This window comes from Setaria viridis, chromosome 2 (genome assembly GCF_005286985.2).
Source record: "Setaria viridis chromosome 2, Setaria_viridis_v4.0, whole genome shotgun sequence".
In the NCBI taxonomy this organism is placed as follows: Eukaryota; Viridiplantae; Streptophyta; class Magnoliopsida; order Poales; family Poaceae; genus Setaria; species Setaria viridis.
Window position 1 is genome coordinate 12,951,659 of NC_048264.2, and position 70,856 is coordinate 13,022,514.

Here is a 70,856-nt window from a genome sequence, read left to right on the forward strand (position 1 = left end):
ACGGCTGCTTCCCGACGGCGGTCTGGTACCCGCACGCGCCGCCTGCGTTCACAAGTTTTTAGCCATCGATCCCATGTCAATTCACTAACCCACCGAAAGCGAAGAAATCGAGCGCAAAGGCGAGTACTGACCGTCACTGCCGTCGCCGTTGGGCGCGCCGTAGTAGGTGGCGCCGGCGCCGGACAGCCAGGCACCGCCGTAGACGATCGACGGCGAGTGCTTAGCGGTGTGGTTGCTGCGGGGAGGCTTGGCCGCGGCAGGCGCCGGCTTGTAGCCGACAGGGTTTGGCTTGGGCTTGGCCGCCGGCCGGTGGCCGATGGCCGGCTTTGGCTTTGGCTTGGGCTTGGCCTTGCTGAGCTTGCGGGTGCAGGCAATGGGGCTCACTAGGAGCGAGAGCACGACCAGCGCGGCCAACAGCAATGCGAGAAGCTTCGCCATTGCTGCTACTGCTCCTAAGCTCGGCGGAGTTCGCAATTCAGATTTCAGAGGCTTTGTATGAGCTCGATTGTTCTTCGGTGAGTTCCAACAGTGGCCACGAACTGGGTATTTATAGGGCACTTCGGGGAGGGATCAACGCGGAGGACTTGACATGGGAGAGAACTCTGCCGGTCGAATTATTGGGGAGAACGTGACAAGTTGATGTGTTAGCGAAAAGGTCTAAAAAAACCCAGCCATTCTTAATCTGCAAGAACCCCTGCTAATGGCGGTTGCCCATTGGCGATCGCGCGAGCGAAGACACGTAGAAATGGGCTGTGAGTACAATTGGAGAATAGAGCTTACATAAAAAAGTGGTAGTATACATTTGAAAAACACGTGTTGAGAAATTTAATCCGTTTAAGTACGTACTTGTAGGCGAATGTTGTTCCAGTAGTTAGTGATAAAACCTGTTGTGTACCATTTGCGTAGCATATAGGAGCTGCAGATTTGTTGTGTAGGAAATAAACTTAGGTTGTATCCTTATGCAAACCATAAGCTCACATCTTACTGTACTATTACTAACTAGTCCATCAACCCGTGCTTTCACACGGCCAATATTTTTTAAAAGCTATATTGTATTTGAAAATTATTTAGAAATTAAACTCCTAGCTAATAATCAAAATTGTTTACCTACTACTATCTCATTTTTTCAATACTTCAACATAATACTCGTATAGATGTATACTTATCTTTGTCTAGTTGTGATTGATTTTTAATTAGTAATTACTCTGTACACTTTTTCGTTCACATTCACACATTTTTTCATTTTGAATCGTACCTCCATACATTGTGTTTAGCAAAAAAAAATAATATTTTTATCACTTCCTCACAAACATGTATAAATGGTCTACATAGTAACACTCATCATGCATATATACCTTAACTTAGTATTTCTAAATTAACAATGACACAAATAGATAATTTAGAATCATATTTTAGTTTACTTTTGGATATTTTTTATAATGCATATGAAGATAATTAGATTAACATTTAAGTGTTCATTTTAGGCTACTTTTAATAACAACATATATGGGTAACTTACATATAAATTTAGAATGGTATTTTAAGTTATGCTTTATAATGATATGCATGAGTAAATTAGATGAAGATTATGGTGTTACTTTAGATTAGTTTTTTATAATGGCAGAACTCGGCAATTTAGATATAGGTTCCGGGTTTATTTTAAAATATTTTCATAATGATAATGGTGGATAACTTTTTTAGAAAACTTACATGATTGATGTTTGATTTTTTTTTATTTTTGTTAGAATTTATAGGGGGTTTGTCTTTTCTTTCTAGCGTGTCTCGTGAGAACTAATATGGAATCTTCAATGGAAAAAATGAGACCACGTAGCTCCAAAACTATTATCCTGAGCTATCTCTCATTTATTAAATATTCTAACACATTTCTTATATAGATATATACTTATTATCTTAATCTGATTGTGATAGACTTAGTTAGTAATTACTCTATAACGTTTTCATCCAAATTTATAATCTTTAACTTTTCACTTTGCATCATAGGTATGCGTTTGGATTTTTTTTAATGGACCCTAAGTTTGAGCTATAATTTTAGAATCCATTAAAATTATAAAGATATTCTCATCATTTCCTCTATATCTTTATAAATTATGACACACATGATGCGTATATACCTTAATTATTATATCATATATCAATTGTGGAAGAAATAGAATATTTGGAATCTTATATTGGTGTATATTTTTTATTAAGGTGATTTGGATTCAAATGTAGGGTTACTTTATATCATTTTTAATAATGGCATATATGGGTAATATAGATGTAAATTAAAGGGTTACTTTTAAGTTATTTTTAAGTATTAGTGGTGAGCAATTGAGTTACAAATTTCGGGGTTATTTTAAATATTATTTATAATGGCATAAGTAATTTTGATGAAGATTAGGGGTTACTTTAGCTTATTTAATATAATAGTAGCGGTGGGTAATTTAGATATATATTTAGGGGTTACTTTAGGTGTTTTTCATAATGGCATAGGTGGGTAATTTTTAGAAAACATAATAGATCCAATGGCTATGATGATTTGAGTCTACCAATTGATGGTTAGATGTTTTGATTTTTTGTGAAAATTTCTTGGATTTCTCTCTAGAGTGTCCACATAGGATTCTTGGTGGCTTCACCTGGAGGCTTCAAAATAAGCCTCCAAGTAGTAATGGTAAGATTGGAGACTCCTTTTGAAACCTCCATATGAAGCCACCTAGGATCCTAGGTGGACACCCTAGAAAAAAAGATAAATCCTAGAAATTCCTACAAAAATCAGAAACATCTTACCATCGATTTGGTAAACTCAATCATAACAGCCAGGATCAAATTTGCTTCTAAATTACCCACCTCTGCCATTTTGTAAAATAACGTAAATAATCCTTAATGTTACATTTAAATTACCATATCTGCCAATATAAAAATATTAATCGAATAATACGCTCGGTATCCTTGATTCCCTGAAATAATATCTAAAAAGGGGAACCTGTTCCTTCGGATGCTGCCGGGGGGCGGCGGCAGATCATTCAGCGTATCTGCAAGACCAGAGGACACAACCAATGCGATAGCAGAGTGCGGTGCAGTGGCAGATTCAAGAAGCGGCAGGGGATTCCATATCATGTTAATTATCCCAAGAACTTTGGCGGACCCTCTGTTGGTGGACGCATGAAAGTAAGCATCGCAAGAAGCTAGCAAAAATAGATACGATATTTGCATGCCCGTCTCAAATTAACTTATTTTACTTTATTTCAGTGGCTAACTAAATTCACAATATTCATGTACAGTAGCTTAACCAATGCGCTGTGTTCTCTTTCTATGTCAGAAGCTATTTTGTTTTTGATAAAGGAGCTGATGATGCCCGGCCAAGGTGAGTGGCCTACCATCTTTTTGTAATGTGTGCCTAATCTTTACTGAGACCTTAAAAGAATGTGTGTGTGTATATATATACACAGCTATTGGACCAGCAATAAGGTGCACAGATTAATTGCATATCATGATAATTGTTATTTTTAAGACTTCTCATCCAGAGATTTACTAGAGGGTTGACAAGGAGGTTAACGAACCTGTGTTTCCCAAGCTAATTTTGCGTCGATATGCTCAAAATTATTTTTCAATTTTGGCTTGAAAGGTATATTAAAGGGCTGAAAAGCAAATATTTGGCTAAAACTCATTTAGATGGTGCTTATATTACAGATATGGGTTATCAAGCCTCTTGGACACTTGAGAAAAAGAGAGAAATTTATTCTTTTAAAAATCAAAACATCTGACCATCAATTTGGCAGAATCAAATCATCATAATCATTAGCTCTATCATATTTTCTAAAAATTTAGCTACCTCTGCCATTATGATAATAGCCTCAAGTAACCCCATAAATCCATATCTAAATTACCCACCTCTGTCATTATATGAAATAAAATGAAGTAACTCCTAATCTTCATCTAAATTACCCACTTACACCATTAAAAAAATAATTTGTATAAAAAATATCCACCACTAATATTATAAAAAAATGTTGAAAATCTACACAGATCTCATAAATTTGTATCTAAATATCCACCACTGATATTATAAAAAATAATTTAAAGTAATCCCTTAAATTCACATATAAATTATCCACATGTGCTATTATTAAAAACAAGATAATGTAACCCTAAATATGAATTCAAATTACCCGTATGTCATTAAAAAAATAAAACAAGGAACACCAATATATGATAAGTAGTCTATTTCTTACATTTTTAGTATAGAAAAGAACAATTAAGATATATACGCATGATGCATATCACCATTTATAAATATATAAAGGAAGTGATAAAATATAGATTTTCATGTTAAAAATATAGTTCAAACTTAGGCTCCATGAAACAAATTCAAAGCACATAACTAAGATGCAAAGTGAAAAAAAATAAAGATTGTAAATAGGATGAAAAAGTTATAGAGTAATTAATAAGTAAAGTCTATCATAATCAGATGAGATAATAAGTACATATCCATATAAGTATTGTGTTGGAATATTTAACAAATGATAGCTCAAGCTAATGGTTTAATTGTTAGCTATGTGCACTCATTTTTTTCAATTGGAGACTCCACATTTGTTCTCACGATACGTGCTAGGAAAAAATATAGATCTTAAAAATTCTCACAAAAATTAGAAATATCATGACATCAACCACGTAGACTCTAATTATCATATCCATTGGTGTATTTTGTTTTTTTAAAAAAAATTACCCACCACTGTTATTATGAAAATATTCTAAAGTAAACTCCTAAACATATATCTAAATTACCCACCTATATCATTATAAAAATTAATCTAAAGCAACCCTATAATCTTCATCTAAATTACCCATACATGTCATTATAGAAAATAACTTAAAATATATCCTACATTTATATTTAAGTCTCATATATGTCGTTATGAAAAATAACATGAATTAAATAATTAAATATTAATCTAATTATATACATGTTCATTATAAAAAATGTCCAAATGTAAATCAACTGATGATTCTAAATTACCTAATTTTATCGTTGTTAATATAGAATATACTAAGTTAAGTTATATATGCACGATGGGAGGAAGCGATGCAGAATACTTATTTTCATTTAAACGCAACGTACGGAGGTGCGATGCAAAGTGGAAAAATGTATGGATGTGGATGAAAAAGTGTATGAAATAATTACTAATAAAAAATCAATCACAATTGGGCAAATATAAGTACTCATTTATACGAATATTGCGTTCGAATATTAAATAAATGAGAGAGATGTAGGTAAGAATTTTTACTATTAGCTAGGGTGTCTAATTTTTAAATAAATTTCTAATACAATACCTCTTAAAATCATTAGCCCGTGTGTGAGCTCGGGTTGATGGACTTGTGTTTGTGAAAGGCAGTTAGCAGGATTTCAGACCATGCATGGGGGTGCACAGAAAGGTTGTTCCCAAAATAATTTTGCCCCTTAATTAGTAAAATATGTGTTCATTTTTGTCTGAGTTTCCCTCATTCATGTATAATAAGTGAAATAAACATACATTTCACCAAAAAGAATATAATCAAACACAACACTTAGCATCTTTTTTTTCACAAACTGGTGGAAGCCACTCTTTTCTCCAGTATCTGGTGGTTTACCATAGCCTTTTTTGCCAGGTACTAGGCTGTTCACTTAAGCCAAGCCATGCAACCTTCACCTATTCTAAAAGGGGTAATAATTCGAACTTGTCCTAAATGTTTACAAAAGAACAAAAAACCAAACTTAAGTTAAATTGCTCCGTCGATCGATATGTTGAATGCTGGTGTTTCACATGTATGGAACTGTACAAAACTCCTCATTTACGGAACAGAAGGTGTAGACGATCCCCAAGCTACAGAGTAGATAAATTTTGTGTACTCTTTTGTTTAAACTAATCAGCTAATCCTAAATGTTATATATTCAAAAACAGAGTATTTGTTTATGAAGATTGCTACTCCCTTCATCCTAAATTGTAAGTTATTTTGACTTTTCTAGATTCATAATTTTAATATATATATATAGATATATATGCATTATGTCCAGATACGTAAAAAAAATTATGTATCTAGGAAAATCAAAATGACTAAAAATTTTAAAACGAAGGAAGTAATATGGAAGCAATGGCCGCATATCAAACCTCGAATTCCTTGCTACCAACGTAGCAATGACATATCAACTTTTATTTCTCGCTACCATCATATAAAGCAGAGACAGATCGAACGGAAAATTTCAATCAAAATAAATTAAGAAACGATCAAACTGTAGCTTACACGTGATTTGAGCAGCGATTGGTGAGGAGATGATGTCATGATTGATTGCTGCTAATGACCACCGACATGAAGGCCAACCCATGGATAATGGAGGCGATCACGTTCACCAACCGACGATCGGGATAAAAGAATTGCAGCCCCACGAGGTCACCAGTTAGTTGGGATATAGCATGGATTGATGAAGAATAAGAAGAATCGCTGGCCATCTCCATTTGATCCATTGTATCATTCGTTTCCCAGACGCATATGGTTGGCTGGCTAGTACATCATTACTCTCGCTCTTCGTCTCTGTAATCAGTTCTCGCTTGGTGCTGATCATGCATCCGGGCTAGCGTGACTTACCTGTCATGCACGAGCGATCGATGCGACCCCAAGCATTCTCTCTGCTTGTGCCAGCAAGGAGAATAGTGTCTGATTGCAGCAAAAGCTCTGCTGCGTTCGCGGCTTTGCATTCTCTGCTGACACTCTGCTCATCCTTTGGGTCAATGCCATGTGAGTGGTCGATGCGACGAACCCCCTTTATCAAGACAGACGGAATGCAAAGAGCATATATAATCGTATCATGCTTTTCAATTACAGAGAGAGAGAGAGAGAGAGAGAGAGAGAGAGAGAGAGAGACAGAGAGAGAATTTTGAGCTGTTCAGTCGTTTAGACAGGAGTGCATGTCGATCTGTAGTATATGCGTGCTGTAGAGAATAGAGAGATTTATAGTTCGCGCGCAGACGTTTTGGGGAAGGAATTAGTTAGGGTGGTGTCATGATTATTGTTGCTAATGAACACCAGCATCAACGGGATCGAGGCCAAACCTTGGATAATCTGATGGTGAATCAGAGAGTTCGTTAGGATACCACGAATCGATGACGAATCACTGGCCATCAACTTAGGGCCAGTTTGTTTTAGCTAGAGCATGTTTTTTTTAGATTAAGGAATAAAATTCCGGCCTTAACATTCACAAGTGAATGTCTACAGCTTAGACCACCCTAAAACAACACGCGCAAAATGCCACTTAGATCAACCACACAGATCACCAAGTAGCACAAAGGAAACAACTAACGCAGGATAAAAGGCTAAGCTTCAATCCTATTTCTGAACTTCCACCCAATTTAGCTAGAGCATGTGGATTGTAAGAAGCAGATTGTACAAAAGAAGGTACAAAAACTTCAGGCTGGATTGTTAGATTGTATCGGTCTGGGATTTTTACAATCCGATTGCAAAAGGCAATTTGTTTGTTTTGGCTAGAGCTTATAAAAGCTAAAATTAAGCCAGAAGCTCTTCCTGAAAAAAAACGGGGCCTTAATCATAAATCACTTTTCTCAAACGCATGCATAGTTGCCAGCAGGGTGAATGCTTGTAGCTTGCTGTCTTTGAGACTTTCTTATATGCTCTGTTGGTGTTAATTTGTATATGTATTATTGGGAGCTGAATAATTTGGTGCTCTATGTAGGGCACATGTGATCGTCGACGACGCGATGAATCTCTTTATGCAGGCAACTTGAGATGCAAACGGTATAATCATACATCACGTCATGCTTTATAGTTCAGCCCTGCATTGCATCAAACGTCTACTTTTAATCAGTGGATGGGAGCGCCAAGCAACTAGTCATGAACTTCTTTGATTTTAAGGAATCGATAAAGTATATTGGAATTATTCATACCATTTCGTTTTTTTTAGTGGTCGAAATGATCCCACAAGCACATGCATGAGGCCATGAGTAGACGAGTGGGCGTGCCCCGGTATCTGTCTTTGGATCAGATTTGCCGGTCGAATAATGCAAATAAACGATTGGCATTGTGCTTTTGCGCTGTTTTATAATCTAGTAAATTGAATTTGAATCAGCTACTATTAGTCGTATTTGATTTTTATTATTACGTACTCTCACACAATGCTAACTTTAAAAAGTTACGCATATGAGGTACACAGTTGCATTTGCCTAGGCCTTACAAGGATCTCATCGGCGGCGGAATGGAGCAAAGTGTTGGTATATATTGATAAAGTTAAAAATCTCACTAGTTTCGCAGTTTAGGGTACACTAGCACGGGCTAATATTTTTAAAAGCTATTGTATTTGAAAATTATTTAGAAATTAGACTCCTACCTAATAATTAAAATTGTTTATCTAACACTCCTCTCATTTTTTAATACTTCAACATAATACTCATATAGATGTGTATTTATCTTTGTCCAGTTGTGATTGATTTTAATTAGCAATTACTCTATACGCCACATTCACATTTTTTTTCATTTTGTATCGCACCTCCATACATTATGTTTAGCATAAAAATCAATTATTTTTCTCACTTCCTCACATACATGTATAAATGATCTACATGGTGACACCCATCATACGTATATACCTTAACTTAGTATTTCTATATTAACAATGACATAAATAGGCAATTTAGGATCATATTAGTTTTCTTTTAGACATTTTTGTACGATGAACATGAAGATAATTAGATAAAATTTGGGTGTTTACTTTAGGTTATTTTTAATAATGACATACGTGGGTAACTTAGATACAAATTTAGAATAGCATTTTAAGTTATGCTTTATAATAATATGCATGAGTAAATTGGATGAAGATTTTTTTTATAATGGTAGAGCTCGATAATTTAGATATATGTTTAGGGGTTTACTATAGAATATTTTTATAATGGTAGTGGTGGGTAATTTTCAAAAAAAATAAAATAGACCAATGACTATGATTATTAGAGTTTACAGGATTGATGTTTGATGTTGTTTTTTTTGAGAATTTAGGATTTGTTTCTAGCATGTCTCATGAGAACTAATCCGGAGTCTACAATGAAAAAACTGAGGCCACATTGCTACAAAACGATTACCTTGAGCTACCTCTCATTTGTTAAATTTAGAACACAATACTTATATAGATATATATTTATTATCTTCATCCAATGGTGATAGATTTTAGTTAGTAATTACTCTATAAATTTTCATCCACATTTAAAATCTTAGCTTTTCACTTTGCATCTCAGGTATGCGCCTGAAATTATTTAATGGACCATAAGTTTGAGCTATAATTTGAACATATAAATTTATATTACCATCACTTCTTCTATATCTTTATAAATGGTGACACATATCATGCGTATAAATCTTAATTATTATATCATATATCAATAGTGTAAGAAATAAACAATCTAGTATTATATATTGGTGTATATTGGGGTATATTATTAATAAAGGTGATTTGGATTCAAATTTAGAGTTATCTCAAGTTATTTTTAATAAGGACATATGCTATAGATGCAAATTTAAGGGGTTGCTTTAAGTTATTTTTTAAGTATTAGTGGTTGGCAATTTAGTTGCAAATTAAGTGGTTATTTTAAATTATTTTCATAATGGTAAGTGTGTAATTTAGATGTATATTAGGGGTTACTTTAGTTTATTTTATATAATGGTAGAGGTGGATAATTTAGATATAGATTTAAGGGTTACTTTAGGCTATTTTCATAATATCATATGTGGGTATTTTTTAAAAAGCATAATAGATCTAATGGCTATGATAATTTGAGTCTACCGATTGATTGCTAGATGTTTTGCTTTTTTGTGAGAATTTCTAGTATTTCTCTCTTTTTCTAGAGTGTCCACCTAGGATCCTAGGTGGCTTCACTGAGGCTTCAAAAGGAGCCTTCAATTAGTAATAGTAAGATGGCATCATATCGTGGGTATGTGACACAACAAAGGATATGAGGTATGTCATGGGAATAATTAATAAAGATGGAAGATTTACTCTATATAACTTATATCTTTGTGCATGATAATTAAGAGATGACATGTTTCTTACGTAGAACTTACCTACTCGGGTTTAAATCCTCGATTCATTACTGGTACTCGCATATTTCTGAATTTATTCCAAGAATTAACTGCCCTATGCTTTCATCGGTAGACGATATGCTCGTTGACACTTGATAGCGTGCATGTATTTATAGATTGTGAGTGTACTTTCATGTTCATGTCTGTGTTTGTATTTATAGGCTGAATATTCCATAAAAGTGAGCGTACGTTCGTATTCATAAATGTCTATGTTGGTATGATTCGTAAAGAAAATATTAGAGACCATATTATTAAAAAGAATTACGAGGTGACACTGACACATGGAGACCGAGACGCATGAAATTTTCTGGGCCAAGAGGGCCCGCGCGCGTATGATACTCTCGTGGAGAAAAGAAATGCATGCTGCGTCTATTCCCTCGTGGGCTGAATGAGAAAAGGGCCGGCAATCTACATGATAGGCCGAACATGTTAGACCATGGAACAGGCCCATCAGGCCTCTCTTCTGAGATATATCTCTCCGCCGCAGCAGCCTCGCTAACGGGCGCACCTAGGGTTTTCGGTTCCGACCTCGCGCCGCCGCCAGGACACTCGGACGGACGGAGGAGGAAGCTACAGCTCGGCAGCCATGGTCAGCGACCCGCTCCTCTCCTCCCTCCACCTTGTATTTTCTATCTAAGGATCGAATTAGTTTCTTCCTGTTCTTTCTGCGCCTATCGTACTTGCCCTTGGATGCTTGCGTTGCGGTGGTCGCGTTTCCTCCTGTTCGTGGTTTGATTCCGGTGCCAGCCCCAGATGTTGGGCAGTTTAGTGAGGGCGATTCGTTTCACCCGCTGGTCAACCGGTGGGTTGCGTGTTGTATGTACCTTCTGAGTGTGTTGGAGTTGCTAAGAGATGCGAGGTCTGGTTGTTTGGAAATATGTATTCCGTCTGTTTTATTGTGCAATTTTCGACTAAAAATTATTATGGTGGACGAGGCTAGTCAATTGTCTCCATCCAGTTCGTTTGTTACAGCGATAAAATAATCATGTTAGCTGATGGTTGCACAGGCATAAGTAGAGGCCTTTGGTCTAGATTACTTCAAGTGAAGCTTGAATCAACTGGTGTGCATCGTATTCTGTCTTAGTGAAATTAGTGGCACCATGTGTTTACAAATGACTACCTGTAATGCAATTGTAGTAAACTCCTGATTATTTTGCAAGTTAGAAACTTAGAATTGCCACCAAACTATTATGCGACATGTTGCTAGTCAATCATTTGTATATCTCAATTATGCAACGGGAACAAAACGCCACCATGTTTCAGTTTATATGGATATAGGCAAGGAATGACCCAAGCATAACTATACAACTGAGTATGTAACTATGTATTGTTTATGAGTTCGTGTGTCTGCATTATGTTTTCATAGATTATCTGTGAGATCCATAGTTTAATCTTTGAACTTGTGTGAGCCTGTGAATGAGTCTTCATACCATCTGTTATCCATATTGTTTGAGATCCTCTTACACGTGTACTAAATCTCATCTTTTGGAACTGAAGATCCATTTTTGCCCTATTAACAAATGTCATGTGTATTGATTCAAGCATCGGACTAGCTTGTATGGTACTCCCATCTGACATACTTTTGCAAGATCTCATCCTGCTACAAGCTAATTTAATTATGGGACTGCTGTTTTTACAGATACATTTTGGGATGGTTTTGAGTAGGAACTGGCATCCATGATCTATTCCAATATTAGTTCACCATGTCCATGTTTTTTCTGGAACCTTTCTTAGTTTATTTATAGTCCTTTTGGTATTTTTGTGCTGGAAACTTCAACGCTTATTGTTTTATGTTCATTTGTTAAGCTGCTTTTCCTGTGCAGCTTTTGGTGTCTTTTGTTTCTGTTAGAATATGCGTCAGTCTTTTTGCGAAACTCATGCACCAATAATTCTTCTTTTGTTTTGAATCCTGTGATGCATAACTCCAGATTAGCTATTGATATGAATTGTTACAATCCGAGCTACTGTTAAGTTCGTTCATTCTTTAGGTTATTTAGTATAAGTATCTTGGACTCATTATGTTGAATTTATTCTGTAGGTGAACGTTCCGAAAACCAAGAAGACCTACTGCAAGAACAAGGAATGCAGGAAGCACACCCTGCACAAGGTTACCCAGTACAAGAAAGGAAAGGATAGCCTTTCAGCTCAAGGGAAGCGTCGTTATGACCGCAAACAGTCAGGATATGGTGGTCAGACAAAGCCTGTTTTCCACAAGAAGGTTTCATACAAATCCCAGCCCTTTGCAATTGCTCATTATGATTGAATGCTGCTTCGAAAATCTTAATGTTGCTCTAATGAGGTTTGTTTACTTGATGTAACTAATATGCATTGGTGCATTTCAGGCCAAGACAACAAAGAAGATTGTGCTGAAGCTGCAGTGCCAGAGCTGCAAGCACTACTCTCAGCACCCGATCAAGGTATTTTTGCCTCCGCTTTATTGTCGCTTCTTCGTATTGTTTCTGTATCAGTGTTTCAGTTTTTCTGACACCAAAATTGCAACTTCAGAGGTGCAAGCACTTCGAGATCGGTGGCGACAAGAAGGGCAAGGGAACCTCTCTCTTCTAAGCTGATGATAAACTTGTTCTTAGCCCCAGGTCATCTGCCAGAAGTTACCATTTGGAATGTTCTATGTTATCCTTATATAGGGAGATACATCAGATGGGAACCCACTGGAGTGATACAAGATATATCTTGTGCTTTGTGTCTGAATCAGCTGTTTTGTCAGATAAATTTGGTACAATATAGTTTGTACGAGACCAAATGATGAATATGCTATTATGTTCGAGCTCTGGATCTTTTTTGCCGCAAGTACTCCAGCCAGTTAAGTTACTCCTTCCGTTTTAGATTTCAAATTGTAGGTTGTTTTGGCTTTTCTAAGATCATTGATGTTTGTATGCATTTAGACATGCACTATATTTAGTATGCACCTGGAAGCCAAAATGACCTACTATTTGGTTGGGACGGAGGGAGTATCTTGCTGTGTTCAAGCTGATCAATGGTTATGGATTGTATAGTGGCAAAGGAATTGATTTCCATCCAAAGTGCCCTTTTGAGAACGCTGCTGTGATGGGTATTTGTCCATGTTGCTGGCTTGCTGGTTATGAAGCGGCAATGTTATTTTAGTTTAGTGATTAATAGTTCGGGCAAAGTCGGGTCTAGAAATGCGATAATCATGTATGTGAGTTAATTTTCCATAGTGGGCCTGCCTCTATTTGCCAACAGCTAGATACCGCTATTGACACTATATTGGGCCGGGCCTTGGTGTATAATTAATTGTTGGATAAAGTTCTATTTACCACGGACTATGGGCTGAGCCTGTGTTTCAGCTGGGACTTGAAAACCGTCCTTTTTGGCTCCTCGTACTCACGAAACCGGACATGTGACGTCCCCAACCCGATTCCACACTGGTTTTGCCGAGCTGGCGCCATGTTGCCTTTCCAATGTGTTACGGGCTCACTTGTCGGTGTCGTCGGGTGCACGGGGAATCAGCCGTTTCACCTTTTCAACCGGCTTATAAGCTGAAGCGAACAGGCTAAAAAAGAGGCCGGCACCTGTGGCCGAGCGAGCTCTTAGATGGAGCAGCCGCGACCTCCTCCCTCTCTGCACCGCTTGCCCATGGGCCCCGCCTCGCCGGAGCGCCGGCGAGATCGGCACCAGGTGCCCTGATGTTGCATTGCTGCCTCCTTCCAAATTGGAGCTGTTGTTGCTCGCCATCGCCGTGGAAGCGGCCGATGGACCTCCAGGAGAGGCCACCGTCCGCCACGCCCACGACCCCGCTGCTCCGGTTGAACTCCGCCACGTCGAGGATTTCCTCTGGTGGCGCTCCGCCGAGTCCCTGCCCCGGGAAGGGTGGCGGTCGGAAGCGAGGTAGCTCGTGGTCGACGCCAGACGCGGCCTCGGTGAGGCCAAGAAGGACGCGGTGAGGCTGATGCGCAACGCCGTGCTGTCTTAAGGATGATTCTGAAACGCGTGTAACTGCAAATTGCCTCTGCTGGCTTCCTATTTGTGCTGTGCCGTGCGCTCCCAGCTTACCCAAACTTTCCTAGCTTGTTGCTGCTGGCGAATTTCAGATTGGATTCACGCGATTCATTGATCAGCCACGGTGAAAATGGAGTGATTAGCATTTGTCAGTAAGCTTTTTGAGATGAGATGTTTCTCCTCTCAGTTAGCTAAGTTGTGCCTGTTAAATTTATAGGATCTCTAGGTGTACTTATAGCGGGTTAACAACTTATTTTTTAGATAAAAACAAAACCTTAGATCTAAACAGAAACAATCGAGAGTAATCGAGAGAGAAAGAGTAGAGACAGTAGGGGCACCACCATCAGGCTTGAAGGACGAGCTCACTATGGCGGTGATGGTGGTGTTGACGGCGAGGGCGGAGACGGCGGCGGTGAGGTGGCAGCGGTGCTTCCCACCGCTTCAGTGCTAGGGTTAGACCGGGTTCTAGGGTTTGTCGCTGGGTCTGGTGGGCGCAGCGAACCTTGGTGTGCGTGATCTCAGCCCCACCTCCTCTTTTTATAGCGCTGCGCGATGGGGCCTGCCAACCATGTACGGTTGGGTGCCCCCGATTAGGGCGTGATCAAGGCTCCGACTCGGTCGTTGGACCGAGTCGAATGAAATCAAACTAACATTCTCCCCCTTGATCTCATCTCATACTTAAATTTAGTTTCAAACTTAGAATACTTAACTTAGCACCCGTTTCATTACAGACCAGTCTATAGAGCATGCCTTGTCATAATAGTCGGTTATGTACTATCAGATTTAACAGCTACAATACACCTTTCTATTTTGAAACATATTCTTATTCTGGGCCCTTAGTATCCAAGGATCATAGGCTTTCCTGTAAACCCATGCTGGCTAAGTGTTCTCTGAACACATTGGGCGGTAAGCCTTTCGTGAGCGAATCTGCGAGCATTTTCTTTGTTCTTATATGCTCTAGAATAATGGTATGATTCTGGATTTTCTCTTTCACAACTAAAACTTGATGTCAATGTGTTTGGTAGCACCACTTGACTTATTGTTGTGAGCATAAAACACTACTGGCTCATTGTCGCAGTACATCTTGAGTGGCCTTTGAATATTGTCTTCCACTTTCAACCCGAGTACAAATTTTTGTAGCCATTTTGCCTGCCCCGTGACCTCATAACATGCTACAAACTCAGCATACATCGTGAACGATGCTATGATGGTTTGCTTGGAGCTTTTCCACGATATGGCTCCACTTGCAAGAGTGAATACATAATCTGACGTGGACTTTCTATCATCTACATCTCCCGCAAAATCTGAATCTGAGTACCCTTCTATTTCAAGGGAATCAGTTCTTCTGTATGTTAACATGAGACCTTTCGTGTCTTGCGTATAGCACAATGCCTTCTTTACCATTCTCCAGTGATATATTTCTGGATTATCCTGATATCTACCAAGTATCCCGATTACAAAAGCTAAGTCAGGGCGTGTACATACTTAAGCATACATTAAGCTTCTGACAGTTGAAGCATATAGAACCGCTTTCATTTGATCGATCTCATATTGGTTCCTGGGACTCTGAAATTTCCCAAATCTATCACCCTTGACTATGGAAGAAGGCGTAGGTTTACTCACATGCATACTATACTTTTTTAAATCTTTTCTAAGTATGCCTTTTGTGATAATCCTAAAACCCCTTTTCTTCTACCTCAGTGAATTTCAATTCCTTAAACAAATGAAGCTTCACCGAGATCTTTCATATCAAAGTTCAAGGACAAGAACTTCTTCGTCTCCAATAGCAAACTAACATCACTACTGGTGAGTAAGATATCATCTACATACAGGATAAGGAAAATGAATTTTCCACTCTTGAACTTTGCATAAACGTAATTGTCCTCCTTATTCTCACTATACCCAATTTTTCTTATTGTTTCATCGAACTTCAAATACCACTGTCTGGAGGCTTGTTTTAATCCATAAATGGATTTTCTTTAGGGGGCATCCCATACGTTCTTTTCCTTCCACGATAAAACCTTTGGATGGTGCTATGTAAACATTTTCATCTAAGTCCCTGTTGAGGAATGCCGTCTTTACATTCTGATGTAATTCTAAGTCATAGTGCGCCACTAAAACTATTATGATTCTAAAGGAATCCTTACATGAGACTGGAGAAAATGTCTCATTATAATGTATTTCTTCTCTTTGCGTGAAGCCTTTTGCCACAAGTCGTGCTTTATATCTTTCAACATTCCCTCTGGAGTCACATTTTATTTTGTAGATCCATTTACAACCTACTGTCTTGGCTCCTTTAGGAATTTCTTCTAAACTCCAGACTTTATTGCTACTCATAGATCTCATTTCATCTTCCATAGGTAGCCATTTCGATTTTCGATGAGCGCTTCTCATGGCTTCTTCAAATGAGGTGGGATCTCCCTCCATTTGAATTTATTCACTGACATAGACTTCGTAGTCATCAGGAATAGATGGTTTTCTAACTCTTTGAGACCTTCTGGGGGCCTCAACATTTGGCGCACCTTCTATATGGGGCTGTTGCAGCTCTTCCTCATGTGTGACAACAAGTTCTATAGGATCTTGAAGGACAGGTTCCTCATCTTCATTTGTTGTTGCCACGGAAGAACTAACAACAAGTGTTGTTACCACAGTGTCCTGCACTCTCGATGCAGCAGCAACAGGTATCGAGAAAAATGGTTCCTAAATCATCGAAGTGGGTACGTATATCTGTTTCTCCTCAAGGCTAATTTCTCAGGTACCCTGCTCCCCCCGATCATCTTATCCTCCAAAAAGGCAGCGTGTCTCATTTCTACAAACCTAGTATGTGTGTCAGGATAGTAGAAACGATAACCTTTTGACTTATCCGGATAGCCAATGAAATAGCAACTAACTGTCTTAGAATCTAGTTTCCCAATATTTGGGTTAAATACTTTAGCCTCAGCCGGATAGCCTCACACACGCAAATAATTTAGTGAGGGCTCTCGTCCAGTCCATAATTCATATGGTGTTTTAGACACCGACTTACTGAGACTCAATTAAGAATGTGAATGGTGGTTTTTAATGCCTCCATCCACAAATTAATCGGTAGAGCGGAGTAACTTATCATACTTCTCATCATATCCATTAAGGTATGGTTGCGTCTTTCAGCTACTCCATTTTGCTAAGACTCGCCCGGTATGGAGTACTAGGCAACTATGCCATTTTCATGTAGAAAACTTGCAAAAGGGTCAGGAACTTGGCCATATGGGGTATGTCGACCGTAGTACTCCCCCCACGGTCGGATTTTACTATCTTAATTTTTAAATTATGATGATTTTCTACTTCAGCCTTAAATATGTTAAATTTATCCAACGCTTCTGATCATTCCTTAATTGGATAAATATAGCCATAACGTAAATAATCATCTGTGAATATTATAAATGAATCATAACCATCCACAGATGTCACAGGAAATGGACCACATATGTCTGTGTGAATTATTTCTAAAATTTTTATGCTTCGTTTGGTGTCTTTCTTGATTTTCTTAACATGCTTTCCCTTAATGCAATCAATGCATTGCTCTGAATCTGAAAATTCTAAGGGTGGAAGAATTGATTCCTTAATTAACTGTTCAATCACTACTAGAAAAAGGACCTCTAATACAGATCCCAGACCCCCCTCTAGTACCGGTTGAAATAACCGGTACTAGAGGGGTACTAGAGGGTGTTAAAAAATAAAAAAAATCAAAAATCCCCCCACCGACCTCCCGCTCCCCCACTGGCGGTGGCCCCCACCCCCCACCGCCTCCTTTCCTCCTCTCGGCCCCCTCCGCCTCCACTCGCTCCCGCCACCATCCCGCCGCTGCCTCCTCCTCCTCCGCCCCAAACCACGTCAGCCCCCTCCTCCTCCGCCCCAACCCACGCCGGCCCCCTCCACACCCACCTCCTCCTCCTACTCCCGGCCCCCTCCGCCTCCACTCGCCCCCGCCACCGCATCCTGCAGAGAGAGGGGGGGCTCGTCGCGCGCCACCAAGCCGCCACCGCCGCTGCGCCTCACCCCGCCGGTGCTCCTCGCCCCAGGCACGAGGTGAGGGGCGACCGGAGGGGGGAGGTGTGGGGAGGCCAAGGGAGGCACGCGAGAGGAAGAGGGAGGGAGGGAACCAGTGGAAGAGAGGGAGGGAGAGGGGCGCGGCGCCAGTGGAGATCTAGAGGAGCGGGAGGGAGAAGAAGGAGGGAGGGGGGTGCGGCTCTGGAGAAGATAAGGAGTGCAAGAGGGAGGGAGACGGGATGGGCATGCGCAAAATAAAGAAGCGCGCATGGACTGAAGTGGTAAAAAATCTAAGTGCTGGGTGATGGAACCCTCTAGTACCGGTTGGAACCCCCATCCGGTACTAAGAGGGGTCCGTGGGATCTCAATTTTAAAACCGGTACTAATTCTAACATTAGTACTAGATCCAAAAACAACCGGTACTAAGGCTAGGAATGAGAGGTCATTTTTCTAGTAGTGAATTCTCCCCCTCGAAATATGGCCTAAACGACAGTGCCATAATTTTGAAGATATGTCATCAATTCTTTTCCGCTTATTTCTTACTTTCATAGACGAGGAGGCATTCACATTCTTAGCGCTTACAACATTCACATTCTCACAAAGTGATAGCAAATAAAGCTCATCTTGTCTGAAGGTAAGACCAACACACTTGTTATGAAACTTAACCTTACATTGTCCATCACCAAAATGACAAGCAAAACCATCACTGTCTAAACGCGATACACTTATTAAATTTCTATGCAAAGAGGGTACATAGAGAATATCTCTTAGATGAAGTACAAAACCATCAACCAATTCTAATGGGAGTTCTCTGATGGCCATTTGCTACTTTAATGCTTCTTTCTCCTCTTTGCAGGGTTCTCCTCGTATGGAATCCCTGTAATGAATTTGCAACATGAACAGTTGCACCTGAATCAATCCACCAAGTAGATTTTGTATAACTTAAATATAAGGACTAATCTACAAATGTAATAAGGTCCTCAACTTTATTACACAGATGCTTTAGGAAATCCACACAATCCTTCTGGTAGTGTCCCTTCTTCTTGCACCACTTGCAAGTATTCTTGTCCACCACCTCTTCATGGTTTGATCTCTGATGGTGATCATTTAATGGAGCCTTTTCATGTGCCTTAGAAGAAGAGGTATTTTCCCACTGAGGTTTTCCTTGTGGCTTAGAATTATTGTTATGATAATTCCTCTTCTTATTTTGCCTCGTGTATTGATAGAATCACCACGTGAGTCCTTAATTCTTTCCTCTTCTTACACACACATGGCAATCAGCTTTTCAATGCCCCCACTTATCTGGCTGTGAGTTGTAATTAACAACAAAAGCCTCAAACTCCTTGGGTAGGGAGGCAAAGGTCAAATGGACTACAAACTCATCTTTGAACTCCATATCCATAGGCTTGAGCTTGGATGCCATGTTACTCATCCTCAATACGTGCTCCCTTATTATACCACCAGTATACTTTTCAGTAACAAGCTTCTTAATAAGATGTAACGTCCCTAAATTCACCAAATTAAATCACTCGCTAAAAATTATTTTCAAAATCTTTTCAGTGCTTGAGATTCCAGATCCCGTCTTCTCGGCGAATTCGTCATCCCAGCACACCGAAGACAACCACCGTCCATTTCTATTCTTTTCCTCTCCGCGCGTTGTGCCACGTTGCCAGCCGACCGCTTCCGCCGTTCCCATTGTCTTTCTTTCCATCGCTGTGCGACTTTGACCGTACCCTGTGCACTATCAAATCAATCCTCAAATCTATTTTACCATTTTACCCCTCCCCCTCCTATCTCTCTCTTCCTTTCTTATTTCCCTTCCTCCTTTTCCTTTTCCTCTCTTCATTCTTCTCCACGTGCACGCCAGAACCCTACCTCCCTACCGCGCCCCTCAGTCCCACCTCGCGCCCCTGACCGCGCCCCGCTCGCCGCTACCGCGCTGCACAACCCACGCCCGTGCCAAACCCTGCGCCCCGCACTCACGCTCGCCCGCGTGCCGCGCGTGCCAGCCTGGCTTCGCCACCCGCTGCCATGCCGCCGCCTGCGCCGGCCTCACGCCACGAATCCCGCCCGCTGCCTAGTCACCATGCCGCCCGCCACCTAGTCGCCGCACCGCACGCCACAGCGCCGCACTTCTCCACGCGTACCTTTCCGTGCCGCTCCCGCACCGGCCCCGCTCCACCGCGTCGCCCGCCGGCCAAGTGCCCGGCCCCTACCGTCGTCGGCCCTGAGCTCGCCTATAAAAGGCCCTCCGCTCCACCCTGAGGCCACCACCAAGCTCCACGCCATCTCCCTGTCCCTCCAATTTCCTACCAGCGCTGCCACCCAAAGCCACTCGTTGCCCCAATCGCCGCCTCTCGCCGGCCACCGTCGAGGCCACCCCTCCGCGCCTCCTTCGCCCAATGTGAGGGGAGGAATTGGTCCCCCTCACCCTCCTCTTCCGTTTCCCCCACTCCCCGGCCATGGGCGCGCGCCGCCGTGCGGGCAGTCGCCGCCGGTCGGCCGCCCAAGCCTTGTTCCCCCTCCCCTCCTCTATTTTGAGAAGGAGAAGGCAAATTTGCCTTTTACCCCCTCTTTTTTTCCCTGCCACGCAAAGAGCCCCCCCTCGCCCTTTTCACCAAACCCACCTCCTTCCTGAATTGCACCAGGAGACACCCTCATCACATTTTTACACCTGAGCCCCTCCATCTCTCACTTTTTCTTACAAAGAGGTCCATTGAACCTTTATTTTAGCGCCAAAATCACAGATTCGCTGTCATTTTATGCACCTAATCACATCCCGCGATCCCCAAATTTGACCACAACATTTCTAAATATATTTCAAACCAATTGCCTACAATCTTCCTAATAAACACCCTTTCTAGCTCTATGTCCTTCCCTCTCTCTCCTCGAGCTCAATGTACGGTTCTAAAAACCTCTTTCTTTTTTATTTATTTGTGTGATTTGCTTATGTGTGTTGTAGTTAACGAAGTGCCCAAGGAAGAGGAGCCCGAAGAGGAGTTAGGAGGCTAGTACCGTGAGCCGGAGCCCGAGGACCCATACCGTGAGCAGGAACTCCCGGAAGGCTTTGAGGACGGCGAGTCCAATCTCACCCTTTGATGCATATTTATCCTAGTTTTACATACACAACCTATTGGCTATTTTTATAAATTGTATATTATTTTACTGCTTAAAACCCGGTTGGATAGCCACCCCTTGATTTCTATGATTATTCCTTGATGACCTAGAATTATCTCTAAATATGATATGCTCTGTTTAGAGGATAATTGCTGCTGGAATGCTTAGGACTTGGTTACTTTCTTTGATACAACTCAATCATGAATACAATGTTTTGACAAAGATAAATGCGTAAGTGTTTTGGAGAAAATAAATGGGGTTTTGATGAAAGATAAAAGAGAATGTTTAGTTGAGACGGATGGGTATTTCTTGTGTGAAATGCCAAGTTGGGCTCGTACCTTAGTGGTTGAGCGGGCTGGGAGATATCCATCTTGTCTTGGTTAAGGACCGAGTTGATGTGTCATCTTGTCTAACCCAATCCATCGTACAACCACTCGACCTTTGTATGCGGCAAAGGCTTAGCATAAATTCCACTAGCTAGTCTGTTAGCCATTAGGAGAGTTGGTGAGCAACAGAAGACCATGGAGAAGGATGAAGCATGCGTGGCTTAGGTCCCGGTTAAGACCTCGTTGGTAGGTCGTTAACCCCTTGGTTGCTTCCGTGTTGGCTAGTTAGGTTTTAGCTAAGGTGGGTAATAGCTTTGATAGGATTCGCACTGACATTAAAGTGATCATGCTGCAGTACCCTACTTGTGGGTAAAGTGTACACCTCTGCAGCGTTAAAACCTATACGAATATATGTGTCCACGGTATTGGATGAGTTACGGTTTGGGCACATAAGTAGCTTTTGGGAGATGGATGATTTTCATGATGTGTGTTGGATTTTGGAGGTGTCCGGCAGTTGCGCCGTGAGCTACCGCGGACGCGGAGTCCGGTAGCATTAAAATTTGTATCCTTTGTGTAGGATCAGCCCCACTCAATTATTCGGTTGCTAAATAAATGCTTTGTGAAAAACCTTTTTTTTAAGTGAACCCCTTGCATGTGTAAAAATCTAGCTTTACTGCAAATGAACCCTTGCTTGATCCTTGTTATACCTTATGCATATTCTAGTTATCCCCCCTTCGTGGGAGAGGTTGGACTTGTTGAGTAATTTTTTACTCACCCTTACTTTGTTAGATCAGAGGAAGACCCGAACTTTGTTGCCGGTGAAGACTTCGAGTAGAAGGTTGCCTCCGCACCCGACGTGCCTATGGCATTGGGCTTTCACAGGATGCTTCTGCTACCGTGTAGTGCCGGATGTTGTCTAGTGTTCATTTGGACAGTAGCCTAAGTTGTTAGTGTGTTTGTGTTGTTTCTCGTTTGGGCGTATCTTTCTCTCTCGCTCCCTCGGGAGTTGTACGTTTCTTAACTATCTGCTGAATAAATGTGTTACCAGCCTCCTAGGCCTGGTATTTGTATCACATTTAGTCTCTGCTTACGTGGGGACGCTTCATAAGAGTGCTTGCATAAGCCTTTGAAGAGCCAGTAAACTGATTCTCCATCTTCCTTAGATACTCCCTGGCGGTGTTACACTCTAGGATTGCTCCCCTTATTACCTCCACAATGAAGCTCTTAATCACCATCATGCACTTTTGGTTTGACTGATCCCACTGTGCACGATCAAGATCATACTTCATTCTAATTGGCGCATGATTACACACTCGAGCGTTGAAATTTTCTTCGCTCTCATCCTCACCCCTCACTGGGTTCTCAGAAGCTATGGGACAGGGATCAATCAGTGCTAGATCAATATCTGACAGCGCAAGCGCTATCTCAATCTTCTCTCACCACAAGCTATAATTCCCTCCATTGAGGGGCTCTATGAACGAGATATAACTTAAAGACTTGCCTAAAAATAAAAAATCAAAAAAAATTCGAGTTAATTCAACGTTGGTCAAATTAAAATATAAAACTTCTCAATATTAATTCTATATCACCGTTGAGCAGAAATAGAATCAATAATGATAAAATAAAAATTATCAGCACAATAGTGCATTGGTCAGTAGATAAAATTATTATACTCAGAAAAAATACTTATTTTCTAATTAAATTTTCCCGTTTGTTCCAATTTAATTAGAAAAATAGACTAAAAACTTCAACTTAATGCATAAATTGGCAAAATAATGCCAAAAAATTCAACTTAACATAGCAGAAGCTTGTTGAGCCTTAAACTTAATTTGTGGATTTTACCCACAGGAAAATTCCTTAAAAATTATTTTATTTGAGCCATTAATCAATTTCCAGAAATTGCAAAAATCACTAGAAAATGAAAAATGAAAACGGGCTCAATTTGCATTATTCTTCTAGCCCGAACGAGGAAGCGGCATGGCCCAACTCGCACAGTGGTGCTCGTCTCAGCCCACATCACCAAACACGCGAAAACGGCCCAACTAGCGGCCCGACCTTTGGCCAAGCCTTCTCGCGCTCCCCTAGGCTCTATTTGCATTGTAATGCCGGCCCGCGCGAGAATGCAGCCCGACCTACCTCGCGCGCTCGCCCGCGCTGCTTGGTAGTCCACAACCTGGGCCTGGGCCAGCAAAGCTTGCGCCCCCCTGGAGCCCAAGGCGCGCGCGCGGCTCCCCGGTAGGCCCGCTGCCTGTGGCTTCCCCTCGGCGAACCTATGGCAGGGGACGGCGTAACCGCTGGTCCTCTCGCCGGGGGATGCGCTCGAGTGGTGGCGCCACCGTCGAGCAAACTAGCGACGGTGCCCCGGGCACCCCGCGCCGGCTCCGTCTTCTTTCTGGACGGATCCGATAAGCTCCCCAACCCCCTTCTTTTCCTCTGGTTCTTCCCCTTTCTTCTTAGGGTTAGAGTTTTTCCTACCGACAGCCGTTGATCGAAGGTCTGGCGGCCGTTGTGAACTTCTTAGGGTTGGGGTTTTGCTACTGATTTGAATCATCTCCTTCTAATTGCTTTTAATTTCTGACCCCGACTAAATCTACACGCTAGTTTGGCTCCTGGTACCATTGTTAAATTTCTAGGATCTCTAGGTGTACGTCTAGCGGGTTAACAACCTGTTTCTTAGGGTAAAAACAAGCCTTAGATCTAAACAGGAACAACCGAGAGTAGTCGAGAGAGAGAAAGAGTAGAGACAGTGAGGGCACCACCATCGGCTTGGAGGACAAGCTCGCCATGGTGGTGACAGCGGTTTTGACGGCGAGGGCGGAGACGGTGGCGGCGAGGTGGCGGTGGTGCTTCCCGCCGCTTCAGCGCTAGGGCTAGATCGAGTTATAGGGTTTGTCGGTGGGTCTGGTGGCACGGTGAACCTTAGCGTGCATGCCACCGCCCCCACCTCCTTTTATAGCGCTGCATGACAAGGGCTCGCTAACTATGTACGGTTAGGCGTCCCCGATCAAGGCACGACCAAGGACTCCGACTCGGTCGTTGGACCGAGTCAGATGAGATCAATGTGCCAGTACTATGAATTACGACAAGAACCCATGTGTGGTTCTAAATTCCAATATACTGCCTCATTTTCTGATAAAGAACCCAGGAGCTCCACGGTGGGCCGTGGGTACTGCGGCTACTGCGAGAACCAACGAATCAGCAGTTCAGCACAGTGGGCGGCCATTCAGGAGAGCAATGCGTAGCTGCGGGCACACAATCAAATTCTTGCTTCGAATTGAATGAATGAAGAGAGGCAAGATGCACTGAACGGGGCAAGCCTCCAATTTCCAACCGCAAAGCACAATCCATAAAGAAATTTGAGATCCCAACTATTCTGCGCTGGACGGGGCAAAGCCTGAATATTGAACAATGCATGTGCGGAGTCGAGGCTTCCGTTCGCTTATGTTACTATCGGTCGACTGCCGGCCTGATAAAGCGAGGAGATGTTCTCTTGGGCCTGACGGCGGCTTACGACTTGGCGGAGAGCATGGTCGAGGAGTTGAACGGACAGCTCGAACATTCCGCGCGGAGACGCACTTGTGTGCAGCGGCCAGTGGGCCTCCGGCGGCTCCCACGACTACACCGTCGAGCTCAACAGCGACAAGCTGTCCGGATAGGCCAGTGGGCCTCCGACGGCTCACAGCGGCAGCGAGGATTAGGGGGTGTTTGATTCTTCCGCGTATTCTAAAATTCCTATAACAAGAGATACTAATTAGGAGTATTAAATATAAACTAATTACAAAACCAATTGTATAGATGGAGATTAATTTGCGAGACGAATCTATAAAGTCTAATTAGTCCATGATTTGACAATGTGATACTACAGTAACCATTTGCTAATGATTGATTAATTAGGCTTAATAGATTCGTCTCGTGAATTAGCCTCCATCTGTGTAATTAATTTTATAATTAGCTCATGTTTAATCCTCATAATTAGTATCCGAATATTTGATGTGACACGATAGTCAGTGGAACCGAACACCCCTTAGGCCTAGTTTGGTTTCTCCTGCTTATTTTTAGCACCTGTCATATTGAATGTTTAGATACTAATTAGAAGTATGAAATGTAGACTATTTACAAAACTTATTACATAAGTGGAGGCTAAACGGCGAGATGAATCTATTAAGCCTAATTAGTCCATGATTTGACAAAGTGTTGCTACAGTCAATATTTGCTAATGATGGATTAATTAGGCTTAATAGATTTGTCTCGTCGTTTAACCTCCACTTATGTAATGGGTTTTGTAAATAGTCTACGTTTAATACTCCTAATTAATATCTAAACATTCAATACGACACGTGCTAAAAATGCTAAAAATAAAGTAAAGGCACCAAACGCAGCCTTAATATGAGTGGAGAGGAAGAAGCATGGAAGAAAGAATGGCATATGGGTCCCACCACAAAGGCTGCCACTAGGTAGATGACGTGTATCCAGGTAGGCACCTCCCATGGGTCCCAAAACCATCGTTGAAGCTTGCAGCCTTTGACCTAGCTCCCTGGAGAGCCGAGAGTGCAGCAGCACCCGCAGCCTTTGGCCTTACCTTAAGAAAAAAAAAGTTTCGTGCCATCGATATATGGTCGAGTACACTGCACTACAGCTCGTCACGGTACGCAGCAGCAGGGAAACGACAAGGCACGTAGCATTGATGAATCTAGAAGAGCCAGCACCATCATCTTTTATAATACAAGTACTGTACCGGTGTACCTGGCGCTGGGGAGTGGCTTTATGGCAACATCGGACACAATAACTGATCCTGATTAGGGCAGCTTAACTTTAAAAGAAGATTGGCAACTAAACAAAGCACCCGGAGGAGAGAACATTCTCTTCTCGCCCTATCCACATTCCATCCCAGCCACCATCGCTGGCGCGCCGCTGCTGCTGGGACGTCCCGCTAATCATACGGAGGAGTAGGCCGGAACGGAACGGATAAACAAGCCGCTAATCGGCCGGGCGGCCCGTCTCCAATTATTGGCTCCACATTCCCCCGTTAGGTGCACGATCACCAGCGGGAGCAGCTGTCCTTCCTCCATGCTAATCTTTTCTTAACCGAGCAACTAAGCACCCCCCTCCCCTAACCCCTATGACCTGTCACGTATATTGTGTGCATGCAGTGCAGTTTGCCAACGCATTGGCGTGTTTTGGGCTCTCAATCATTCGCCCACGGTCGCTAGCAACCAGAGGGGGAAAAGAGAGACTTGGGTCATGTTTAGTTGCCCAATTTTGAAGTGTCAAAATTACTGTGCTAGTACTGTATCACATTGTTGCGTTTCGTTTCTATTTGTAAATTATTGTCCAAATATTGACTAATTAGGCTCAAAAGATTCGTCTTGCAAAGTAAAACAAAACTGTGCAATTAGTTTTTAATTCCGTCTACATTTAGTACTCCATGTATATACCGCAAGTTTGATATGACGGGAATCTTCTTTTTTCCCACTGCAAAGGTTGGGATTTAGGGCGAACTGCACAACGCCTTGCCTGACAGACCGCCGAAGGAAGCTGTAAAATCTTGGCAGCACGACGTCGTGCTGCCGCTGTAGTAACCACGGCGTTTGTCACGTAGCGGATGGGTGGCAGTAATTTCGCCAGCGGACAGATGAAGAGCCAGCGGGGGTGGACGGGCGGTTAGCTAGCCCTGCGAGCGTGCCCGGCGCCTATTTTCGCTGGGAGGCTCCGCTGCTACAGCACCCCCGCGGCCCCGCCACATGTCGCCAGTTTTTTTTTTTCAGGAGGAGCTGGAGCAACAGGACGCGCGCGCAGGGCAGGCAGGGCACATGGGATCCATCCGCCCATTCGGCCAGGCCGAGCCCTGCGGCCGCGGCAGGCGCAGCATGGGCACGGCAGCAGCAGCGTTCAGTCGCCGGTCAAATCCAGACGCTAGCGCGCGGGGGCGTGCCTACTGCTGCCTAGGAGGAGTGGAGGACTGGTGGGTGAGCAATCCTTCCAGGAGCGGCCGAGCCGGAGCACTGTTAACGGTGAACCCGAAGACGTGCCCATGCCCCATGCAGGGCCATGGCCATGGCCATGCCTCTCTTTTCCTCGCCAGTGTTTCAGAGTGCATGCAGCAGGAGGACGAAGGAGCATGGTGTCCACTGATTGGCCCTGGCCTCTTCTGCCACGCACCGCCCGTTGATATCCGGCCGTCCCGGAGGAAGGAAACAAACAAGTCACAGCTCCGGCCTCCGGCTGACCGGTTGAATCTCGCGAGCGCGTCTCATCTCAAACGCCGTACCACGAACCACACCCTTTTCCTCGCTCTGCCGTTCTCCGCGCACGCAGCGTACTGCAGCAAGCTGCCATGCTGCTGCGTTCAGCGTTGGCCTCATGGTGAAGTACAGTGAAAAGGCCCAGGTCACCCACCAAAAGCTCTGCGCCTCTGCTGCATTTGTTTGACGGCCAGTACTCCGGATCTTTGTATACTCCAAAGACCGTTTGGTTGGGCCCATCCGTGCCCTGGGTTGGGTGTATCCGATCGCAATTTGCAGAGGTCTGGAATATACCACAAGTCCCAATTTTCAGCTGAATGCAGCGGTGTAAACCTGAAAAATGAAAGTAGGGCGGCTTATCCAAGCAAATCCTGGGCGTCAGCCAGGGCCACGAGTGGAATGCTCAGAGAAAGCGTGAGTGGCAGCAGTCCGAGTGCTCGCTCACATCTTTTCGCTTTCTGGCGCAGCGATCATACGCGCCTAGCATGCCTCGATGATTCAGCAACAGGAGCAAGCAACTTTAGCATGATTCCGAGCAGGAACCGTTGCATCATCAGGATCCAGGGAAAATTGCGCATGGTCTGATGGTCCTCCCAACTGCTGAAAAGCGGCAAGCCAGGGTTGGCAATGGCGCCCCACACATCCCACTACGGGAGAAGGTGACAACGACGACCGGACCGGGCGGCAGCTCAGGACAGCTGGAGATGTCACGAACCAAACACCCCATGATACTTGCTTGGTAGCGCGGGTCGAGCTAGCATAGCAGCAATGGTGACAGCCGTGGCCCGTGGGGGATTCAGAGGATTGGTAGGGGGAGAAGAGACGGATGCAGAAGAAGAATCCATGGAGGGCGATGACGATGAGTGAGTGGACTGTGTCTCGCTCACCATGTCGTGATGAGTCACCCAATAGGGTTTGGTTTCTCGGTGGTTTGGCGTGGAGCAGAACAAAGCAAGAGCACAACTAGACCTGTGCGACTGAGCATGCGTGCACGGCCACGCCTCGTGATACGGCGGAGAGCCTGCTGGTCATGGAGGATGATGAAACATGCGGAGAGATCAGAGGCCACTTTATCGATCACCTGAAGTGCAATCAGAACCCGGAAGAGAAAGGAAAAAAACAGATCGAGCAGGGTATCAGGAACAAAACAAAACGAGATAAGACAATGCAATGCTTGGGACTGAAGGATTCTCAGTGCACAGGTTGATTTAGACAGAAGCAAGGTTTCACTGATGACGATGATGATGATGATCGTCGCTACATAATAATTAAATAGAGATACATGCTAGGAGGGGAGATGGAATAATCCCTTGACAGATTACGACACATGGTTGATTACAAGGAGGAAGGAAGCCAAATTCACGCACGCAGCTGCTGAAACAAAACGACCAGCGGCAAGAACTTCACTGATGATGATGATGGCAGATTGCAGACTTATTCTCCCCACAAAGCGTCGATCGCCATTGCTTCAACACGCACACGTAGCAGCCTTTGCGAGCAGCTCTCACGGTAATTCTGAAGACTAGTTTCATGCGTTGCTCCTGAAGGAGCCGAGGGCCTTGATGGCGCCGGCCCGGAGGATGTACTGGTGGTAGAACGCCGCGATGGCCGCGCCGGCGAAGGGGCCGACCCAGAAGATCCACTGCGCAACGAAAGGGGATGGATGACAAAACCGTCAGATCAGAGAACACAGCAAGTTGCTGGTGAGTGAGTGGAAGGTGAAGTGTGAAGCATGAACTGTGACAAAGCTCGTTATGTGAATGGAGATGGAACAGGGTGAGTGGAAACATAACGTACGTGGTCATCCCATGGCTTGTCCTTGTTGTAGATGACGGCGGCGCCCAGGCTCCTGGCCGGGTTGATGCCGGTGCCAGTGACGGGGATGGTGGCCAGGTGGACCATGAACACAGCGAAGCCGATTGGGAGGGGAGCCAGCACCTGAAAATTTTCACAATTCACAGAGGGTCAGCAAAACATAGCTGAAAATAAAAACAAGCAAAGGCAAACAGATTAGAATTACTCGTGCATGCGTCCAAATTCTCGTCACATCATCATGGCCTAACATTTTCCAAACTAAAACAAGATGACAGGCTACTTCTAAAGCAAGTGGCCAAGCATTTCTCCAAGCAAGTCTGTCAGCGTCAGGAACGATTAGTGGCTAAGAAAAGGAGACCCTCTCGTCATGCATGCCCCTTTCTCTAGGGAAGGAACTGGAACACCAAACTTCGTTAGTGGCCTCTGGCTTTTAGCGCGCGACTTCACCTCGGCCGATGAACCACCACCAGGGTCCTCACCACGGCATATTTTGACGGGATGGGTCGCGCGAAGGCAGGCCATGGACAGACATCACGTTCCGTCACCTCGCCGCCTCACGCGAAAGGGATGCCCACTACCACTAGGCTACCCCGATTTCACCTAGCCACACGCTACACGTTTGCGCCTAGCGTTGCTTTGGACCAGCGGTGAATACGAATTCTTCAAATTCACTCCGTGTGTGGTTACGTTTCAGTACGTACCATACGGTGGTCCGTGGAACCGTAGTACACGTTGGAGGATTTCAAGAACCAACGGTACGGTGCTAATAATTCATCATGGAGGGGTGAGACGCTAGAGTCTAGAGAGGAGGCTCACATGGCATGGGACACAATCACACAAGGGAGGGAAGGGAGGGGGAGGACGTGGCCGAGCGTGCGTGCCCTCATCACACGACAAGGACGACTGGACCCGACGGACCATGTGCTACAGTGGAGCCGCGGGCCGGACCAGGCCCAGCTCAGCTTTTTACGCGCGCCGGTGGGCCCGCGTGTGTACCGCCACCACCGGATGTTACGGTGCCGTCATGCACGGTGGGAGAGCCAGCCAGGTTGACGGGAGCAGTAAAAATCTGGAGGACGTAAAATTGCAGAGATTTCTACAGTAGTACTCCGTAGTAAAATTTCAAGTCTAGAGATAAGGTTGGAGCTGATTAGCCCCGGGTCTCTCTATCTGTATTTATTTACTTTACTGTTAGGTCCGGGGAGTCATGGCTAGCTGGGCTATTGAGGCCTGTGAGGGTGACCCGGTTGCGCTCTGCCGCATGCTCCTGTGGATGTTCTTGAATGTTCCAGCAAGTGTGTGTTAATAACGGTCATTATCAAGACTACGGAAGGCTTAATGACAGTTCTCCGTGTGTAGTGTACTAACCCCTTGAAAATTAAGTTGTGATATTTAGAATATTTGGAGCTTAGGCATCCACACATCTCTTTCAACGGTCAATTATTTCTTTCTTTTGGACAATGGTTTAGCTGAATTTCAAGCTTTTGTTCCTCTATCTAACAATAAGCAGCCTCGATGAATAACTTGTGTAACTAGGTACAGACTACTCTAAAAAAGACTAGGTGCAGACAAAATGAATCGTAAGTGAACCTTTACCTTTCTATCCCCAGCAAAAAACGTTCTATGGGCCGGGAAAGAAATCCCTTCTGCCTGGACGCCTTTGAAAGAGCCAAACTGGATATTCTCTTGCTTTTATATTGTTATTATTTTCCTTCTTCACCGGAACAAAGGAATTTCTTTTTGTTCGCATTTGCCCAAACAGTATAGATGGGCAAGATTAGAGCATGCTAGCATCGCTTGAGCTCTAATTAAGCTAAGTTCGCACAGACATGAAGTAAAAGAAGCTAATAAGCGAGCAAGCTAGCAGATCGAGAGAGAGAAATAAATAAAAGAAGAAAAAAGCAGGAGGCCGTGGCGTTGGTCGGGTGCTCACCGGAACGTGGGAGTCGCGGGCGTTGCGCTTGGGGTCGGTGGCGGAGAAGACGGTGTAGACGAGGACGAAGGTGCCGATGATCTCGGCGCCGAGGCCGGTGCCGCGGGAGTATCCGGAGGCGAGGGAGTTGGCGCCGCCGCCGTACCTGTCGAAGTAGGCGCTCTGGAACGCCTTGACGAGGCCGACGCCGCAGATGGCACCCAGGCACTGCGCCACGATGTAGAGCAGCGCGCGCACCAGGGACACCTTGCGCGCCAGGAAGAGGCCGAAGGTGACGGCTGGGTTGATGTGCCCCCCCGAGATGCCGGCGGTGCAGTAGACGAGGACGAAGATCATGCCGCCGAAGGCCCACGCGATGCCGAGGATGCCCACGCCGCCGCACGCGTCGGTGCCGGCCACGTTCGGGTCCGTCTGGTGCTTGTAACCGATGACGGTGAGCACGGTGATGTAGAGGAAGAGCAGCGTGGCGATGAACTCGGCGATGACGGCGCGGTACAGCGACCAGGAACCCAGCTCTGCCGCGTCGATCAGCGGCGCCGGGGGAGGGTCCGTGTAGTCCTTGGCGGCGAACTCGCCGCCGCCGGCGCCGCTCTCGATCACGTCGTCCTTGCCCATGGCTTGGTCTTGGCTTAGCTTGGCAGCTGCGGGACTAGCCGGCCGGGAGCAGAGGTTGGCTTGCAAGAAATGGATGAGAGTGGTGGGAGTGAGAGGTAGAGGGTGGTGGTATTTATGGAGGGAGGGGGGAGTAGGTAAGTGACAACACAATAGTGCTGCAAGGCTGGGGGTGGGCCATGGGCGCTTGATTATTGCTTGATGGAACAGAAAATTGAGCAGCTTCTACTATTAATTTCAAATTCTTTCGCTTTTTTAGTTTCTGTCGATAAGGTTGAATGGGCTTTTCTTTCATGTTTTATGAGAGAGGGAGGGTCCGCCTTTTGGGTTTGTTTTCCTGCTCCAATGATGCCGGTTGGATAAGCTAGCTACTGGGGGTTTGTGCTGCGAAGCCAAGGGGCTCGGCCCTTTTTTTTTCCAAGGAAAAAAATGAATAGAACTTTCCAGGGACCGAATGGAATCTTGGGAAATGAAAATGAAAGAAGAATATTGGTTCGTCGAATACGATAGACCGTTGCGCGTTTTGCTCCTAGGAAGATGCATTTGTGGTTTCTATTATACTTTCGGTACGTTTTCTTCTTGATTATATTGTCCTAGAAATCAAATAGCTAAAATTGAAGACCCAAATGACTTCCGTCTCTCAAGTCTCTATCAGGAGGACGAGAACCACCGAGAAAACAAGGTCAGAAGTTTGGTACAGCGCCGACCAGAAGTTGAGATGATCGATATTCATCTCTTTGAAAATAAACATTGATCTTACACCGTTTATTGTATTGTATCAAAGCGGAGCCTAAAACACTGTTCTTCCCTAGGACGTACGTACGTGTCTCTTGTCACCGCATCGATTATGTAACATGCTCCGTTCTTCTTCCCCTCTACGTCACCGGGAAGAAGCGCCTTGCCTATTCAAAATTTTATTTCCGGTAAGCCATTTACGTCCGCAACGGCATGGAGCGACCGAACGGAGGAGCGTGCAACCTGCAACTGATTCCAACGCATCCTCCCCTCCTCAGCTATGTACTGTATCCCAACATTCTTTTTTTTTTTGAAAATGGAAGAACAGCTCAACAGTTGAAGTGTATTGATAGCATATCTCCTTTGAGAAAGCCTATTTATTATGTTATCGTCTACGCCTCCACGGCTAGTTTATACGCCGGCTACGTAACGACCATAACCGGCGGGGATACCCGAAATCTCCTGACCATGTGGCAGACCGCACCAGCCGAGCGGAGAAGATGAGCGAGATAAACAACCACCCGCACTTGCTCCATCCCGATGGGTGACTACTGACTAGTCGCTGGCGCGCGCATCATCGTCCGCGCTGCCTCTCGCAATCAGTGAGCCAAGATGCGCTCGCTCGCGTTGGCGTCGCACGGAACGGGGCCGAGAGCGCGGCCGCGCCGGCCTACGAGCCGTGCCATGCGTCGCGTTGGACTTGCGGGTCGAGCGCGTGGGGAATAAAATTCGAGCCGATTGGTGGTATATGGTCGTGCTCTCCTAGTCCTATGGGTTGGTGATGGGCTGTTGTCGACGTCGACGCATGGCACGGTCCGGCCGGCCGCCCGGCGCGGCGGCACCGACCTGCGCGCGGCACGGCGTGCGGAGAGAGCGAGAGGCGCTGCGGCTGCGCGAAGCGGGGATGGAGATGGAGTCGTGTCAGCGTAGTGCTCCTTTCTTATCCTTATCCCCCGCCCGCCCCCTGGCGCCGCGCAATCATGGCCCCCGCCCGCAACGGCCTGCAGCCTGGCTGCGGCGGCGCTCCGGTCCGGGCGCGCGGCCGACCGGCCAGCCTGGTTGGGCGAGGCCATCTCCGTGCACGCATGTGCGGCTCAGCGGCAGGGTGGAGGGGTGCTTGGGTGGAGGACATATCAGCAGCAGGCACCCAGCAGTCGTTGCGCCGCGGGGCAGGACGGGTGTGCCCGCCCAGGTGGGCCTCCGTCGCCGCTCGCCAGGGCAGAATGAGAGATGAGATCAGATCATCGCTACGGCGACTGCCGATGCGGGCTGCGCTCGGCCGGCCGCGGCCGGTTGGGCGTGGCGCAAGTGGGCGCCGCCGTACGCGCGCGGTCCCGGCCGTGCCGCGACGCGTGGTCATCTCGTCCGGGGACCGTCCGGGGGCGTGGGGTGCTTGCTGCACGGTGAAAAGGCTCTGGCGGCCAGGAAGGTGAAGCTGACACCGTCATTTCCGAGTACGTACTGGTAGATCGCGCGGCAGGGGCAGGGCGACAGCATAAGAAACAAACGGAGTACGTGATGACGACTTCCGTGTCCTGGCCGGAAGGAGGAGAAGGCCCCAACGGCAGCAACGCCAATCCGATTTCCGTTTGCAACCAGTTAAGCGCGACGGCGACGATGGGTGCGTGAAATGAATCTGCACACATGCAGGTATGCGTCACGGGGATCGTGTCCTGCCTGCCTGCCGATGCTGAGGAGATCGTCCTCGTCCCAGCCACTCGGCCAGCGCAGCCAGCCTCCACGATGACGAATTGACGATGAGAGAATCAGAGATGGTCCTGGTCCCTGGCCCCTCCGGCCCCCTCGGCCATCGGCCAGCCTAGCTAGCTGGCTGTGGCGCGCCCCCGCCTGCTCGCGAAGCGCGAACCCAATCAGCGCCGCGGATCCCCCGGCGCAGCGCATGCACGTCGCGTCGCGTCAGCACGCGCGCGCGGCCCCGAGCCAGCGTGGCGGGGGCCAGCAAACGCTCCCTGGCCGCGGACCCTCCAACGTTCACCTACGCACACCCGCACCAGCAGGCCACCAGCTACTCCGACTCGTCCGATCCTAGCTGCTCTGGCGGTCTGGCCCGCCTGGATCCGCTTGTGGAGTGGAGCGCCCCTCTAGCAACACGCCGTGGAGGGCCTAAGGCGGTTGCCGCCAGCGCCGGGTTGGTGAACGGCCCGCCAGCTGGCCCTGGATCTCTTCCCTTCCCTTCCATTCCATCCATCCGCCTCCTTTTGGATCGCTAGGGTCGGCCATCCCATGCCGTTCTGATCCTTCCAGACCGTTCTGCCACCCTCCGAAATCTGAATTCCACATCCCTATCCGCGGCCGGCAAGGCCTCGCCCGCGCGCGCTCACTGTTCCAACGGCGACGCGCCGCGACGCCGACAGCGGCTGGGCCTCGGACCGCCACGCCGCGCGCAGCCACACGCGCCCCCGTGGATGCGTGGGCGCAACGGCTACGTGTCGCGCCTCGCCTCGCGCGCCGCAATTCCACATCGCCTTCAACGACTTTTCTCCCACCCTCCGCCCGCCTCGAGATGCCCGCACATTGTTCTCGTGTGCGTCCACAGTGCCAGCACTGTTTGCCAACACTGTCCGGAAGAGCAAAGAGCGCAGCGAGAGCACTCGACGACTCTGCCAGGCCATAAACGACGATGCTCTGGCCTCTGGTTCGCTGCGCGCGCGCGCTCTTTTTCTCTGCGTGCGATTCCTTGGTTTTCTTTTCTCCGGGAGTTTCTGGCCAGGGAGGCGCCCACCTGTCCATGGGAGCCCGACATGCCCGATCCCCCGTATCTCCGGGGCGTCGATGTAAATGAGGTCAAGCGCCATCCACAATCACAAGGATTAATAATCCCTTGCCTTTTATTACTAACCCAGAGGCCAGAGCCCAAAACAGGAAAGTGCAGCGGGGGCTTCGAGACAGTTCGATAAGCCTCTGTCTCTACGATCACACAGATCGATTAAACAAAATCTTGCCTCTACGTACGGCGTTTGCACTTTGCATGTGCCGTCGCTGCTGATCAACCAGATTACTCGGGAAAAAGCCTTGTTTATTCCTTACTACTGGCTCAAGCACGGGGCGCCGTGCCGCACGGTGTGTGCGAGCAATCCTGCTGCCGCTAGCCGGGCAGCTCGTCAGCGTGCCTTGTTGACTCCGCATTCTCTAGCTCAGCTTAGCTCCCCCAACAGGGCAGGAGGCAGGCAGCAGATGAGGATGGACGAGCCCAGTCACGTTGCATCACGCGCCGCGGCATGCCTCCTTCCGATCCCCGGCTTCTTGGTAGCTACCTGCATGCACCTTGCAGGGCGCATCGGGACTCGCGCTACTCCCGGTCGGTGGCTCGTGGAGCGGCAAGTCAGGCCGTGACACGTCACCGGCTCGCCAATTTCGGACAGGAACCCAGGGTGCGCCACGTCGCGCCCGGCAAAGCTAGACGCGTCCTCACTCCCTCCGTCCTCCGATCTCTCCCTGTACTCCTGTAGCTGTGCGTGTACGGCCGGGCATATGCTATTCTGCCGTGTGCTACCACTGTGCGTGATGCCAGCGAGCAAGCGACGATGCGTGCACACGCCCGCTCCGGGCATCTCTTTGAAATTGTAATCCGTACTAATGCCGCCAACGTGGCATGCATCACAGCACTATTACTCCGCTTTCCGCTATTGCTTCCACGAGCCGCTACCGTACCGGCGTGCCGCCCTGCTACTCTGCTAGTGCTACCCATTTGCTGCCGTTGGACCCGCCGTCCGGACCTTTTCTCGGCTCTGTTGCTAATGACCGGTGTACAACTAATGTGACACGAGAGCTTAAAGCATGCGCATAATACACAGCATCTTCAAGCATACCAGGAAAAAACGAAAGAAACCACAAAAACACTTTAAAGTACTACCTCCGTTCTTAAATAGATGACACCGTTGACTTCTTTCATTCATTTGGCTATTCATCTTTTCTACAAATATTTTTGCAAATAGATAAACCTACAAGTTAAATCTAAAATATATTTGTAATAGACATAATGATATATATTCTACTTTAGTTAACTAACTTGTCCAATAGATATTGATGGTCAAAGTTGAAGTAAAAAGTCAACGGTGTCATCTATTTAAGAACGCAACTCTGGACACACGCATATGCAACTCTTCAATGGAATCACACGTTTAGCCCGCGTGGCAAACGAATCAAATTAGCCCTAAGCTACTAAGGTTGACGCCCTCCTTTGAATACACGTTTTGATCTCCACATATACTTATCGGGCTTACATTCTTTTTAAAAAAAAATCTCGAGCTTATAATATTTTTAAAAAACCTTCTTTTGCAAAAAAGATATTCTCAGCCTTGTGCCTAGAAGTCCGTCAAATTTATGACGCCACAATTTTGCTGTAACACGGCTTAATAAGATTAGCCGTTGTGGAATATAAACTTACCTACCCCATCTAGCTGCCATCGTCTTTTCCTACCCAGTACGCACCACCCGTAGAGTCACTTGCAGCCTCGTGGCCGCCAAGGATTTTATTAATTTTTGTTTTCTCAAATTTTCGGTTCCCCAACCCACCCGAAATACATGAAAATCCGGCTGAATTCTGGACAAAAATGTGTATCCTTTGTGAACAGTTGTATTTTTCCGATACCTAACCGTCAGCATCCATCCCCCAGCTGAGCTGTGCGCTCCCTGCGCTGCTACGGTAAGAATGGACGTGCCTTTCGCTCGCGCCCCCAGTTTTCACGGCCGCCACGCCACGCCGGAAAATGGAGTGGAGCGCCCACCCCCACCCCCACCCCCACCACCACTCTCCCTCTCCCCCTCCTCACTGGCGCTCCGAAAAGCAAGCCAACTAGCCAAGCGACATCGACGATGCCGCCCGGCGCGCGAGATCGCTTGCAAGGCAACGCACACCAGCGCCCGGGAAGCTAGCTAGCGAGCCGGCCGGCCTCCCGCACTTGTGAGTTGTGACCTGACCACCGAAAGCCAGCCGACCGGCGCGGTGGTCGTGGTCGTGCCGGTCGTGCATGTGCGGCTGATGGACGGGTGATTCACCCTGTCTCCTGCTGCCGATGCCGTCCTTTTGAACGGAGCACTACTTGTGTTCGTTCGGCTGCAGGTTTCGGGTTCCGGACAACAGTGGGAGCCGGTGGCATGCGCGGGTGGCTAGCTCCAGGACACACAGACAGATCGAACCTTGCTAAAGCAAAAGTCACGTGGATCTTGCGTGACCCTGCTGTTCTGTGTCCTCTCTGCTGGGTTCACGTACTTCTGCAAGTTTTCATATATGTACTAGTCCTGCTTGGTTCTCTAGTCCATGGGTTGGACTTCCACTTTAGTCCATGAACTAAAGAGTATTTGATTCCATAGATTAAACTAGACTAAAGTTCATAAATGTTGTTGAATAAAGATACTTTTGCCCTTCTTCCTCCTACCCCTGGTACCCTGCGTGCAAAAAACATCATCCTAAGATCGGATCCGCGGTCCATCCATGGCAGTTCAGGAAACCGCACCCCAAGAAAAAATGAACAGAACCCACTATATCGTTGTGAACAGATCCAGAGTAATCCCCTTGCTCCCCACTAGAAGAAATGAACAACACCCACTAGATCCCCACAGTGCTGATCCCCGAGCGCGTCGGGTGCGCTATCCCCTTGCTTGACACCAGCGGAACGGCCGGCGGTTGGTGCGCGGGAGGTTGCGCCGCGGATCTACCTGATGGCAAGGGGGAGCGGGCCTGCGTCCACCACGGGTCTGTTGACGCTAAAAATCGGACAATGATTCCGGCTCCTGCGTCGAGCACATGACTCGGGAGAATCTGCTTAGCTCCTGTTCGGGTTATTGCCCTGGTGCGGTTCCTGCGGCGTATCAGTCAATCTGACCTGTTGATTGACAAGAAAAGAAAGGTATTAAATTCCAAAGGTTCGGTTGAGGTTCCGATCTATTTCAAAGGATGTATCAGCGAATCGGCCGATTTAGTGTAAGGATGACCGGCTATGAAATAGCCGATAACCACGTGGCAATTGTAAAAGAAATTACTGGAATAACCTAAACAATGCTACAGAGACAACACTTGGAACAAATCTAATCGGTTGTGGGATGATAAATAAAATATTAATATAGCTGACAGTTCATATCTCAAGCTGGATAACTGGTGATAAAAAAACTAAAATAACAGGTAAAACCTATAATTCTAATAAATATCGGTAACTGGTGAATAAATCTAAACAAAACAACAGCGATGTGCCTGAAGTTAAAGCTTAGATATTACTCGATACGCGGAACTTACAAATTGGCCGGAGATCGTGTTGATGTAGTCCTGCCAACTTGCACGAACTCGTGAAAAGAAAAAAGGATTTCGTGAAGTTGCCGACTTGAAATTAAAGTCACGTGAAAAGGTAGATCTGTATTAATGATTGTTGTGTTGTTTTACAAGCCTTGCGAGGCACCTATTTATTCCTTGCTACAACTGATTTTCTAACCGACTATGATTTTATCTCTAATTCAAAATAACAAATATTTACACACGAACACAACTTGCACTGGAGTCAAACACTATTCAACTTTTCTATGGGCCAACCTTTGTCTTCATCTGGTCGCCGCCTTGGTCCATTTTAGGCCCACATCGGCCAAGCTGCTCCGGCTCCCAATCGGCCAGTCTTCATCGACTCCCTCGGCTAATCAGCCGAAACACGATAGCTCTATCAGCTGATTCCCCCAGCCATAGCTTCTTGCTTATCCGCATCGGCCACTTTTCTCCCCTTGACGCCGACCTTAACACGTGTCAAAAACCGGCGTCAACAGGGTCCACCACGGTCAGCCTCCCCATGCCCCTCGCCAGAGCACTTGCAGCCGGAGGCACTGGTGATGGCATCGAAACTCGAAGCGGACATGGGCGCAGGCGGCCACGCGAAAGTCAAGGCTGCCGTCGCGGGGGCGATCACTGGCACTGCAGGACGCGGCGCGGCGGGGCGGACGGGTGCCTCCGTCCTCCCTGCGCCCAAACGACGGCTGCTGTGGGTGCCCGCCACCGACGCCTTAGCCTCCGACCCCGCCCACCTGGGCCTCGTCCTCCGACCCCGCCTCGAGCGTCGCGACTAGCCCGTGCGGCGGCGCGAGAGAGGCGGAGCCCCACGCTGGCGCCGGCGCGTCGTTGCCTCTCGCTGGGAGGGAGGCGGAGCATGCATTTGGTGGCGTCGTTGGCGAGGGCATCCACGAGGCCCGCCGCACCCCAGGTCCTTGGCGAGCGCGGCGAGGGCTGGGCGGGAGGGAAGCCGGCGTTAGGGTGGGGGGGGAGGAGCGAGTGGCGGGCGGTTGGGAAAATGGCGGTGGGGAAGGGCGCGGGGGTTGAGGGGGAGGGTACGGGGGCAACCGAAAATTTTAGTCGGTTTTAGGAGGGGGTTGGGAGGACTAAGTTTTTAGTCACTTTTTAGTCAGGTTATTTGACTCTTTAGTCAGTTTTTAGTCACCTTTTAGTCCAAAACATTTTAGAAGGTGGAACCAAACAGACCCTAGTAGATGTCTAGATGGATGGTTGATAGTTTTTTCAGAAGGGGTAAAAAAGATGATAGACTGTTGATGAGATGCAGTCGTCCAAGCATGCATCTCCGGTCCCTCTGCAGATATGGGCGTGGATGCTTCTGGAGCCTACCAGAAGCAGAGGAAATTTCCAGCGGGGCCCTGCTACACACCAGAGGAAAGAGACGACTAAAAGGAATTTGGAATTTGTGAGCAAGTACTACTACACATGCTTAAGGTCGTAATCGGGACAGCAGGTCAGCAGCCCGAGAAGAACGAGAGGGCCGAGCTCTTGTGGCTAGGAGACGCACGGCGGTGTAATAACTTTCCCCGTCACCCACGCACGGGCCGGGCTGTCCACGTCGTCGGCGGCGCCGGTCGCTGTCCGTGGCCGGTGGCACTGGTGTCCCTCCGTGAGTCCGTGTGTCCTCGGATCCTCTGCAGACGCACTGCCAGCCAGCAATGTTGTGATTCGCACGCACTGCACCGTCGTCACGCGATGCATTCTCAAACCACGGAAAGGCAAGGAAACATATCGGTCAAATGATTGCAGAGTTTTATTTTTTGCGCGCGGGGGTCGTTTTAGTTTATGCAGATGATTCTCGTCGCCGCCTAATCTCCATGGACAAAACCGAATACATACTAAACTCGATCATGTTACGAGCGCGCAGCAGGTTCTTTAAAACCTTGTTATTACACGGGAGGTTACGCATGCATGGAGATGGGATTCCACGAACAAAGCATGTTCTTCAGACAGTCTCATTACAAATTTGGGCACCCTGCAGCTGTTTCATCAGAAGATAAAGCCGCCAAAACTATAGTATGTTATCTGAAGGTGATCATGGGGTCGATTAGTGGAGATATAAACAGATTATCATTACAGCCTGCTGCTACATAGATATACTTGCTGATACATCCATCACCGGTTTGGTGGTGGCTAATGATCTAGGAGTATCCTGCTGTGCTCTACCGTGGGGCTAAAGGCAGATCTTGTGTTAGTGTAGTGTACACCGAAAGTCAGCAACTGCTGCCGGCTGCTGCGCTGCAACTGCATCTCGATCTCGTGTTTAGGTCGGCAGTCATTCTTGCTGGCCACTCAGCTACGATGACGGGATCATATGCTTATTCCGGTTTCCCACTCCAAGCAGCAAGTGGCGTACGTGTGGTGATCTAGTCACTTCACTGTGTAATGTTTGTGCTGTAAAAAGGAAAAAAAGAGAGAACATGCATGCCAGACTACCCTCTGGCTTTGGCTCGCCTACATGACCTGCCTGCTCCCGTCGTTTGGAAGGTGCGATCCCACCTCCCACGGCGTTCAGGACAAGATCGGGTTTCAGAGCGGCCAGGATGGCACACAGGTTTTACTCACGCGGTACGGTACGGTGCAGGTTCTACAGAAGCAATGCCGTCATCCGTTAGTGTCCAATTCTCATGGGTGCTCAGATACTAGGGCTTAAACTTTAGCAGTGCCACATCGGATGTTTGGTGCTAATTAGGAGGACTAAATATGAGTTAATTATAAAACTAATTGCAGAACCCCGAGCTAATTCGCTTAAGCCTAATTAGTCCAGCATTAGCAAATAGTTACTGTAGCACCCCATTGTCAAATCATGGACTAATTAGGTTTAATAGATTCGTCTCGCGAATTAGACTCCATCTGTGCAATTAGTTTTGTAATTAGCCTATGTTTAATACTCTTAATCAGTATCCAAATATGTGCTAAACTTTATCGGGTGGTATCCCAACACGCCCTGAGCAAAAAGACCAGTTTGCCACACGGAGACCGCCATCAGGGAGTAGGTACGCTGTTGGAGTAGCACATATGCCAACCAATTTCTGTTTTTAGCACAGTGAAATTTGCAAGAACTGAGAGCCTTCATTCCTAAATCATCTTATCTTATACTCCTAATCTGTCAATGCAAGCCCCAAGCCTGATGAATGATGATCAGGTATCCGTTGATGCTCGGCCAAAACATGATGATGGACCTAAACGACGCAACGGCCATCATTGCCGTGGCCCGTTCGCTCGCTCCAGCTATACCGGTTAGCGATGGACGTACTTGGACAGACATGGACGCTTTCGGATAACATGGCCGTGACATGGAACTGAATAAGCCTGCTACCCAACCCACCACAATCAGGCTGATTGGCGCATTAAACTACTCCATTCCCTGTCAACAAAGAATCGCATTAAACCAAGACGATTCTCCAGAGATATAAGTTTGTATCAGCTAGCATCATCTCTCATTCTCCCGTAAGATATAGCAGCACCCAACCATAAGATAAACGCTAGCAGCCGCATCCTGCAGTTGCCTCTCTAAGAAAAAGTCTCGCCTTGATGACATGAATCGACAAACAATCAAGCAGCAGACACACACGGGTCTCGCGACAACAAAACCAAAGCGAAGTCCGATGAGCTCGATCGCAAGCGGCCGGCCGGCCAGATCAGAGCGAGCAAACTTAGTCCTCTGGTCGGCAGATTTCCGCGGCGATGTGATGTGACCATGCACGCATCATCAACCGATCTGGACGACGAGCTCGTGGCTCGTGGAACAGTGACCCGGCGCGGCAGGGCCCTGTTGGAGAGCGACGTCGCGGGAGAAACTTCCGTGCCCTTCCCAATAATTGGCCGGGCCGGCTGGCCGCCGGAGCGAAGGCGAAACAGGGCACCGCCGGAGGGTACTGGAATCTTCCGGCTTTTCGCTTCGATGCCACGCTGCGCCAACAGTTTCGGCAAGACGTACGCGCGCGTCCTGCACTCCTACTGTCGTCTTCGTCTTGCCCAATTCTTTCTTGGCTACTACAAAGCCTACGACACACGCCATGCGAGGAAAGGAATGGTCTCAACGATCGATGTTCCAACGCATGAACGTTAGTTTTGACCTTCGTGCTGGAATCATCTCTCTCTCTTTACAGCGATGCGTGATTGCGTGATTGCATGAGTCAAGGACACCAAGTTGCTGTTGTTGTCGCGGAGCTTGATCATACATGATCAGAAAAAGGCAAAAGCAAATGCAATCCGATTTCCGTGTTTAGGGCAGCGAGTGGCCAAACAAAGGATGGTGCTTAAAGATTGTTAAACCGGAGGCGGAGGACAAGAACAGCGACCTCCAGTTTTTTCTAAACCCGTGGTTTGGAGGAGATTACTCGGGGGCGCGGGCACGACAGCGACCCGCGAGCTAACGGCAGCCGCGAGCCTAGTCGTCGTCGTCCTCAGCTCCCCGTGGGGATGGTGGTGGGAAATAGAGAAATGGCTTTGGGGGTGGCAGGGCTCGCTAGCTGGGGCGGTTGCGTTTGCTGCTGGCCTTGGCCTCGCATGCTCTTGGATGTTAATGGTAATGGGAGCATTAGGTGACAGCACCTGCTGTTCACAGCTGACAAAGACCGGGCCTGGAGCTAAACATATCCTTCGATCTCCTTCCGGTACCAGCCACGTCACATGCCGTGACCTTTTAGCGCGCCCTTTTTGCATGCACTCCTGGATTATTCTGCGGCTGCTGCTGCTGGTACTATTTTTCAGGTCTAGGATAGCGGATAGATGATCCTATACGATTTCAGTGACATGATCGATGCTTCCCGGGATTTTTCATGCGCTAGTACGTTGGTGAAATGGCAAGACGATTAGTATTGTCTGGGGAAGAATCTTGTACCTTCCACTCATATCAAGGATGGCCTGTCAAGTCAATAGTTAGGACTTCAAACAAGAGAGTCGATCGATTACATCCCAAGCCTAGATTGATGGAAATAGACGGTTTTCACTGGAGAAGAAATGTGGTAGTATCATAGACGGAGATTCAATTGCGTACTATTCTACCCAAAAGACGACATCTTTTTCCGAGCATTTTTAAATGAAAGTTTTATTCGGCAGGAAACATTAGGCTTTTTTTTTTGTGTGGCAGTACTGAAATGGTACTTCTATAGTAATGGTGGTTTTGTGGCTGGAGTAGGATTGGCGTTTTGTGGCAGGATCGAGTACTTTTATTTGGTAATGGAAGCGTGAGGTAATCCTCACTTGCTGCTTCCCAACTAATAAAGACCAGCCTAGGATTAACATATCTGAATCTAGTACCAGCCACAACGTGCTGTGACTTTTTTGCTGATTCGCTCTCCTGGTCTAGTTATTGTTGTGCACAAGGTACCAAAAAGTCTTGGTCGTCCAATCATATATTCCTCGCAAAAAGATCAAAGACTGATAACATATGCTTTTCAAGATTTGATTTCAGTGAAATGGTTTGACCGGATCAACAGTTTTTCCCCCCAACATTTCATGCGCAGTAATATTTTATTAACTTTATTAAAACAGAGGAGGTGCCACACACACACACTCGGACCTGGTCCGATTCCCAGCCCAGCCATTCGTTTACCACAATGGCCGGCCCATTTTGAGCCCACCAAGAAGGCCCAAACGAAAGAACCCAAAGGATCACTCGCCACCGCTTCTTCCGTCACAGGCTGTCCCCCGCTCCATCTCCGAGGCGAGCGTAGATCGGCGGCGGCGGCGGCGCGAGGAGGAGAGAGAGGGGAGGCGAGCAAGATGAGCGGGAACGGCGTGGTGAAGAAGGTGGCGGACGCCGCGGCGAAGGCTGGCAAGGCGATCGACTGGGACGGCCTGGCGAAGATGCTCGTCTCCGAGGAGGCCCGCAAGGAGTTCGCCACCCTCCGCCGCACCTTCGAGGACGTCAACCACCAGCTCCAGACCAAGTTCTCTCAGGTACTTGTGCTAATCTATCTCTCCCCTAGGGTCTGGCTCGTCTGCCCTAGATCAGGTTTGGTCGAATCGGCGTTTTGTTCGGGCGATTCGTAGCATCATGGAGCACCAATTTATTCATGGAATCAGGGCCGTTTGTTACATTGCATAATATATGATGATATGATGCAGCCGCACATATGTGCAGACCGAAACACATTTCAATAGATCGTCAAAAACCCAGGTCTATGTACTGCCCATTGATACTGAATCAGACAATGCCGAATGTAGTGTGGGTTCTGGGTAAAATTTCCATTTTGTGTCAGGCTTTTTCACTTCTGATGCATGCAATCCACCAGAACATGGATCACAAATTGTTTTGATGTCCATCATTAGCTGTGCAAAGATTTATACTCTGACATGTTAACTGCTTGTATTAAGTAGATAGTCCTCAGTAGTATTTCACATTGCCAAGCAGCAATTGCTTGTATTAAGTCGTATTTTTCACATTTACAAGCAACATCGGCTTGTATTAAGTAGATAGTCCTCTGACATGTAAAATTCTTGTAGTCTTATTTCATTGTACTTGTGCATTGAGTTGATACGCCCTTGTCAACCTTCGAAACAGGCACTATCTCTTCTTACATTATGGCCTTTTGGGTGATCTTCTCAGTATTACTTCAATTACTCTTGCAGGAACCCCAGCCAATTGACTGGGAGTACTACAGAAAAGGAATCGGATCAAAAGTTGTCGATATGTACAAGGAGGCGTACGAAAGTAAGCATGAATTCTCCTCCCCGTCTTGCTTGTGTTTCTGGGAACTGTTACGCTATTAATTTGTAAGCAGATTGATAGCGTTATTTTTAGGATTTTGAACTTGTGATCTATGCTTGGATTGATAAGCACATCAGATCCAACTTCCTTATTATTTGTTTGTAAAGTTCTATAGAAGTTTTGTATAAATAAAGGGTGCTTCGCATGTGCATTCTAATATCAGGTGGCCGTTAGAAACCATATGCTGTGTATATGTCTGGTTAGAAAGTTCAGTTGAAATTAGTGTAAATGGGCTGCTAATAATAGTCTGTGTAGATGTCACATTACAACATCGAACTCTAAGATGGTCCTGGCTTACCAAATGATTAGTACTGGTTGCTCCTGATTGCTAGTCTTTGAGTTATGGATATTCTTATGGTTGTAGGCACTTTTTACCTATTTAACCTCTTAATGTGGCGTGAATCATGGAATCATTGCAGGCATAGAGATCCCCAAGTATGTTGACACTGTCACTCCACAGTACAAGCCAAAGTTTGATGCTCTGGTGAGGATTCACTGCCCTCTTTATAATTTTCATCTTCCTATTCTGTGCTGACAGTCACTGTATTGCCAAACTGAATTATCATTTGATTGTTGCCTCCTTCAGATATTGATGATATTTACTGTATCTGTATGATTTACATAGTTGGTCGAAATGAAGGAAGCGGAAAAGGCATCACTAAAGGAATCAGAGAGGATAGAGAAAGAGATTGCTGAAATGAAGGAGATGAAGGTGAGGTTGCTCTTTAGCAAGCACGGAATTGCACTCATGCTAATGTCTTGTCTGTACATGCAGAAAAAGATCAGCACGATGACAGCTGACGAGTACTTTGCGAAGCACCCTGAACTCAAACAGAAGTTTGACGACGAGATCCGCAACGATTACTGGGGATACTAAGGCACATCTAATCTTCAGCTTCACCCTTCTTTGGAACATCCAATAATACATCTTTTTCACCTAAATGCTTATGGAAGCTGACCATCCAAACTTGAATCGCATAGCGCATGGATGGGGCGTGCCAGAGTTCCAACTAACTTGGCTGTTCTTGTACCATGGTCAAACCTCGTCATTTTGAGGGTCATCAGCTTCTATCATATGAAAATTTTGTTTTTGTTCCTGAGTTCCTCCAACGGATAGGAATTTTTTTGGTTCCTCGGTATACTCATCCTTCTTGGCCAAGCACCAAGACTGGTCTCTCCCATCTTATACTGGAATTTACTTTATTAGTTTTCATGCACCACAAGAGAATTGGTTCGATGTACCCTTCATAAGCAATTCATCACCGTGAACAAATTCTGTTCTTGACGTGCATCCTAGTGGTCATAGTTGCTCGGAACCATGAAATCCCCATAGAGCATATGTGCACTGAAAGTTCACCCAGAGATTCTTGACATGCTCGGTCCTGTGGACGGCAAGCTTATCCAGGACGTGTGACGGTTGAGGCGACAAACAAGTTTCAGTTCTGTTACAACTGCAGTTTACTTGCACCGTCGACGATCTTCACCTACCCTACTGAAAACTGCGCATAGGGAAAGATTCAGTGGATATCACATAACTACGCGCCCTTAACCTCAGGGAATCTGTATGGTGAACTACTGAACTGCCATTATTCTGGTGGCAGAACCAAATAACCAAAGTAGTGCGTCTCAGTGTGGTGCTACAAGGGGATTGTGAACAAAGAAGGAAAGAAAAAGAACAAAAGAGGAAGAAAAACAGTACCATTGGTTTATCAATGACACTTGTGAATTGTAATGAAACCACTTGTCGAGTTGTCGTCAACAGTTAATTGTTGCTTTCAGCCTTTCCTAGAGCTAAAATTGATCAAACTTGGTCAGTACTCTGTAACCTAGAAATGCCAAAATTTATGTATTCTGATTGCAGCCCAAAGATTCCAAACAGGCTTACTCCTGTGGTCGGCAAAATTTCGCAGGAACTGCTGATGTCTGAGAAGACAATAAGCTTCAGTTCTTCCACGGTGCAACTGCCGACACCAACACCCCAGGCCCACATGCATACTCGAAAGGTGCATCTAAAGGAGAAGATGTATATTTCAGTGGACATGTTACAATTGACCAACAAATGGATGACTGAGCAGGCCACCGTCATGATTCATGAACTGGGTGAAAACTACTGAAGCCTTTGCTAAGAACTAGAGCTCAACAGTTGGGCTCTGTGTTTTTTTAACTCCTGGAGTACATATGGTTTCGCTAAGCTAGACAGGGACATGTGAAGGAACAGGAGCCAGGAAGTGGAAACCTATGGTTCTTTGGACATACTCCGCTCCATTATCGTTTGCCAAGGGTATGTATCAAGATTTAAACTTTACAATCTTTGATCAATCAATTTTTTATTTTTATAATGTAAACTTTGTATGGTTGGATTCGTAATCAAATATACTTTCAATGATTTTATAACCATAAACAATATAGTACAAGATAAATGAATGGTCAAAATGAATTTGAAGACCGTGCTAAGTCATACATGTCTTATAAAAAAACGGAGGGAGTAGGTTTGATGTTTACCTTTAGGCCCCGTTTGGATCCCTTCATTTTGAAGGAATTGGAATCTATTTAATGGAGTAGACTAATTTATCTTGGAATGTGGGATTCCACAACTTTCCAAAGTTTAGATATAAGCCTATGTTAAATTCATAGGGTGGGAGATGGAAATTGATTCTATAGATTATGATTATTTGAATGGAATTCAATTCTTATAGCTCGCTCTTCGACTCGCTTCCATGTAGCAGAAATGCAGCACATAAGTATCTCTCTCACATGACCAACAATAATATACAAATATATTCCACATGCAATTATATTAGCTTAATTAATTTATGTCTAAATTATGATTATTAGAATGGAATTTAATTCCAAGGATCCAAACGGGGCCTTAAGATAATCGTGTTTATTTACTAAAGGTGACGGAAATATAAAAAATGTACTTGCTTAATCACAAATAGAAGCAGTTTAGGACATGAATACAATGTACAAGATGAAACTTTAACCACCAATTTATTTAAAAGTACATTATCTTGAACAGAGAAAAATATACATCATGAATTTACTTTCATGATTAATTTAGTCGCTAAAAATCCTTATGTTGCAAAAAGTATTTGCATTTTTACTCCTAGATTGTCAAATTAACAATGTTTGACTTAGAATAGTGGAAAACTATATTTAGGAGTTCGTATTTCTTCTTAATTTATTTAAAAAATTAACGGTACTATATTTTCAATGGTATGAGACATGCCCGTCATTCATCGATAACGAGACACCTACGATAAAAATTGATTTAAAAGTCAATTTATTCATGATATTCTTGTGTACCCATATACCCTAAACATAATTTATAATAAAGGAGTTGATATGCTCTTGGTGACTGATTTTTCCTGCTTTGGTCAATCGATGAGCCCACCGGTTCCTAATAGGACAACGATCGTTCCTTTGGTTCGACGCGATTATCACATGTGTCAAATCTACGACTCGTACCCGAGTAAAGATGTTCCACCTCAAGGAACCTGACTAGTTGAGCTACATTAACTTCGCCAACCATGATAGCCATAGAGCCCCATATTTAATTTACCAGCTTTATAACATTTAAAGCACTCTTCCAAAATACTAGTGTCAAACTTGTATGAAAGAAAAAGAAAACGATCACTTGGATCCCTTCATCTTTATTAATTTGACTTCAAGCCAACATGGTGCACACACGCAGACAAAGTTACACTTGCTTTCCACAGCACACACAAATACTTGCTCTGCCGTTGCTGGCAGTTCCAACACTTAACTGAACCTACTACTGCTACTACATTAACCACGCCGGGGCTCTCCCTCTCCGTTCAACTTAAACTCCGGAGGAGGAAGAGCTCAGTATCGGCCGGCCTGCCCGGGCGTGGAAGTCCTCGACGACGAGGTTGGCCTAGGAGTTGCTCCGGAAGGAGCCGTAGCCCCTGGCGCTGGCGCGGAGGACGATCTGATGGTACAGCGCCGCGATCGCCGCCCCGATGAACGGACCCACCCAGAAGATCCACTGCAAATGAACAGAATTGTCAGTTTGTTCCCGGACAAATTAATCGATGAAACCATTGCTAGCTGCTGCAATCTTGCACAATGTGCCAAGGGGAGAGATGCAGTACCTGGTCGCTCCAGGCCTTGTTGTTGTTGTACACGACGGCGGCGCCGAGGCTCCTCGCCGGGTTGATCCCCGTGCCGGTTATCGGGATCGTCGCCAGGTGCACCATGAACACAGCGAACCCAATTGGCAGCGGCGCCAACACCTGATCAGTTTGTTCGTCAATACAAACAGAGAAAATGACTTTCCACGCGTGCAAGCAGATGACAACTCAAAAGTGTGTGGAGCAATTACCGGGACGTGTGAGTCGCGGGCGTTGCGCTTGGGATCCGTGGCGGAGAAGACGGTGTACACGAGCACAAAGGTGCCAATGATCTCAGCGGCGAGGCCGGTGCCGGTGGAGTACCCGGCGCTGACCTCGTTGGCGCCGCCGCCGTAGCGAGCGTAGAAGCCGCTCTGGAAGCCCTTGACGAGCGCGACGCCGCAGATGGCACCCAGGCACTGCGCCGCCATGTACAGCACCGCGCGCACCAGGGACACCTTGCGCGCCAGGAAGAGGCCGAAGGTGACCGCGGGGTTGATGTGGCCGCCGGAGATGCCGGCGGTGCAGTAGACGAGGATGAAGATCATGCCGCCGAACGCCCACGCGATGCCGAGGATGCCCACGCCGCCACACGCCGCGTCGGGGCCCGACGCCGACGCGTCCGTCTGGTGCTTATACCCGATCACCGTCGCCACCGTGATGTACAGGAACAGCAGCGTGGCCACGAACTCGGCGATCACGGCGCGGTACAGGGACCACTTGCCGAGCTCGTCGATGTCCACTAGCGGCGCCGGCGGTGGGTCGACATAGTCGCGGGCGCCGCCGGCCTCGAGAGCGGACACGTCGACCTCCTTACCCATTTTCGCCGGCTTGGCAAGCTGTTGCCACTGCCAGAAGCTAGTTTGCAAGAGCTGCTTGAAAAGCTATTAGTGCTTGCTGTGTTGTGGTTTTGGCCTTTTGGGGCTCTTATGGGCGGTATTTATAGGGGTTGAAGGTACATGAAGGTTTATGCTGCAATGCATTTTATTTGTTTTGATTTTGGAGAAAAGTTGGGTGCTCATGAGTAGCTGTTTTGCATCCAGTTAAGTATGAACTTGTGAGACTCCGGATAGGAACGAGGTTGCAAAATAGAGGAATAAAAAGCAAAATAGAGGAATAAAAAATACTGGAAGAAAATAGGAAGAGATATTTGGAACTAGCGAATCCAAAATATAGGAATAAAGAAACGTTGGAACTATAAACTGATATTAATACATTAACAATCAATTAAATCGATAGATGTTTTACTATTATACTTGCAGTATTAAATTCTTTTGTAACCAAGCAAGATGGGATGGTTATGATTTTGTTCAGCCATGGGTGTTTCCGGCAACCTTGATGACACCATGCATTGCTAATGCGCAGCAAGGCCAGATAAGCATGATTAGGTGGGAAGAGAGAGAGAGTGCCAGCGACCTTTCGTGGGAACGTTTCCCAGGAGCTCAGAGCTTATTTTCTGATTCCTCCACAGGTGGAATTGCCATTCTTTTGGAAAGTTTTATGCTAATTCCTTTGTTCCAAACGGTGAGAGAGAAGATGATTCATATGGAATGAGTTTCCTATTTTTTTAATTCCTTCTACATTCGAGATGAGGTAAAAAAATAAAGAGAACCCCATTTCATCTTTCGGACCTCTGATTCAAGGTTATTGCTAGAGTTAATTTAACAAAATTTAATTAGCTCCTAAATAAAACTAGCTAGTAATTGACAATAGTTGGTTGAGAGGGCCGCCCAACACCGACCCCTATCCTCAAACTGACATCATGCTCATCCATCTTCATCCATATGGCTCCCGGCCCCACCACCAGCGCCATTTCGGCTCATCCTGTGGCCAGGACAGAGGCAGGCTCACTCACTAACACCCCACCTAATTAAAGAAAATTAGGTCACCGTCAGAGAGTTGATCACCAAAAGAAAAAACAAAAGAAAAGCTTAGCCACATTAACAGCACAGATGGATGACAAGTTGTTAGTAGGCTACCGTGCATGTCATCTGAAACTGAATTCTGATTCACTAGTTACCATGTCATTGCAACACCATCCCTAAATCAATGCGCACCGCTGGTAGAAACTCACCTTCCATCTACCCCTTTTATCCCGGTCTAAATTTAGCCCGTGACTAAAGGTTCACTAACCGGGACTTAAACTCAACCACTAGCGGGGGCTCACCAGGGTTCACCAACCGGGACTAAAAAGTCCCTTTAATCCCGGTTGGAGAGGCCAGTGGTTTGGAGGGACCTTTTGTCCTGGTTGGAAACACCATCCGGGACCCCTTAGTCCCGGTTGGTGTTTCCAACCGGGACAAAAGGGTCCCTACCTCGTTTTTCGTGCGCCCCTCCATCTCCTTATCTCTTTCCCCCGGCCCGGCCTCCCACTCTCCTTCTCTCTCACGCGTTACCTCTCCTTCCTAATCTTCTTCTCTCCCACTGATCTCCTTCCTCACTCCCGTCGCCGCCCCTCCCCTCCCTACCGGCCGGTACCGCCGTGCCCCCCACTCCCACTGTTGCCCCTCCCCCCCGACGCCGCCCCCTCCCCTCCTCGTGCTGCTCTCCCTCCTCCCTCCGACGCCACAGCCTCCTTCCCTCCCTCCCGCCCCCTCCCCTCCCTCCCGCCCCTCCCCTCCTTCCCCTCCCAGCGCCGCCGCCCCCTCCCCCTCCTCCTTGCGCCGCCTCCTCCTCCCCCTCCCCCTTGCGCTGCCACCCCCTCCCCCTCCACCTCTGCTGCCCTCCCCTTCCCCCTTTGCTCGCCCCTCACTGGTAGTGAGGAGCGGCAGTGGGGTGAGGTGTAGGGCAGCGCAGTAAGAGATGAGTCAGGTGGCGAGCTCGGTGGCCAAGACGAAGTCAATGTTGTTGTGGTGGTTTTTTTTTGCAGGCAGCGGCGGGAAAGGGAGGGATGTGGCCAAGAGAAAGTTCTTGTAGGTGGCGGCGATGGAGTTCTTGCAGTCAGTGGATGTAGGCGGCGGCGGTGGATGCAGGCGGTAGCGGGAGAGGGAGGGAGGTGGCCAAGAGGAAGTTCTTGCAGGCGGCGGTGGTGGAGTTCTTGCAGTTTGTTTGCAGGCAGCAGCGGGTGGATACGGCGGTGGGTGGATGTGGCATGCGGCGCAGGGTGAGCGTGCCTTTTTTTTAATTATTTTTGGAAACGCTTTAGTCCCAAAGGGAGGGTCTTTAGAGCCTGTTTGGTTTGAGGTTGCTAAAGTTTAGCCTTTTAGTCCCTAAACTGCCAAACACGTCTGCTTATTTGGGCTAAACTTTAGCCCCTACAGTTTAGTCCATAAGCCACCAAAGGGTTGCTTATGGGGGCTAAAAGGTGCCCTAGACACCCCCTGCCCTCATTGAATGCATGTCTGAGTGCCCCTCTCTCCCATCTCCCATCGCACCCACCCATCCGCATGCCGCTCCTACCCCCATCTGTGCGCTGGCGGCCTCTCCCCTTCCTCCGCGCCAGGCGCTAGCGGTCCCTTCCCTTCCTCCGCACCAGGCGCTAGCAGCCCATCTCCTTCCTTCATGCCGGGCGCCGATGGACGTGCTTCCTCTGCTGTAGAGGTGGCGGTGGTGGTGGGACGGAGCCTGTGGTGGCCACACGGCAGTAGGAGGAGCCCCTCCCCTTCCTTTGCGCCGGGCGCCAGTGGCCATGCTTCCTCTATCGCAGAGGCAGCGGCGGCAGGACAGAGCTCGTGGTGGCCGCGCGGCAGCAGGAGGAGGACAACATCAATTCGTGGCAGCCCATGATGGATCTGTTCATGGCAAGCGTGGGCGGCACGGATCCTGGCGGCGGAGGGGGACCACGCCGGCGCTCGTGAGGTGGCACGGCGCGGCTGCCGTGGTGGCAGTGGCGCGCGGTAGGAGGAGTGGGAGCAGGAGAGGTAAGCGGGCGACGGACGGGTGGCTCCCGGAGGAGATGGCGAGGGGTGGGCAATGTGGTCATTGTACAGGGCATTAAATGTTGTTTAGCCCCTAGAACTAAACAAGTAGGACTAAACTTTAGTCCCTCTAAATAAGCAGCTTTTAGTCCCTAAAATAAGCAACCTCAAACCAAACAGACCCTTAGTCCTGGTAAAGACTCGGGATTAAAGATTCCCTTTTGTCTTAAATAGTTTATTGTGGATGTTTTTTCGGTAGATTTAACTCCTACCAATCGAGATAAAAGGCTAGTTTTCTACGAGTCCGTACGCTTAATTCTGGGATTCATGTGCCTAGCTAGTGGCCCTGATGGACATGTCTGTACCACTATAGAGTATACAATCTTTTCCGATTGTGAACTATGTTTGAAAATCCTTAGCAGAGGTGACATTTATTAATATATCTTGGTGCCCTGAAATGACAAATCGTATGCGCTGAAAGTTCATTCAGAGATTCCTAACATGCTTCACAGTCCTATGGTTGGCAAATTTCCCCGGGATGTGACGGCTTAGGCGACAAACAAGTGCAGCTTCAGTAGTTCGTTTTACCTACAAACAACTTCTGTAGGGCCAATGGCTATTATAGTATTCTTATTTTTAGAAGATGGCTATTAGTGGTAGACCTGAAATGTCACAAACTGTTCCCTCTGGCCATAAATACCGATTTTTCAACGGGTCAAAATTTTAAAACATATTAATACTTTTGATTTTTTTCTTTTAAAACATATATCATATGTTTAGATTGGCCTTAAAAATATTCTCATTATAATCATAACACTATATAATTTTAGAAGTACATTGTAGTAAAAAAATATTGGTTATATGTCAGCGGCAACATAGACCACAACCACTTGTGCTATGGTAATTCCCTTCAATTGCGAGCAGCACCCAGTACTTCACGGAGGTTAAATTACTAGGAAGCTCCAAAACAATTTCAAATCTTGTGTCCTTCTAAGATAACAAACTACCTGAGGAAGGTTCTGGTAAGTAATAGATGAGAAAAGGGGCACAAACTCAACAAGGATTTCCGTTGCTACAGGAGGGAAAAGCACCACCCCTAATTTACATTGGAACTCCATAGGCTCTCTAGGTCAAGGCTCTTGGGTATCACCACCAAGTTGGGCAAGCTGCTGAGACATCAAGTATGAGCAGCACTGCAAAAGTCTCTTCGGGTTACTTGACGCCATGTTCATTCAGAGCTTGACCCACTGAGGGTTTCTGCATCTCCGCACAAGCCTCTTGCTACTGTCCACACCAAGTTGGAGAGTTGGCAAGCTTGTTGGCGAGCCCCCAAGGCTTTAGGGTGCCGGTGCACTAAGCTTCTTACAAGTATGGATCACTCCTTGATCCAGACACAAAGTAGCAACACTTTGCAAACACTTAGCATTATACTCTCTTATCTTGTGCTAATTGCCTTAAAATATCACTTATAGCACTTCGGTTGTTTGGTAACCTTATCAAGTGTATGTGAGGTTTTCTGAACGCCAACATAGTGAAATGGCAGAGTTAGGCTGTATTTATAGACTCAACACCTCACACTAGATGTTGCTCCAATGACTCTCTTTCATTATACTACCTAGATGGTCCTCATGAGCAACATTACAAGCGTCGAAATATCTGGCGTGTATATTGCTCAAACCAGCCATTGAAAACTCTACTTTTCTTAATCACCAATGAGATGTGAAAGGATCAAGATGTCTCCTAGATAGTGGATTTTGAATGGGTGGTTCTTGAAATTTATTGAAACTTGTAGAAATATTAGAGCCTGCCTGGTTTTCTAAAATAGAATCCCTTACGGTATTGTGAGGAAACAACTGAATTAATTGATCTATGCCATGAAAGAGTTCCAACTCAAAATAATTGTAGAGATGTGTGTCTAAGAGTGTTTGTGAATAAATCCATGAAGAATATGTACTCACACAATCAAGTAGATTGAGGAAATACAAAAAGTAGAGAGCAAGAACTCAACAACAATCAAACCAACAAGAAGACACATGGAATTTCCCCCCCAAAGTTTGACTACTTCCGAGAAAGCATCTGCATCTCTACTGAGAAGCTCCATAAGAAGTCGGATCTTTTTCAACCACTTACTCTCACCAAAAACCTCTCTGCTTCCACTAAATATTTCTTTCCTTGCGGAGGTGAAATTGGAACCTACACAAGCTTCCCACAGTTCACCACAAGCTTGGGAACTCACTAGGAAAATCCAAGCCACCTATAAGGATTCACCTCCAAAGCAATAAATGCTTCACAAGTTGCTTGACAAAAAGTCCACAAGTGCTCAAGGTTTGGATTTCTCTCTTGTGCTCACACACGCCAAATCTCCAAACCCAATTCACTAGATTTGTCACAAAAAACACAAACCTCACAATGCATGATTGCGAAGAGCTTCACTAGCCATGGCTTTGGTTAAGGATGAGATCAATACCATTAAAAACAAATGATGACTGCTTTTTCCTTTTCATGACGACTATCAAGCGTCATAGATTTATGACAATAATGGATTGTCATAATTTTTTATTAAAACAAACTAGTTAAGTGAGCTCTACATTTATTTGGATGTTAGTTTATTTTTTAAGGGATTGCATCTCCAACGCATATATAGGATTTGCATTTCATTCATCTGAGATGTTTAGGCAATAGTATACTTTGGGCCGAGGACTACCCCATGAGCTGCTGACCGATATTTTTTTTTAGAATAAGGTCTAGGTCTTGGGCACCAATGAAACAAAAATATGGAACGAAACTTGCCCAGCAACGGATTTTAAACTAAACACACAATTGTGCCAACCAAAGGTAGATCCAGCGTGAGGGATGGTGGCCGGAGCCCCTACCCCGAGGCAGCCCATGGAGCACCCTTGGAGAGGAGGAAGAAGAAAGTAAGGAAAAAGAAGAAGAGAAAGAGAGAGGAAGGAAGAAGAAGGGGAAAATCAGCCTCCCCCTAGCATGAATTCCAGGATCCGCCCCTAGTGCCAACCCTACAGAACGTCATGAAACAGATCGACTTTATGGTATTTTTATCTGTTGTCATGAGATATTCATAACAGAAGGCCATATTTGTTGTAGTGTTTCCTCATCATTTAGAGGCATATAGGTTTGATACCTCAGAGATTTATCATTGCACATAAAGATTGCAAAAAGTATAGTCTTTTCGACTCAAACTCCAAATTATTGAACCACAATTTTCACTCAAATGAATGGATTAGCAATACTCATAATTGCTAGCCACATATCCACCAATATATGTTTGAGATAGTTCTCCTAAAGCCTGTCTTTCCCAAGCATTAGATATTGTAGTGTTCTTTTCTTTTACTATTGAATAAAGGGGCCAATATTGTGTTACAAAACTAGAGGATCGATATAAACAATTCCTAGCACAACATATTTCCCACTTTCCCTTGACCCCTGCATTGTTGCGCTTATGATGACACAGGGTGACTTCCCACTTCGCCATAAACCTCCCGTTGGTGACCTGGCTGACCGCCGCTACTATTAGCCCCTTGCTCCTTAGCTTCCTTCCTCTCTTCTTGCCCATCCTTCCTATCGCTCTCCCTACCACTCCTGTGCCTGAAATAGATCTGGATCTGGTTATGGGGATTGGTGGGTGCCGTGGTCAGTGGTAGCGGGTGGGCAAGGTAGCAACCGGTGCTGGCACTGCACATGGAGGTTGTAAATGAGTGGCTTCTCGATGGCTGCACTCTTGGCTGTGCTTCGCCTTGGGAGGACATGATGCGACATTTTTGGTGGAGTGTTGTGTCAACAAGGCATAGCACCCCAGGTGCATCCGGATTCGACAGCCTGGCTATGGTTGCCGTAACTCTTGGGGCCAAGATGCGGGTTAGGTAACCCTAGGCAGCAACATGGTCTACACGTTGGATGGCTGAATTCACCACCAAGCGGTGCTACTACATGTGTGGCCGCCTAGCTGTTGTGGGGATGGTTGCTGCTACCTATGGGCCGGTCTACTATCAGCTAGTGTGGTAGTGGGTGCTAACTTAATCTACTAGCGTGATGGCCATTCACAGGGTCATGGGCTTGGTAGCGACGCCTTGTGGGGAGGTCAATAGCAGCTGCTTGCTTCTGCTTCTTGCTAACACACGTTGTGAGGACACCTGCGTACATCACTAGTGTCTAACGACACGGCTTGTAACTCCTATTGCACGATGAGGGTGGGATGTGACACGGGAACTGGGCAACCATACCAAAAGCCTTGCCTCTACTGGATGATGGTAGAGATGCCTTTGTGTGCCATTTCCTTCCTCGGAAGCATCCAACAAATTGCCCCTTTCCCCCTTGCGTTGTGCATGCTTATTGGGTGTAAACCCAGATCATTCAGTCGACGACTATGGTGCCAGGTGTCGTGGTATGATGCACTATGCGGTTGATGTCCCAATCTAACTGGCCAGTGTTGTTTCTTTGAGTTGAGTTGTGGGGTGTGTTAAAGGATCTACCGTCATGTGACTGTAGTTAACTCGTCATGTAGTAATTCAAACCGGGTTGCTTCCTATCCAAGTTGTAATTCAAACTCTGTAATCTCCAAGGCATTTTTGCCCCTATATAACATGGAACCGTGGTGCGCCAGGTAGGTAGCCATGTTCTACCAAATTTCCTTGAAACTTTCATGGTAATTAGAGCAATCCCCTTCTAGCTTTGTCTATTGCTGTTGCTATGGTGTCATCATCTATCATCATCGCACCAGCACACCTTGGGCCACAGGTTACCGGGAAGCTTACTTAGGACAATCATATCCAATTGTTGACGGCTATTAAGTACCAAATATAGACCATCAACTCCTGCATAAACACATAAAGAATGAGCATCAACAGTAGTGGTAGGAGTTATTACTAATGAATTCCACAAGTGTTGGTGAATATTTGTATGCAGGTTCATTAAGAGAGAAAACACACCTCAATAGCAAGAAAACACACTCTCAACCAATTAGGAGCAAGCACGCAGATCCATGGGCCCACAACCGGAAGGAAACCGACTACATTCACTGCCAAGCACCCTGTACCCACATGAGAACCCACAAGGCAGCGACCTAGAGCGAAGGCGGTGTGAAAGGTGGTTGTAGGAGGTCGGCCGAACCCCTAGTTCGGCCGAACCACCCTTGTCTCCTTTCGTTTCTAGCCGACGTGTGGCAGTGGTTGACGGTTTCCCAAAGGCAGCTGTGGAAGATTCTCCAAATATTCCTACCCGAAACCAACACCAAGAGCCTATAGATAGAAGGGGAGGGATCTTATTTCAAGACACACCACCTTCCATCCCCACTTGGAGAAGTCCCTCACTCCTATCAAGAGAAGAGCTCCATGGCGAAGCCCTGCTTAGGCTAGTGCTTAGGATAGGGAGATAGAGAGAAAGAGAGGGAGTATCTCGGAGGAGTGCTAAGTTCCTGAAAGGACCTTGATGTTGCCTAGAGGGGGGGGGGGTGAATAGGCGAGTTGACCAATTTACAAAACTTCAACCCTCTCCGTAGCACTACCTAGGCCAAACCGGTCATATCAGTTCACCAGACCAGTCAGACCAGTCCAGGCAGGGTGGCACACCAAGTGCTGCTCGAGTCCCTCCTTAACTTCTAGCACCAACCAAACTTGGAGAGTTGTTTCTGTAGATGATTTCTAGTAGGGTAAAAAATTCCTTCCACACAAGACAAGCACACCCAAGTAGATCGAAGTGGAAGCACAACTAAATTGCTAGAAATCAAAAGTGAAGCAAACCAAATGAAGAAACGAGGATTTGTTTTTCAAAGTTCAGATTCACCACAATGAATCCTATGTCTCCGTTGAGGAGCCTATTGGAATACGAGTCTATTTCAACTCCCTTCCAAAAAACTGGGTCTCTTTCAACCACTTTCCTCATCTCCACTAGGGTATCTTTTTCCTTGCAAACGCAAGATCGTAGCCCTCACAAACTTGCCGGCTCACCACACCTTGGGAGCTAGCTGGGGACACCTAGCCGTTTAGGAGGCACACCTCCAAGAGTAACAAATGCTTCAAAGGCTTTCTCGACGTGAACAACAAGTGCTCAAGTTATGGATTGCTCTTTTCAGCTCACAACTGCTCACACAAGATCACTCTCTCAATCCAACTCAAAAATTTCTCAAGAATCACTCAAGTCTCACAAAGAGAGGTTGGGGAGAGCTTTTCTGGTCACTAGATGATGTCAAATGCATGTGTAACCAGCAGTCCACCAAGGAGGGGGCCAAGGGGTATAAATACCCCACACACCAGAAACTAACCGTTGGACCTTTTCCAACCAGTCAGACCGGTCTGGTTTGAAAAACTAGCCATTGGCACACTGAACCCCCAGACCGGTTAGATCGGTCTGCCAAACTGTTCAGGCCGATTTGGCTGAGTTAGTCGCAAAACATCCAGAGACACCTTCTCGGTCCACCTACTGGCTGAACTGACTTAAGTCAGCTGAGCTGGGACAGTTAGCTCACTCAAGGGTTTTCTCAAGGTTAATCTCACATAGGTCAACTAAGAGTACTTTTGGTGTTATCAATTAGCTAATGTTTCATCCCTCTTGATAGTACACCATACCTATACTCAAGAATAAATAAAAACACAATATTATCCACTTGAGCTTGTAAGTCTTCATCCATGTCATACTTTGATCAATAGTCACTTGAGGTCTCTCAACATTGCTATCATCTTGAGCACATCCAACTTGAGCTAGTGACTTAATATTTTCCATTATTCATGATAAGATATACTTGAGTCCTTAAGTCACTCCATTTTATCAACCATGATAGATTAGATGCATCGCATTGCTTCCCTCGGTAAGACTTAGATATGATACTTCGAAACCCCCCTTATACTAGCCATTTCATGTTAGCAAAATGCACATGGTCCAAGCCGTCTCTTAACCAAAGCTTGCTTAGTCCCTCACTCTAGTATCTCGCTTGATTTCTTCACCTAGTCTTGCCACATTAAGTTTAGATTTGCTTTTAACATCATTAATGAATTCCCATTTTAGATCCTATTCAAATGCTTATTCTTGATTAATAATAGAATATTCCATGAATTGCAAGCTTCCAATAATAAGACCAATATAAAACACATAAGCCCATGTCTTTTTATCATATAAGCATGAAGTCTTGCAATGTCCATTTGTGAATATCACTATTCTTTTGTTCATGATCTCTTCACTTGTCAATCAAGCTATCACATGATTTGAAGATTTATTGATTAACCATCATAGAACATATCCCCAAGTTTCACTTCAGACTTGCTTGTCATTGATCACACATTTGCATCACGTGATCACATACTTGCTTGTCATTGATCACACATTTGCATCACGGGATCACATACTTGCTTGCTATCTTTATGTGAGCCATATAATACACATTCAACTTATGAGACAATATCACATTATAAATGTGAGAATAAAATCCTGCTCACAATTTTAAGCAAACAAGTTAGTCCTTTAATCGTTCTATCATTCAATTCACCAAAACCCAATGAGGGGCCTAGATGCATTTTGAGTTCCTTAGCACTCTACTCCGATCATGTACCTCTATGAATGTTGGCTTCCTTCTGAGTTAAGTAAGTAACTATTCGTGATTCCTTATCTTGTTTAGTACTTATCTATAAGTGAGATCAGTTCTCTTACTCGTGGGTTCGTCACACCGTATTTATATAGAGTGCTGTATGTCTGCTATGGGTCGATAGAGGTAGTTAGGTTGCAGTACTAGTCAGTAGCGTAGATGTGGTGTCTAAGCTAAGGGTTATCCTTCGTTTGCCTTATATCCCACGGGCCGCAGAGGTAGACCGTAGGTGGTAACAACCCTATTGGTCCTTTGTAATCCTCCATATTTGGATATAGTGTAGAGCAATTGGCCGGAGGCGCCTGACTCATTCAGGGTAAGCTGGTGCCCGAAGTGAATATTTTGACCTGAGAGATCGACCTTTAACTTATCCAATGCTATCCATAGGAATCCTCTGTACCCTTCGCCTATCTTTGGTTGGTTGTCCTTGGATACTAGAGTCGTAGGTATACACACACGTTCCCCTAGATTCGATACCCTTGGAATACTCTGAGGTGAAAACTACAATGATATCCGTGCGCTTGCGGATTTATTCATAGTCGTTAATTATACCAACAAGCTTTCTAGCACCGTTGCCGGAGAACGGTTGCTATTTATTTACCAACCTTGTGGTCCTCGTATCTTTTTGCTTTTCTTTGTTTCTACCTCTACCCCCGCTATCCATGGAAGGTTGTCCTCGTACACACCTTTCGATCCTTCGGGGTGAGTCTTTAGAGCCATCCTTTCTAGAACCCAAATCCTCATCCGGCTACGAGATTCATCCCTCACTCATAGAGCTAGTTCTGGAAAATTCTTTCTCAGGATTAAGCTATGAGAACCCCTACCATCACCTGCGAGATTTTGAGCACTTGTGTTCTTGCCAGAGAATATCCAGCTTGACACAAGGCGCTCTTAAGAAGAAGCTTTTCCCGTTCTCTCTCTCAGGGAGAGCCAGAAAATGGTACCTTTGCCTAGAGGAGAGTGTGATCGATAATTGGGAAGAGCTGAGGGCTAGATTTTGCTTCTCCCTCTTTCCTCTGTCCCACATCACTTCTTTGTGAGTTAAGGTCCTCTACTTCAAGCAGCGAGAGGATGAATCGCTAGGCACAGCATGGGCTCATTTCTCTACTCTTACGGAGATTTGCCCAGTCTTATCCATACCCGACCACATGTTGCTCTAACACTTTCGATTAGGATTATTGGAGGATGCTGGCCTGTAACTTGATGCCCTCTTCGAAGGCTCATTTTTGCTTAAGGATCTGATAGAGGGGAAGGAAATCTTGGAGCATATCCGAGAAACTACTCCCCCGGTCGATCTGCATGATGATGCCCCATCAGGAGGATAGTACATTGAGCAACCAAGGACTACGTCAGCAGAGTTTGAGCTTTCATCTCAACTATATCTAAACTCCTGCTGAGGATACCTCTCCCGAACCGTAGGAGTCTTGGGAAAAGAGCGCCACGTGCGAATCCTACCCTCGGATTCCCTTACGGTGCTACCTTCTGAACTTTCCTTGAGACCATGTCTCGAGGGAGGTTGAGGAAGGAGTGGTTGAAAGAGGAGGATCATTCTTAATGACTCATTTGTTTCAATCACAACTTCCCGAAAAAGGTACCGTAGGAAGCCCACCATGTTCCCGTGTCAAGGTAACATCCAAGGTGTTTCATATACACTGAGAAATATGTTTTGACATTGACCACAATATCATAGTTCGTAGGGCTCATCCTTTATGATCAAGGGATCATAGGGGCCATGCCTACGAAATTGAGTGAACCAAACTCACATTCATATCCTCAATTACCGATCGATGCCGATCAAATCAAGTGATTCAATACTCACATCTCATTCCTTGATTTTGATTGATGCCCAATAGAAGTTATATTCATATTTCATATCAAATGAACTTCTATTGGAATCTTAGGCTGGATTGCTTTGCCACCACATTCATCTTTGATGAAAACTCGAAGCTCTCTATGTAAGGAGGGGATGAGTTTGAAGAAACTCACTTCCCTAACAACTCGGACTCGGATCGTTCCTTTGGCCCACAGAGTTACACATCCTCTTTCACCATGGGGCCAAGAACGTTCTTGAGTCGTTTCATCCAGAGATGAAGCCACCCATTCATTGAGCATGAAGATTCATCCCAATTCATCAGAAAGATCATGCTCATCCTTGATATCTTCAAGATTTGTCATTAGTTGTGCTAAGGCACTACGAGTCATACGATCATATTAGGGTCTCCCATCATAGATGCCCTTCTGAATGGTTATATATGGTTCTGCTTTATCATAATGTCTATGTAGGGCTCATAGTTGTATTTGTGCACTAACCTTGCAGCCAAGACATTATTATCCATCCAAAATGGTGAAGCAAGGCGGACATACATGTGGTTGAGCATGGGGTCACCATGAGATGCCCAAGATCATAAGCTTCCTTGATTTGAAAGAGCTATCTTATAAATAAGTTCTATCCTTCGGGTATTCTCGGGACACTAACCTTTCAGGTTACGAGAGAAGCTATGTCAAGGATGGAGAGAAGCAAGGGAGGACATGCATTGAGAGGACAACATCACCACTGCTAGCACGATGAATATCATCAATGCACCATCATCACATGGGGCAATCATACCCCATGATGGTTAAGGTATGTCGTTAAGGTAAGTCCACCACTATGATCTTTATAGGAACATACGTTGGCTTGGATAAAAGTGAAATTAAGCTAAAGTCAATGTCATTAACCCTACCTCTATCCTAGCTTTTACCAAAGTCCCAGCACATATAGTGGTTGGGCCCACTCTCTCTGCTTCCCCCTCTGTTGCACGCACGCTCACGGGCAACGGGAGGCTTAGTGGAGCCTAGATGGGTTTGGATGAACCCCTAATTCAGCCGAACTGATCTGAGCGCCGCCACCTCCCAGCCTTCATGCGGCCGAACTGATCTGAGCGCCGCCACCTCCCAGCCTTCGTGCAGAGGCTCCTCCAATGTTCCTTTATTGGTCCCTCGGTGTCCCATTGGATTTGAGCGTCAAAGGAGAGGAGATTTATCTTTAAAACCTCATTCTCATCCTCTTCTTCCCTACTTCATTCTCATCTCCATCAAACCCACCTAGGTCCACACCAGCAACACCCTGCTCACCACCATGGCTTGCAAAGGCCTTGTTCCCTTCGTTAAGCTAGGCTCGACCTTTGATCTTGTTGGGGAAATCACTCCGTCGAATGCTATTGTCCCCATCGGTGATCTGTCGATGGAGAAGGTCCAGGCACTAAAGGTTGAGCCCCTGGCTGTCGTACCACCCGAGGGGTGAAGCGGAGGTGCAAGAGACGCCGCTGGGGGTTCAGTCGAACCAAGCCTAGGCCATCTCAGCCTTTTGCTTGACCGCGCGCTCACCCATGCCAAGGAAGACTCCAAAACCACCAGCGCGCGTGTCAAGTCCCTACAGAAGGCTGAAATAGGACGAGTATCCAGGGCCACCCTTGAAGCCAAGTGAGCGCTACACCATTTCTTTGTTTTGCAAGGATGGCGATACATTCTACCACTGCTACGAGGAGGATTCGTGGGCAGAGAATCCACTACCACAAACTCGCTTCCGAATATTTGGGGTGAGGACCTTGGATGGTGGTGACGGAGAGCTCAAGCCGTACCTTCCACCAAAGGATAGGGGGCTGACTAAGCCCCGTGGTACATCTCCAGAGGGCGGCAAGGTCAGGAGGCACCTCTCACCGCCGCCAATCAGAAGGTTGGGGGGGGGAGGGATTTCAGGATAGTAATGAGAAATATCTGAAGGCCTCCACGGTTAAGCAGCTAACCTCCATGGTTGTAGACTTAGGATTAGAAAATAGGAGGCATAGCGAAGCATTAGCAGAGCAGAAGTTAGAAATAGAAGAGATTAAGGATGACTTTCGTACCTTCCGCCGTGGTCTTTGTGCTAAGATGAAGCGCTTGTATAAGACCATGGGGCATGAAGTGTTGGAGGTATGCCCTAGAGGCAATCATAGAGATGATGATATTCCATTTGTATCCATGATTTGTATATTGTGTTCATTGAATATCCATTAAAGGCTACTTGAATTGATTTGCAATTATGTGAATTGTATGTGAAACTCTTTACTTGTATGGTTATTCTAAAGTTGTCCCTAGTCAGAGTTCATGTGAGGACACACATGAATATTAGACTAGAACATGTATTAGTTGATGACTATGTTTCACAAGTCATGGACATGGAGATGTTGAACTAATAATGTGGACACATGTGGAGACATGTGTTAGGACTGACCCAACACGAGAAGTAGTTCTCTCTTTAAAACAACATATACGCTTTGTCCTTAGACCTGAGATTGTCGCATGTATTCTAGATGTGGATCGACCTACTTAGGGGCTATCAAACGCTACACCGTAACAGGGTAGTTATAAAGGTAGTTTTCGGGTTTGTCAAGAAGCATGCTATGAGACATGGTCAATCAAGATGGGATTTGCCCCTCTCTGATTGAGAGTGATATCTCTGGGCCCCTCGAGTGATCGGATCCGAAAATGCATGGCCATGCTAAGTACGGTTAAGAGTTAACCTACAAAGGGATTCCGAATCACAGGATCGAGAAAGAGCGGTCGGCTTGAAGCTAGACCAAATATCATGAGGCAAAGGGAATAGCATGTATATTATGTTGTGATGGTTCGTCTGATATGATCTTCGTGTGCGTATAGGAGTTGGCACGTCTTGCTAGAGGCCGCTACCGACTATTGGGCCGAGTAGGAGTACTCGGGCCATGTCTATACGTATCCGAACCCATAGGGTCACACACTTAAGGGGCTGGAAGCCCAATTCGGATCAGATCCGAGTTGGATTAGGTTTAGAAGTACTAATGGGCCTCGGATCCAGAGGCCCGTCAGGAACCTCTATAAATAGAGGGGTGGGGGCGCCCTAGGGTTTACACCTTTTGGCGAAACACACCTGCCGCGCCTCCCACGCCCTCGCCTGTTGCAACTCGCGGATCTAGCAGTCCGGCTTGCGACGCTTCCTCCCTGCACGTGTGGATACCTTGGAGGTGTTGCGCCTCCAGCACTTGGACGAGCCGCCGACGAGCCACCGACGAGCCGACGACGAGCCGCGGTACCGGAGGCGATCTTGCTGCACGTGGACGAGCTGCTGAGGAGCTGCTGGACGTGATCGACTACGTACGACTACGTTGATCGACTACGTACGACTACGTGATTGTCTTCACTGCATCGACGCATATCTACATCTTCCGCACCAGTAGTGCGTCGAGTGGTAATCCCGTGATCCTTATACGGCAGTTCTTCCTGGTTATACGCGGTAGAAATTTTGATTTGCGCTAGTGTAGCCTACCTTGTATCCCAACAGTGGTATCAAGAGCCGTAGCTGGTTAGTTTTGGATTCGGGATGTGTGCATATGGAGATATGCGAGTTTTCTGTTTGATCTATGTCCTGGTTTCGTGCCCTTGCTGCAATGGTAGTGTAACGACATACTCCTACCGGTCGGTTTCCGCCATCGGAGTTAAGTGATACACGTAAATCCAGTTGCAGTGAGCGAAGATCAATATGATTGGTCGAATCGAGATCCAGGGTCATACGCCAGGCGCATTAGATGTGCAATAGTAGATGGGATCTACTGCCGGGGTCGGGATTTTGCCGTATGCGTATGCTTCGGTAAATCAGCCGTAACTTTTCGGTACGATCTCGGATCGGGGCGATTTTTATACGAAAATTGATCTACAGAAAAAGTTACACATGAATTTTAACGGCTTTGCCGTTTTCGGTGAAATTAGATTTCCCAAATTCGGCTTGGAAGATGGAGTTTCGGGCCTCCGAAGTTTGGAACGTTAGGACGCCTAACTCTGTTTTGCAGGATGTATGTATGTATCTTGTGATCAGTATGGCCCCCTTGTGTATGTGATGCATGTGTGTAACTCATTCGTGACCTGCGTGTCGCGCGTACGGCAACACGGCAGGAGCCATATGTGTTGTCACTTTATTGTATTTAATGGTCTGCGTACCAATCTGTGATGATCCAAGCAACTATGTAACCTTCATTACTAGATTCTTTACTAGCTATTAGGCGTAATAGCATGCTCTAGTTCTTGGAGGACTCATCACTAGGAGGATGGCGCACATGGAACATGGAGATGGAGATCACCATATGAAAACGGGCCATACTGTGTCACAAGCTGTGTGAATGCTATTCTGTTTATGTTTTACTTTCTGCATGCTGTGATGTTAGAAGTAGAACGATCCCTCAGAAAGTTTAAGTTAGTATGCCCTCCCAACTAAAACTTGCACCGTCCCATGTCTTGTACAATTAGTGGTGGGTCTATGAAATTAGGGTGCCACTAGTTTTCCTTGACTAGACGGGTTTGTGTCGGACACTTACACGCATAAGGGTTGGTTTGCTTAACAAGGTCATCTTAACGGTTAAGGACCTTGGGGCATAAAGTTTGGGCGCCGAGACATAGAGATGTCACCCAACAACAGGAGTCATATGTGATATGATTAGCAAAAGTTGCTTACCGATCTACCTCGTTTGCTAGCGGTGATGCTAAAGCTCACTAGTAGACTTGTTAGTTGTGGATCCTGAATCACTAAGTTTCAATAGAGGGATATTGATTTTAGTGGGAGTAGATTCTGTTAAAATAGTTTAATGTAATTTGCTCTATCATGGATACGTTTGTCTTAGTGTATTTTGCATTATTTTTGTTGTAGATTAAATGGCACCTAGCAACACCACCACATCGTTTGCTTTGCGTTCGGTCCTTGAGAAGGACAATTTGAATGGAACAAACTACTCGGATTGGATCCGTAACCTGAGAATTGTTCTCAGGGCTGAGAAAAAGGAAGATGTTCTAGACAACCCACTACCAGAAGAACCTGCTGATGATGCACCCGCTGCTGCTAAGAATGCTTACAAGAAAGCATGTGATGCTAACCTCGAAGTAAGCTGCCTTATGCTTGCTTGCATGGAACCCGAGCTGCAGATGCAGTTCGAAACAAACCATGAGGCGCACGATATGATCGTGGCGCTTAGAGACATGTTCCAAACACAGGCCAGGACTGAAAGGTTCAATGTGTCTAAGGCCTTTGTTGAGAGCAAGCTAGCAGAAGGCGCAGCAGTAGGACCACACATAATCAAGATGGTTGGTTACACTCAACGGTTGGAGAAGCTAGGCTTCCCACTGGGCCAAGAGTTGGCCACTGATTTCATTCTTTCATCTCTTCCGCCTAGCTATGGGAACTTAATCTCGAACTACCATATGCATGGGACGGAGAAGGGTTTGAATGAACTGTGTGGTATGCTCAAGACAGCAGAGGCTGACATCAAGAAAAGCGCTAGTACCAGCCATGTGATGGCGATATAGAACAAGCCCAGCTTTAAGAAGAAGGGCAATTCTTGGAAGAAGAAGGGCAAGGCTAGAACGTCCAAGCCAAACTCACCGCCCAAGGCTAAAGCTGGACCTGCTCCAGATAAAGAGTGCTTTTACTGTCATGAAGTTGGTCACTGGAAGAGAAACTGCAAGCAGTACCTAGCTTCCTTGAAGAATGGCGGAAGTAAGATTACTTCTACCTCAGGTACGCTTGTTGTTAATGTTATAAACAACATATTTCTCGCTGATACAATTATTAATTCTTGGGTATTTGATACCGGATCGGTTGCTCATATTTGCAATTCGATGCAGGGAATGATAAGAAGTAGAAGCGTGGAAAGAGGAGAAGTTGATTTCCGCGTGGGCAATAATGCAAGAGTTGCTGCGTTGACCGTCGGGACGATGCAACTCCACCTCCCGTCAGGATTTATTATGGAGTTGAATAATTGTTATTTCGTTCCTAGTTTAAGTCAAAACATTTTGTCTCCTTCATGCTTGATGAAGGATGGTTATTCATTTGCGAGTGAAAAAAATGGTTGTGTGATCTCTAAGAATAATATGTTTATGGCTTTTGCACCCATTGTGAATGGATTATTTGTTTTAAATCTTGATGGTTCACCTGTCTGTAATGTAAGTGCTAAAAGGCCTCGGCCTAATGATTTGAGTCCTACCTACTTGTGGCATTGTCGTTTGGGTCATATAAGTGAAAAGCACATGAAGAAGCTCCATTCTGATGGACTTCTAACTTCGTTTGATTTTGAATCATACGAGACATGTGAGGCTTGCTTGCTAGGCAAGATGACCAAGACGCCTTTCACAGGATTTCCTGAGAGAGCAGTAGACTTGTTGGAACTCGTACATAGTGATGTATGCGGACCAATGAGCACGACGGCTAGAGGAGGATTCCAATACTTCATAACTTTCACTGATGATTTTAGTAGATATGGCTATGTCTACTTGATGAGGCACAAGTCTGAAACCTTTGAAAAGTTCAAGGAATTTCAGAATGAAGTTGAAAATCAGCGTGGCAAGAAAATTAAGGCCTTACGATCTGATCGTGGAGGAGAGTATTTGAGCCACGAGTTTAGCAATCATCTAAAGAGTTGCGGAATTGTTCCACAACTTACGCTGCTTGGAACACCTCAGAGAAACGGTGTGTCCGAGCGACGTAATCGAACCTTGTTAGACATGGTTCGATCAATGATGAGCCAGTCGGACCTACCGTTGTCATTTTGGGGATACGCTCTAGAAACAACAGCTTTCACACTTAATAGGGTACCATCTAAATCCGTAGTTAAGACACCATATGAGATATGGACTGGAAAGGTTCCTAGTTTGTCTTTTCTAAAGATTTGGGGATGTAAAGTGTTTGTCAAGCGACTTCAGTCGGACAAGATCACACCCAAGTCGGATAAGTGCATTTTCGTGGGATATCCAAAGGAAACTTTGGGATATTATTTGTACAACCGATCAGAAGGCAAAGTGTTTGTCGCTCGGAACAGAGTTTTCCTAGAGAAAGAGTTTCTTAAAGGAGAAAAGAGTGGAAAGACAGTGCATCTTGAAGAAGTTCAAGATGAGCCAATCGGGCAAGAATCAATGAGTGATGCTAACGTAGCAGAACAAGTTGAGATACCCATGGCAAGAGAAGCACCACCACAACCACGAAGGTCGGCAAGGCTCCGCGAAATGCGGGAAATATTATTGTTGGACAATGATGAGCCTGCGACATATGCAGAAGCAATGATGGACCCAGACTCCGAAAAATGGCAGAGTGCCATGCAATCCGAAATAGAGTCCATGGGAGACAATCAAGTTTGGAACTTGGTTGACCCGCCTGATGGTGTCAAAGCCATAGAGTGCAAGTGGATCTATAAGAAGAAAAAGGACATGGATGGAAATGTTCACATCTATAAAGCACGACTTGTCGCAAAAGGTTTTTGACAAGTTCAAGGAGTTGACTACGACGAGACCTTCTCGCCCGTAGTGATGCTTAAGTCCATTCGGATTATTCTAGCTATAGCTGC

At 46.1% G+C, this 70,856-nt stretch overlaps 5 protein-coding genes across 5 annotated transcripts in view; 2 read left to right on the top strand and 3 right to left on the bottom strand.

Moving 5' to 3' along the window:
• LOC117842658 (expansin-B11) overlaps positions 1-544 on the bottom strand; it is a 1,519-nt gene extending 975 nt beyond the window's left edge. Inside the window, exons 1-2 of the mRNA XM_034723152.2 lie at positions 132-544; positions 1-42 (exon numbers count right to left, since the gene is read on the bottom strand). The exon at positions 1-42 is cut by the window's left edge and continues 71 nt beyond it. Of these exons, the coding sequence (XP_034579043.1) occupies positions 1-42; positions 132-438 (349 nt within the window). The 5' untranslated portion in view covers positions 439-544. The remainder of the gene's footprint in view (positions 43-131) is intronic.
• A 9,998-nt stretch (positions 545-10,542) lies between these two features.
• Positions 10,543-12,902, top strand: LOC117841938 (large ribosomal subunit protein eL42). Its single transcript, XM_034722263.2, has 4 exons — positions 10,543-10,702; positions 12,152-12,331; positions 12,456-12,530; positions 12,619-12,902. Exons 1-4 carry the CDS (start codon positions 10,700-10,702, stop codon positions 12,676-12,678), a joined length of 318 nt encoding a protein of 105 aa, XP_034578154.1. The 5' UTR covers positions 10,543-10,699; the 3' UTR covers positions 12,679-12,902.
• A 16,074-nt stretch (positions 12,903-28,976) lies between these two features.
• On the bottom strand, positions 28,977-32,255 carry LOC117843931 (aquaporin PIP2-1). Its single transcript, XM_034724695.2, has 3 exons — positions 31,551-32,255; positions 29,600-29,740; positions 28,977-29,444 (listed from the first exon to the last, which is right to left on the bottom strand). Exons 1-3 carry the CDS (start codon positions 32,163-32,165, stop codon positions 29,331-29,333), a joined length of 870 nt encoding a protein of 289 aa, XP_034580586.1. The 5' UTR covers positions 32,166-32,255; the 3' UTR covers positions 28,977-29,330.
• Positions 32,256-44,812: 12,557 nt separating this feature from the next.
• On the top strand, positions 44,813-46,992 carry LOC117842323 (ATP synthase subunit d, mitochondrial). Its single transcript, XM_034722726.2, has 5 exons — positions 44,813-45,090; positions 45,763-45,844; positions 46,321-46,385; positions 46,527-46,613; positions 46,677-46,992. Exons 1-5 carry the CDS (start codon positions 44,914-44,916, stop codon positions 46,776-46,778), a joined length of 513 nt encoding a protein of 170 aa, XP_034578617.1. The 5' UTR covers positions 44,813-44,913; the 3' UTR covers positions 46,779-46,992.
• Positions 46,993-49,520: 2,528 nt separating this feature from the next.
• Positions 49,521-50,975, bottom strand: LOC117842370 (aquaporin PIP2-6). The gene is made up of 3 exons (XM_034722792.2): positions 50,247-50,975; positions 50,017-50,157; positions 49,521-49,910 (listed from the first exon to the last, which is right to left on the bottom strand). Exons 1-3 carry the CDS (start codon positions 50,853-50,855, stop codon positions 49,800-49,802), a joined length of 861 nt encoding a protein of 286 aa, XP_034578683.1. The 5' UTR covers positions 50,856-50,975; the 3' UTR covers positions 49,521-49,799.
• Between the last annotated feature and the right edge of the window lie 19,881 nt (positions 50,976-70,856).

What these genes read in the sequence shown, in the direction of transcription:
- LOC117843931 (XM_034724695.2), bottom strand. Translation starts at nt 32,165, where the DNA reads ATGGGCAAGGACGACGTGATCGAGAGCGGCGCCGGCGGCGGCGAGTTC. An exon ending in CCCGCGACTCCCACGTTCCG is followed by an intron (nt 29,741 to 31,550) that starts GTGAGCACCCGA and finishes GAAAATTTTCAG; the next exon opens with GTGCTGGCTCCCCTCCCAAT. An exon ending in ACAAGCCATGGGATGACCAC is followed by an intron (nt 29,445 to 29,599) that starts GTACGTTATGTT and finishes TTCGTTGCGCAG; the next exon opens with TGGATCTTCTGGGTCGGCCC.
- LOC117842370 (XM_034722792.2), bottom strand. Translation starts at nt 50,855, where the DNA reads ATGGGTAAGGAGGTCGACGTGTCCGCTCTCGAGGCCGGCGGCGCCCGC. An exon ending in CCCGCGACTCACACGTCCCG is followed by an intron (nt 50,158 to 50,246) that starts GTAATTGCTCCA and finishes CAAACTGATCAG; the next exon opens with GTGTTGGCGCCGCTGCCAAT. An exon ending in ACAAGGCCTGGAGCGACCAG is followed by an intron (nt 49,911 to 50,016) that starts GTACTGCATCTC and finishes GTTCATTTGCAG; the next exon opens with TGGATCTTCTGGGTGGGTCC.
- LOC117842323 (XM_034722726.2), top strand. Translation starts at nt 44,914, where the DNA reads ATGAGCGGGAACGGCGTGGTGAAGAAGGTGGCGGACGCCGCGGCGAAG. An exon ending in GTACAAGGAGGCGTACGAAA is followed by an intron (nt 45,845 to 46,320) that starts GTAAGCATGAAT and finishes GAATCATTGCAG; the next exon opens with GCATAGAGATCCCCAAGTAT. An exon ending in CTGAAATGAAGGAGATGAAG is followed by an intron (nt 46,614 to 46,676) that starts GTGAGGTTGCTC and finishes CTGTACATGCAG; the next exon opens with AAAAAGATCAGCACGATGAC.
- LOC117841938 (XM_034722263.2), top strand. An exon ending in AGCCTGTTTTCCACAAGAAG is followed by an intron (nt 12,332 to 12,455) that starts GTTTCATACAAA and finishes GGTGCATTTCAG; the next exon opens with GCCAAGACAACAAAGAAGAT. An exon ending in ACTCTCAGCACCCGATCAAG is followed by an intron (nt 12,531 to 12,618) that starts GTATTTTTGCCT and finishes TTGCAACTTCAG; the next exon opens with AGGTGCAAGCACTTCGAGAT.